The following is a 72,089-nucleotide window of genomic DNA, read 5'->3' as shown; positions in this document are numbered from 1 at the left end:
ATTTTCGAATATTAAATAGATCATCATATTTTTCTATCGTTGTATCTACATTTCGAACCTGTAGCTACATCTATAAAGAATGTACCAAACAGTACCAATTTTGTTATCAACATGTACGAATTTTGATTAGATCATTTAATCAACCCTCATATATTACTTAGTTCTACCGACATGCTAAATTTCAGACCTCTAGTTCCATCTGTAAGGAAAGTATCAAATAGTACCAATTGCGGTACTAAACGTACTTTCATCTCATTACCAGTACTATTTTTAAAATTTGTATACCCACCACCCAGGTGGGTATATTCATTTTGTCATTCCGTTTGTAACACATCGAAATATTCATTTCCGACCCTATCTATCTAAGACGATCTAGCCATGTCCGTCCGTCTGTCTGTTGAAATCACGCTACACTCTTTAAGAATAGAGATATTGAGCTGAAATTTTCCACAGATTATTTTTTTGTCCATAAGCAGGTTATCGACCATATCGACCGATCCGCCGATTTAGGGTTTTAGGCCAATAAAAGCCACATTTATTATCCGATTTTGCTGACATTTAAGTCAGTGAGTTATGTAAGGGCCTTCGACATCCTTTGTCAATTTGGCACACATCGGTCCAAATTTGGATATAGCTGCCATATAGACCAATCCGCCGATTTAGGGTCTTACGCCCATAAAAACCACATTTATTATCCGATTTTGCTGAAATTTATGACAGTGAGTTGTGTTAGGCCACTCGACATCCTTTTCAATTTGGTTCCGATCGGTTCAGATTTGGATATAGCTGCCATATAGACCGATCTCTCGATTTAAGGTATTGGGCCCATAAAAAGCACATGTATTGTCCGATCTCGACGAAATTTGAGAAAGTGAGTTGCGTTAGGCTCCTCGACAACTTTTTTCAATTTGGCCCAGATCGGTCCAGATTTGGATATAGTTGCCATATAGACCGATGTCTCGATTTAAAGTCTTTGCCCCATAAAAGGCACATTTATGACCCGTTTTCGCTGAAATTTGACACAGTGACTTATGTTAGGCTTTTCGACATCTGTCTATATTTGGATATGGCTACCAAAATTACGAATATTTTGTTCTTCAAAATTGAACAATTACTTGTACTTATTAGGCCACTAAATATCCGTGTCAAATGTGGTCCAAATATTTCGATAAGGTGGCTTAGGGGCAAAAATTATGCATTTTTCACCGGCTTGTGACGAAAGGTGATTAACCTTTCTACGCGAGGTGGTGGGTATCCAAAGTTCTGCCCGACCGAACTTAACGCCTTTTTACTTGTTCATTTTCAGAAAGTGTCTTTTAAGAAAAATTTCTAAATTCTAGCTCTATCCACCTCACCCATTTCGTAAATTTTTGGTACTTTTTTAGTACATAAATATACAAATTTCCAAAAACTCTTCTAGTCATCCAATTAAATTTTGCCATGGTGTACCTTATTTTCTCGAGACGCTCATAATTCTAGACTAATCCGTTCGTGCTGGGTAAAAACACACAATTTCGTACTTTTTGTGTTCTTTTTAGTACCCAAACGTATGAATATCACCAAATCCCGTGCCTATGACGTAATACCTACATTCGTGCAAAATTTTATGATTCTACCTCTAGCCGTTTGGGCTAGGCGACGATCAGCCATTCACGATACTCTTTTATAAAAAAACAAATAAGAGCGTGCTAAGTTCGGCCAGGCCGAATCTTATATACCCTCCACCATTGATCGCATTTGTCGAGTTCTATGCGCGGTATCTCTTTTTAGACAAACATAGAATATTGAATAAGAACTGTTATCCTATTGGAGCTATATCAAGTTATAGTCCGATTCGGACCATAAATGAATGCTGATTGACATTGTAGAAGTCATTGTGTAATATTTCAGTTCATTCGGTTAAGAATGGCGCCTTGTAGGGGCTCAAGAAGCAAAATCGGGAGATAGGTTTATGTAAGAGCTGTATCAAGCTATTGATCGATTCAGACCATACTAGACACGTATGTTGAAGGTCATAGGAGAAGCCCTTGTACAAAATTTCAGCCAAATCGGATGAGAATTGCGCCCTCTAGAGGTTCAAGAAGTCAAGATCCCAGATCGGTTTTTATGACAGCTATATCAGATTCTTTATCGATTTATGCCATACTTAGCAAAGTTATTGGAAATCATAACAAAACACCTTATGCAAAATTTCAGCCAAATCGGATGAGAATTGCTCCCTCAATTGGCTCAAGAAGTCAAGACCCAAGTTCGGTTTACATGACAGCTATATAAGGTTATGGACCGATTTGAACCATACTTGGCACAATTGTTGCATATCATAACAAAATACGTTATGCAAAATTTCATTCAAATCGGATAAGAATTGCGCACTCTAGAGGCTCAAGAAGTCAAGACCCAAGATCGGTTTATATGGCAGCTATATCAGGTTATGGACCGATTGGAATTATACTTGTCACAGTTGTTGGATTTCATAACAAAACACGTCGTGCGAAATTTCATTCCAATCGGATAAGATTTGCGCCTTCTAGAGGTTCAAGAAGTCAAGACCCAAGATCGGTTTATATGGCAGCTATATCAAAACATGAACCGATATGGCCCATTTACAATACCAACCGACCTACACTAATAAAAAGTATTTGTGCAAAATTTCAAGCGGCTAGCTATACTCCTTCGGAAGTTAGCGTGCTTTCGACAGACAGACGGACGGACGGACGGACAGACGGACGGACATGGCTAGATCGACATAAAATTTCGCGACGATCAAGAATATATACACTTTATGGGGTCTCAGACGAATATTTCGAGTAGTTACAAACAGAATGACGAAGTTAGTATACCCCCCATCCTATGGTGGAGGGTATAAAAACAAGTAAAAGCGTGCTAAGTTCGGCCAGGCCGAATCTTATATACCCTCCACCTTGGATCGTATTTGTTGAGTTCTTTTCCCGGCATCTCTTCTTAGGCAAAAACAAATATAAGAAAAGATTTGCTATTAGAGCCATATCAATATATGGTCCGGTTTGGACCACAATTAAATTATATGTTGGAGACTTGTGTACAATGTCAGCCAATTTGAATAAAAATTGCGCCCTTTGGGGGCTCAAGAAGTAAAATAGAGAGATCGATTTATATGGGAGATGTATCGGGCCATAGACCGATTCAGACCATTATAAACACGTATGTTGTTGGTCATGAGAGGATCCGTCGTACAAAATTTCAGGCAAATCGGATAATAATTGCGACCTCTAGAGGCTGAAGAATCAAGATCCCAGATCGGTTTATATGGCAGCTATATCAGGTTATGAACCGATTTGAACCTTATATGACATAATCATGCAAAATTTCTTTCCAATCGGATAAGAATTGCGGCCTCTAGAGGCTCAAGAAGTCAAGACCCAAAATCAGTTTATATGACAGCTATATCAGGTTAAGCACCGATTTAAGCCATACTTGCCACAGTTGTTGGATATCATAACAAAACACGTCGTGCAAAATTTCATTCCAATCGGATAAGAATTGCGCACTCTAGAGGCTCAAGAAGTCAAGACCCAAGATCGGTTTATATGACAGCTATATCAGGTTATAGACCGAGTTGAACTATACTTGGCACAGTTGTTGGATATCATAACAAAACACGTCGTGCAAAATTTCATTCCAATCGGATAAGAATTGCGCACTCTAGAGGCTCAAGAAGTCAAGACCCAAGATTGGTTTATATGGCAGCTATATCAGGTTATGGATCGATTTGAACCATACTTCGCACAGTTATTGGATATCATAACTTGAACCGATTTGAACCATACTTGCATGACGTATTTTATTCTTACTTTCAACAACTGTGTCAAATAAGGTTCAAATTGGTTCATAACCTGATAAAGCTGCCATATAAACCGATCTGGGATTTTGACTTCTTGAGCCTCTAAAGGCCGCAATTATTATCCGATTTGCCTGAAATTTTGTACGGCGGATCCTCTCATGACCATCAATATACGTGTTAATTATGGTCTGAATCGGTCTATAGCCCGATACAGCTCCCATATAAATCGATCTTTCTATTTTACTTCTTGAGCCCCCAATGGGCGCAATTCTTATTCGAATTGGCTGTTATTTTACACAGGTCTCCAACATATAATATAATTGTGGTCCAAACCGGATCATATCTTGAAATGGCTCTAATAGCAGAGCAAATCTTTTCTTATATCCTTTTTTGCCTAGAAGAGATGCCGGGAAAATATCTTAACAAATGCGCTCCATGTTGGAGGGTATATTAGATTCGGCCCGGCCGAATTTAGCACGCTTTTACTTGTTTATATTTTTAGGTGATACAAATATTCCATTTTTCGCAGTGATGCAAAAACAACTTTAACAGCAAGCCGTTTTTAATTGATGCTGTTGCAGGCCAGTCCAAAACATTGCTTTTGTAGGACTCGTAAATGGACATATTTTGCATGCACTTCAGCTGACTTATATCGAGCAAAGGGAAGTGCATGTAAACCCACCACCGTGGATTCTGCTAAAATGTATACAAAATAAATTTAGTTGAGGGCATAATTTTATTCTATATACCATACATCTGTCAAACCAGCAAAAATTAAAGCTTCCAGGAACCGAACATGGATGATCGAGAGACCGGTTTCCACGGGAGCTATATCAGGTTAAGACCAATTTAGACCGTAATTAGCACAGTTATTGGAAGTTATAACAGAACATTACATGCAAAATCTCAGCCAAATCGAATAAAAATTGCGGCTTCTAAGGGCTCAAGAAGTCAAATCGGGAGATCGGTTTATATCGAGCTATATCAGGTTATAGCCGATTTGAACGGTACTTGGCACATCTGTTGGAAGTAAAAATGGAACACAACACGCAAATTTTAAGCCAAATCAGACAAAAATTGCGGCTTCCAGCTGTTCAAGAACTCAAATCGGGAGATCGGTTTATATAGGATCTATATCAGGTTATAGACCGACATGGACCTAATTTTACACAATTGTTGGAAGTAATAGTGGATCTCCACATGGAAAATTTCAGACAAATCGGACAAAAAATGCAGCTTGCAGCGCCTCAAGAAGTCAAATTTGTATTTCCTTCATTAATACTTAGTATCTATACAAATCTTAAGCGGCTAGCTTACGCGTTCGCCCGCTATCGTGATTTCGACAGACGGACGGATATGGATAGATCGACTCAGAACGTCGAGGCGATCAAGATTATTTATATTTTATGGGGTCTTAGACCAATATTTCGAGGTGTTACAAACGGAATGACTAGATTAGTATACCCCCATCCAATGGTGGAGCGTATATTATTGTCTCCACATTCTGAGTCGATCTAGATATGTCCGTCCGTCCGTCTGTCGAAATCGCCATAGCGGTCGAACGCGTAAAGCTAGCCGCTTAAAATTTTGGACAGATACTTAATATTGGTGTAGATCGTTGGGAATTGAAATGAGCCATATCGATTCAGTTTTGGATATAGCTCCCATTTAAACCGATCTCCCGATTTGACTTCTTTTACACTAGGAAGCCACAATTTTGTCCGATTGCTTGACTTTTGTACGTAATGTTCTGTTATGACTTCCAACAAATGTGCCAAGTACTTTTCAAATCGGTTAAGAACTTTATATAGCTCCCTAATAAACCGATTTCCCTATTTGACTTCTTGAAGTCGCAATTTTTGTCCGATTTGCCTGAAATTTTGCATATGGTGTTCTGTTATGACTTCCAATAACCGTGCAAAGTACGGTAAAATTGGCCTATAACCTGATATTGCTCCCGTATAAACCAATTTTTGCCAAGTACATTCCAAATCGGTCAATAACGAGATATAGCTCCCATTTCGTAGGCACGCTGTGAAAATTGTGGCCAGATGAGGCGTCAGATAGTCTCCCTCATTCTGTAGTAACGCCAGAAATATTCCATAATGTCCGGGTGACTTAAATGGTTTGAAGCCTCCTCAAGGACTCCTTCACCATAAATTACCTAATTATAAACCTTCGATCAACGAAGATTCCGGTGTCTCTGTGAGTCCCTTCGTATTCTGTAGAAAGTGGGTTTTCATCAAAACCCTCAACATGTCCTCCGTCTACTAAAGTTTCAGTTTGGACACGGGATTTTGAGAGGAACTTTTTATCTTGGCGGCGTCATTAACGCTATCGAAAAGCTTCCAGGAGGCACGTTCTGCCGCTCTGGTAATCTTATTGTATTCCTTGAGCCGTGTGTAATTCACATACCAATAAATTTCCCACTTTTTACGACGTGCTCTGTTTAAAAGTCTGCGGACCTCTTTCCCAATATTGCGAATCTCCACGGTCATCTAGGGTTTTTCTTGGGCTGATTTCCTTTCCCGAATAGGACAACTATCTTCGGAGGACCCCACCAGTGCAGTCGTAGTCCTCTTGACATTTTCGTAAATGTCTTCTATGCTTCAACAATCTAAATTATCTTGCACAAGTCTTCTTCTGAGTAGCCTTCCGAATTTTGTCCAGTTGGTTTTCAACTTATTCCGGAAGCTTATCGGATTCGGCGCTGGCCGCGCTTTTCTAAACATAATGCAGCGATGGTCAGTGAAAGAGTGTTCCGAACATATCGTCACATCTAATACCTCCTCCCTAATCCTATTAACAAAGGTAGCGGTGTTACGAATATTAAGTGTTATTAGGTCGTTAGTATGCAAGTACTCTGCCAGGGCTTGGCTCCGCTTATTAGTTATGGTACACCGCACCCTATTAGTACCACGTTTCCTGTCTGTTTTGCTTTCCTCACCAGCCGTTGAAGCTCCGACGTGGGTGGCGGTGTCGGAGAGTCGAAAGGCAGATAAAGCGATGCAAGGTATGCTCCACCGTCTTCCTGTCTCACCACTGTTGAATCCGGCGTTGACAACTCTGGGGAAAATATATAATTCAAATTCGCTCCGGTGGAGGTTTATCTGGATTACTTCAATCATTAGTCCTAAGGTAAATGGGCATCTTGGGAGAAGTTGATGATCTCATCGTCTGCTCCCTGTTCTTTAGACTGCATTTACTTTCTTGTCACTGCACTGCCTGATGTCATCGTTTTAGGTTCTGCTCCTAGTCTACTCTTCCGACTCTAAAGCCGGTAATGGTTCCATCGTCGGGTCCCTGTTCGTTAAGCTGTATTGGATTTCCATTCCCTGTACTGCCTGATGTTTCAATACAAGGATCTTTGCCTATCTAAGCCTTCCAAATCCTAAGTAAATGGAATTCTTGGGTGTAGGTGATAGTACCATTATCGGCTCTCTATTCTTTGGGTTGCATTGAGACTCCTGTCGCTGCGCTGGCTAATGTTTCAATATTAGGATCTTTACCTATCCCAGTATTCCGAATCTTTAAGATGGTGATGGATCCGTCGTCGGGTTCCTGTTTGTTAGGCTGTGTTGGGTATCTCGCCACTGCACTGCCTGATATTTTAGTATTAGGATCATTCCTTTTCCTAGTCTTTCCAATATCTAGAGATGCCGTGACTGTCTCGTTTTCGGCTCCCTGTTTGTTGGACGGTGTTGAGTCACCTGTCACTGTACGGCCTGATGTCGCAAAATGATAGATTCTGCCTATTCTAGCCTTCCCAATCTTGAAAGAGACAGCTTTGCTCCCGTAGTGCGCCATGCCTTTAATCTTGGACTAAATCAAGAGATTTGATCAATGCCAACCACAAAGAGAGTTCCTTCCCTCTCCTCCCTGTGGAAGACCTCCTACTTCCCATACTGCCCCATCCTTTGATGAAGACTGTAGCCTTTGTGAGCAGGGGGATATCCACCTTTCCCACCTCTGACGAGATGTGTGACGGTATCAATACATTCCGTCGACGCAAAACGCAACGTAAAGATGTCCCCTCTGTACACGCAGCTCATCATTTGTTTGGGTGTGCCATCTACAGAGTTTGTATGGGTGGGCCATCTACAGAGTTGGGACCGAGGATCTGGTGGAATCCTACCGGATGCACAACCGATATTGATGACTGCATAAGTCAGTTCATCTCTGTTGTGATTCCTTGCCACTCTGGCGTAAGAGGGCGCCTCCTTACCATTCTCAGCGACCATATTCCCCTTCCGTGATGGCTGTGGTCTCAGTTTGGAAGTCACAGTCCTCCATGAAGACTCAGGGGGCCATGCGCGCTTCCTGCGTTCCTGTTCCGATTTTGTCTATCTCCGCAGGACACTGTCTGGAGTCTCCATTGCAGGATGACTGGCTTGATTTTCCCAGAGTAATTGAAAGCGGGGAGCTCTTTTTTTTTTTCTTCGACATTTAAGCAATGTTATGCTCGCCGGGAGATCTGGGAGAGCTTCCGTAGAGGTGCTTGGAATGTCAGTTCTATTCCTTCCAGCATCCTGCACTTTCGCCCGATAACGCTGCCGGTGCATACTTCCCTGTCTCCTTCGTCGTGCACCGGATCGCTTTCTCGGTCAGCTTGTGAGCTTAGCAAAGCCATCGCTCACTTCTGCCGTCATCCCGATGCTCTCATCTCTCGATTCGGCTGCGATGACTGTTTCACTGACACAGTCGCTGTCTGAATCCCTCTGGTTTATCCGTCTCTTCCTCATTAATTAGTCTGACGACTAGTTGTGCGCTTGAAACATTACAGTAAAATATAGAACTCCACCAGAGGATAGATGAGATAAAGATATTACAATAGTTGCAGTAACGGCATTTGCCAATCACAAAATTTTGTATACCCAGTTTGATGGACTTTCGAACCTTATACTGACTTCGAATTAACGGTTGGGTTGGACCTCTGCGAGCCTACAGAGCATATTCATCGAAATCGAATGAATTAGAGTTTTGTCAGTACAAAAAGGTATATAGAAATGTAAAAAATACTTGGAACACGCGTTGGAGGGGCTGATATAATTCATTATTATATAGAAATCGAATGAAAAATACGTCTCCAAAATTAAAATCTAGAGTTTGGGTCTATATGAAGGCTACGTTGATTTACGGATCTATGAAGACCATGTCTGGTCTAATGAATCTTTTGTTCCTTACTTAAAAGCAAGAGGTAAAATTAGGAGACCGGTCTATATGGGAACTATCTCAAGATATAATCCAAGTTCAGACTCGGCTACAACAAGGAGGTTCTATATCAATGAGCTGAATGAGATACCACTCATTGGCATGAACAAATTATCCGCCGTGTTATTTTAAAGGAATTTTCGTCGCCAATGTACACATACATTATACACGTGCGGTACCTTTTGGCTCCAATAAGAACCTTTTTAACTTGTTTTTAATACCATTTCGCCAGCCTCATTTCTCATCCCTGGTTTGGAAGATGGTGGGTGATGTGATGTTTTGTTTTTTCATACGGAGGTAAGCTGACTGCATATGCTTCTTCCTTAGACTATGTATTTTGAGTTAATTGTTTGATTTGTTTTATTATTAGTTGTTGTGTATGCAAACTGCAGGGCGTTTTATTTAATTTTATGATGTTGACAACGTCTAATAACAACAATGGAAGCGCACTTATTATGTGTATAGATTGAAGTGGAAGTTTAAAACATTGAGAGTTGTGAACGCTCTTGCTCAGTCTCTCAGTGCAGTATGTTGGTTTATTTTAAGGGGTTGGCCATGTCTTTTTTGCTTCTGCATACAAAGTGTATGTTTTTATAGACTCAAAAACTTTACATCTTCTTCTTCTTTTATTTCATTATGTCAAAGAGTTGCCTTGTTTGAACGATTGTGAGTTGGTATGTTATATAAAAACTCAAAAACGGATGAGTTTGGGCGTACCCCGCCCCTTATTTTCAAAAACTATTTCGGAAATGGGTGGCCCGATTTAAGCGATGTTTTGTTTGCCCCCTTATGGTATCCCCATCCGTAAAAAATAACATTTATACGATTAGAACAACATTGGTGTCAAATGAAACGTATTTAAAAATTATTTGGAAGTAGAATACAATTCTGATACAAAAAATTTGGCCTGAAATAGAACAGTTCCACTCCAAAAGCGGACATGTTTGTATCTACCTCGAACGATATTTAGAGGGCCTCAAATAAAATGGTTTGAGAGTAAACTACGAATCTTCTGTCTATTTATATAAAAATGAATTTGTGTTTGTTTGTATGTTTGTTTGTTTGTGGTTTGTAAATTTGTTTGTTCCGTATAGACTTAAAAACGGCTGAACAAATTTCCACAGATTGTGGGGAGTGGTCCGGAAGGAGCATTAGGCTATATACTTTTTTTTATATCTCCAGGGGGGCGGACCCTCCCCCTTACCCCAAAAGTACCACCCAAAAGTAAAGGTGGACAGTTCGGGTTAATATGGGACTCAAATGAAAGGTATTCTGAAGTAGAATACAAATTTGATATCAAAATTTGAGTTTGTTTGTTTGTATTTTTGTGTGTTCCTTATAGACTCAGAAACGTCTGAACCGACAGAAACGCCAGATCTCAGAGATGGGTGGTGCGATTTAAGCGAAATTTTGTGTGCTCTTATATAGTACCCTAAAAATAAAAATTTGGTATCCAATTTTCGGATGGGGTACCTAGGGGGGCTGCCCCACCCTAAATCCTACCAAACATTAATTTATACCATTCACGACAATATGGGACTCAAATGAAAGCTATTTAGGATAAGAAAATCTGATATCCAATTGTCGGACCAAGTGCTAGTGGGACCACCCCAAGCCCCAAAACACCCCTAAATCGGACGTATTCACCGACCATAGCAATATGGGACTCAAATTGAAGGTATTTACGAGTAAAATACGAATCTGATATCCATATGTGGGAAAAAACACCCTTCCCCAAAACACCCCCAAACAGGACTTATTTACTGACCATGGTAATATGGGGCTTAAATAAAAGGTATTTGAGTGTAGAATTCGAATCTGATATCCGAATATGAGACCAAGTGTTTGGGGGGCCGCCTCTCCCCAAAAACATCCCCAATGGAGAAAAATTTACGACCATGTCAATATGGGGCTTAAATGAAAGGTCTTTGGAAGTAAAGCACGAATCTGATATCCATATACGGGAAAAGTGTTTATGGGGCCACCTCACTGCCACTGTCTAGCGGACGTCCCACCACCATAAACAACCCCAAATAGGACATATTTGCTCAACAAGACAATTAGGGTCTTAAAGAGAGTGGAACTAAATATTCATAGTTTTTAGGGCCAATAACCCAAACCGGACATATTTGCTGACTTTTGCAATAAGGAGTTTAAATGAGATTAGAAAACGAATTTGATATTCAATTTTGAGGGCAATGGCAATATGGGGTTCAAATTAATGATATATAGATATATGAGAATAGAGCACGTTGCTGATATATTTTCAGGGCTTAGTGTTTGGGGGACCATCCCACTCCCCAAAACAACCCTAAATCGGGCATATTTACCGACCATGACAATGTGGGGCTTAAATGAAAGGTATTGGGGGTAGAGCAAGAATTGATACCCACTTTCGGGGCCAGTTTTCTGGGGGTCTACCCCTTTCCCAAAATACCCCACAATCAGCAATTTTTTAGTGACTATCGCAATATGGGGCTCAAGTAAAGGTATTTGGAAGTATAATACGAATTTGATATCCAAATGTTGCACCAGGTAGTAAGGGTATCACCCCTTTACCAAAACACACCCAAAGGGAAACATTTTTTCGACCATGCCAATATGTGTCTCAAACGAAAGGTATTTAAGATTGGAAAACGAATTTGATAACCTATTTTAGGGCCATGTGTTTGGGGGAACCTCATCCTGTAAACTCCTCTTCAGCCAATGGCAATATGGGGTTTAAATAAATGGTATTTCAGACAAGAGCACGATGCTGATATCTTTTCAGGGCCAAGTATCTGGGGGACTACCTCTCCCCCGAAAACACCACTAAATCAGACATCACCTTACATCCAAACTTAAATCGTTGACCAATAAAGATCATAGGGGTCCACATAAAGGCACTTATATTGTTAAACTGTTTGTCAAGCGATATACTATTGTATTTTCGTAGCATGGTATTTCACTAAAAGATCTTTAATTGTCGAAAATAAATATTCCAAGAAAACTTTTGTTCCATATAAAGTAAAAGAAGGCGCAGCGGAGCGGGTCCGGGTCAGCTAGTAGGCTATATAATTTGTAACCCATATCCGAAAGTGTCCGAATGAAAGGTAATTGGGAAAAGAATATAAATTCGAAATTAAATTTAGCCGGAATATCTCAGGGCGGCAGCTCCACCCCATTATCCACTTCCAAAACCCCCCAAACGGACATAGAAACCGATCACCACAATATGGGACTCAAATTTATGGTATTTGGTAGTACAACTTATCTCGGGTGTCCCATTCCTGTCCCCAAGTGGAAAGTAGACCGATAGAAACGGAACTCAATCGAAAGATATTGAGCAACATAATATCAATTTGATATTAAAATTTAGAACCAAATAGCAGGATGTCACCACTGCCCACAAATCCTTCCTTCACTAATAATTCTCTCCCCAAAAGCCTCTCAAAAGAAAATGAAGTATGATTGAAGTAATATTGGACTTCATTGGCAGTTATTCAAATATAGAGTAACAATGTGTATTTCAAATTCAGGAGTTAACGTAGAACATGTGGGCCGATACAGAAAATATGTATCTCATATAAAACTGAGAAGGGTCTTAAAAGGAGGAGTACGAATATTAGGGAACTAATGTCTGAGAAATAAAAAGCTGATAGGAATTTTTAAAAATATTCAATTAAATTTTGTTTCTTTGCTTTGCTTTGCAATAAGAAAAATTTCAAAAGTGAGGTATAAAAGCGCTTTTACGAGTGCGAACAATATTTTGTAAGGTGACCAACTTTGAAGACCCTACTAATGAGCCCCCATTTTACTCATTGTTTGGATAACACCTCAGCTATAACATTATAAAATTTCGCGAATATATATTTTTTAAATCCCACTGTGCATCGGTATAAATGATATCAGGCGAAACTTTCCTTAAGATTCTAGAGTCATCGAAAACTTATTTTAATGTGCTGAACATTCACAAGTTGTTACGATTTTTAAAACGATCTGATTGGTTCATATGTGGATCGCACTTGTGGGTATTACAAGGCACAAAATAGTCTAAGTTAGTTGGTGGGAAATTCTAGGCTATGGTGATGGTATTTGGTAAGTAGAGTTTAGAATTTTCAAGTCAATCAATTTTTAGGTTAATGAGGCCTGAACAGAAGACGAATTTAAGTTTGGATGTAAGGTATACTCCATTCTTAAAATACTTTATTTCAGCCCGATATTCTCATGATGACTGATTTAGTGGTGTTTTCGGGGGATAGGTGGTCCCCCAAATTCTTGGCCCTGAAAAAATATCAGCATCGTGCTCTTCTCTCAAATACCATTTATTTAAACATTGGCTTAAGAGGAGTTTACAGGGTGAGGCGTCCCCCAATCACATGGCCCCAAAATAGGTTATCAAATTTGTTTTCTAATCTCAAATACCTTTTATTTGAGCCACATATTGGCATGGTCAAAAAATTGTTTCCCTTTGGTGGTGCTTTGGGAAAGGGATGATGCCCAAAATACATGGTCCCACATTTGGATATCAAATTCGTATTCTACTCCCAAATACCTTTATTTGAGCCCCATATTTCCATAGTCGGCAAACATGACCGGCTTGGGGGGTGTTTTGGGGGATGGGCGGCCACTCAGTGAGTTCGCCTTGAAAATATATATCGGATTCGTGTTCCACTTTTAAAACCCTCTTATTTGAGCTTCATATTGCAATAGTCAGAAAATACGATTTGGGTGGTGTTGTAGGGGGTGGGGTGGCCCCATAGAAACTTTTCCCGAATACTGATATCAAATTCGTGCTTTACTTTGGGCGATGTTTTTGGTGAGAGGCGACCCCCAAATACTTAGTCCCATATTTGAATATCAGATTCGTATTCTGCATTCAAATACCTTTTATTTAAGCCCCATATTACCATGGTCAGTAAATAAGTCCTGTTTGGGGGATGTTTTGGGAAAGGGGTGGACCCCCTGAAACGTGGTCCCACATTTGGATATCAGATTCGTATTCTACTCGCAAATACCTTTTATTTGAGTCCCATATTGCCATGGTCCGTAAATATAATCGATTTGAGGGGTTTTATGGCCACCCACGAAACACTTAGTTCCACACTTGGATATCAGATTCGTTTTCTACTCTCAAATATCTTTAATTTGAGTCCCATATTGTAGTGGTTGGTCTATAAATCCGTTTGCCGGGTTTTGGGGGTGGGCGGCCCTCCAAGGCACCCCACCTCCAATTTTGAAACCAATTTTTTTATTTTTAGGTCGCTGTTAGAGTGCAAACAATATTTAGCTTAAATCGCCCTACCACGTAAGGGGGAGGGTGCCCCCATCGTCACATAATAAAAAATTAAGTACCCTAATTGCACCTTTGTGAAAATTTCAAGAAATTTTGTTTAACAGTTTTTGAGCCTCTATGGAACACACAAACAAAAAAATCGACAAACAAACAAAAATTCATTTATATATAAATATATATATATATGTATATATAGCAGAGCCCGGCCCGTATCGCTGTACCTACATTTTCACCTACCTTTTAAACTACCTTAAACACCGTCTTGGGTGGAAAAGTTAAAAAATCATACCGCAAAATGTAGTACCCTATTTTCACCACGGGGTCATTATGCACCATCGGTGAAAATTTCAAGATAATCGGTTCAGCCATTTCTGAGTCTATAAGGAACACAAACATACAAACAAACAAACCTACAAACAAACACAAATTGATTTTTATATAAGACTAGCTGAGCCCGGCCCGCTCTGCTGCGCCCGATTATTCTATGTTGGAGAGGAGTACACTAAATTTGAACATTTCTGCGTAATTGTAGTTGAAAATGTATTCCAATTTTCCTATGGATTTTTCTACACTCAAGTACCTCGTATTAAACCCCACATTGCAATGATCGTAAAAGTCCTTCTTGGGGTGTGGTGGACCCCCAGAGACTTGGTCCCAAAAGTGAAAGTCAATTTCGTGCTCTATTCCCAAAGACCTTCCATTTAAAATACATATTGCCATGGTCCGTAAATATAATCGATTTGAGGGGTTTTATGGCCACCCACGAAACACTTAGTTCCACACTTGGATATCAGATTCGTTTTCTACTCTCAAATATCTTTAATTTGAGTCCCATATTGTAGTGGTTGGTCTATAAATCCGTTTGCCGGGTTTTGGGGGTGGGCGGCCCTCCAAGGCACCCCACCTCCAATTTTGAAACCAATTTTTTTATTTTTAGGTCGCTGTTAGAGTGCAAACAATATTTAGCTTAAATCGCCCTACCACGTAAGGGGGAGGGTGCCCCCATCGTCACATAATAAAAAATTAAGTACCCTAATTGCACCTTTGTGAAAATTTCAAGAAATTTTGTTTAACAGTTTTTGAGCCTCTATGGAACACACAAACAAAAAAATCGACAAACAAACAAAAATTTATTTATATATAAATATATATATATGTATATATAGCAGAGCCCGGCCCGTATCGCTGTACCTACATTTTCACCTACCTTTTAAACTACCTTAAACACCGTCTTGGGTGGAAAAGTTAAAAAATCATACCGCAAACAACCGCAACGAAATTTCTATATTTTCTTATTCTTTATTCAAAGGACTGATTGGTTGATACGTGCTGGACGATTTATTTTTACCACTCTGCCCTCTCTCGGTTCATGTTGGCTTCTCCAAATTATTGCCATTTATGTTTCAATTGGATCAACCAAATCCAATTGGATCAAGTAAATCCAATTGAAGACAGCCAGATGGCGCTAATGTAAATGTTAGTGCTACTCTCTTAGAGTGGACCCTCATTGGTGGTTGTCTTGGAATAGTCATTCATAGACAACCACCATACCATATGACTACGTATTAAATAGTCATCATTTGGCCTTTTTTTAATCAAATCAAATTGCCATATTAAACTTCTGTGGTAAAGAACTTTTCTGTGGCAAAGAACTAATTTACCAGTCTATATATTTGGTGCGGTGGCGATAGTTCTAACTATTAAACCATTTTAAACGTTTGAACAAATAAGTGTTGCCCAGCAATACGTCGTTTGATCTTGTCATTAAGGTATGCAACTCCTGTTATCACGCTGAACGTCACAATTTCGGCGCTATTAAAGGCCTGCATTTATTTGTGTACCTACACATTAATTAAATTACACAATGTCCTGTTAGGTCATTATAATTTATCGACTGTTTTGGGGTGAGGTAAGGTGCCCATATTGTCATGATTGGTGTATACAGCCGTTTGGTGGAGGGCGTTTATATAAGTGTTGTGCGCCACACTGCCACTTGAGCACAAATTTGAATGACGCAAATTAATAGGTCAAATAACCTATTGGAGGCTATTTTAGGAGGTAAAGCACCACCTAGATTCATGGACACAAAGTTTAATGTCATATTCGTAATCCGACTCAAATACCTTTCATTTGAGTCTTATGGTGATTTCGATTCTAAAAAAAAAATGTTACACTAAGGTTGCACTTATACGGGACAACATTTTGGGCATGCTGCCTTATCCCTCTCATAGTTTTACACTTTTTATACCCACCACCGAAGGATGGGGGTATATTCATTTTGTCATTCCGTTTGCAACACATCGAAATATCCATTTCCGACCCTATAAAGTATATATATTCTTGATCAGCGTAAAAACCTAAGACGATCTAGACATGTCCGTCCGTCTGTCTGTTGAAATCACGCTACAGCCTTTAAAAATAGAGATATTGAGCTGAAACTTTGCACAGATTCTTTTTTTGTCCATAAGTAGGTTAAGTTCGAAGATGGGCTATATCGGACTATATCTTGATATAGCCCCCATATAGACCGATCGGCCGATTTAGGGTCTTAGGCCCATAAAAGCCACATTTATTATCCGATTTTGCTGAAATTTGGGACAGTGAGTTGTGTTAGGCCTTTCGACATCCTCCGTGAATTTGGCTCAGATCGGTTCAGATTTGGATATAGCTGCCATATAGACCGATCATCCGATTTAGGGTCTAAGTCCCATAAAAGCCACATTTATTATCCGATTTCGCTGAAATTTGAGACAGTGAGTTGTGTTAGGCCCTTCGACATCCTCCGTGAATTTGGCTCAGATCGGTCCAGATTTGGATATAGCTGCCATATAGACCGATATGCCAATTTAGGGTCTTAGGCCAAAAAAAGCCACATTTATTATCCGATTTTGCTGAAATTTGGTACGGTGAGTTGTGTTAGGCCCTTCGACATCCTCCGTGAATTTGGCTCAGATCGGTCCAGATTTGGATATAGCTGCCATATAGACCGATCATCCGATTTAGGGTCTAAGTCCCATAAAAGCCACAATTATTATCCGATCTTGCTGAAATTTGGGACAGTGAATTGTGTTATTCCTTTCGACATCTTTCTTCAATTTGGCCCAGATCGGTTCAGATTTGGATATAGCTGCCATATAGACCGATTTCTTGATTTATGGTTTTGGGCCCATAAAATGCTTATTTATTATCCGATGTCGCCAAAATTTGGGACAGTGAGTTAAGTTAAACCCCTTGACATACTTCTGCAATATCGCACAGATCGGTTCAGATTTGGATATAGCTGCCATATTGACCGATATCTACGTTTTAGGTTTTGGGGCGATAAAAGACGCATTTATTGTCCGATGTCGCTGAAATTTGAGACAGTGAGTTTGGTTAGGCTCTTCGAAGTCCTTCTTCAATTTGGCCCAGATCAGTCGAGATTTGAATATAGCTGCCATATAGACCGATATCGCGACTGAAGGTCTTGGCCCCGTAAAAGGCGCATTTATAATCCGATTTCACTGAAATTTGACACAGTGACTTATGTTAGGCTTTTCGACATCCGTCTCGTATATGGTTCAGATCGGTTTATTTTTAGATATAGTTAGTGTACTTTTAGTATTTGGTCCAAATCGGAACATATTTTGATATAACTGATATGGGACATAAGGTATGAAATTTCCACCGAATTTTGATGAAAGGTGGTTTACATATATTCCCGAGGTGGTGGGTATCCAAAGTTCGGCCCGGCCGAACTTAACGCCTTTTTACTTGTTACATTTTCAATCGAACATGTTAATATGCCCGTATATTGTAATTTCAACCAAATAATGCTGTACAATGTAGCAATGCATCTAATATGCCGTTAGCTAAATAAAACGCGATTACTTTTTCCTTTTTTTATGTATTTCTTTTTAATATTTTGCCAAACATTCTACAAATTGTTTTCTTCTTCTTCTTTTCAACCAAAATTTGCTTGAACGGTGGCATGCACATGAGATGATAGCAGCTGATTTAAAGTGCGGCATTCTCCATCCTAGCCTTGCCACGGTGTAGAAAATGCAGCATTTTTTCACTTTCAGTGGGCAACACCATTACAAACGAACATTTACCCGGTGGTGGGGTTACACTTTTTTGGAGAATCGAACACAAAATTTCGATCTCAGTGCAACATGTCGAAAAAATGCTGCACTTTTTTTCACAATCGAAATCACCATTAAATAGCTAGAGTAAAATTCATATTTGGGGGGTTTTTTGGGGGTGGGGCGACCCGCAAATACTTACACATAATTTGTTATGTCATATTCGTAATCAACACCCGAATACATTTTATTTGAGTCCCATATTTATATGTACGTCTAATATGTTTGATTGGGGAACTTTTGGGGTTGGAGTGGCCCCTGGGTTCCTTGGACCCAACTTTTAATACCTTATTCGTAATCTACTCTCTAATCTATACCTTTCATTAATACCCATATTGTCCCGATCGGTCCACCTTGATTTTGGGTGGTGTTTTTGGGGTAACGGGGGAGGGTACGGCTTTTCCACTATCAACAAATGATATTGCCTATTCCTTCTTCCTGACCATATTGGTAATCTACTCCCTTTCTTTCGAGTCCCATGTTGTCTTTATCGTCCAATATACATATTGGACGATAACCATATTGGTAATCTACTCCCTTTCATTCGAGTCCCATGTTGTCATTATCGTCCAATATGCATATTTGAAGGGTTTTTGGGGTCGGGGCAGCCCCCTTGGACCCAAATTTTGATACCAAAATTGTAATCTACACCCGAAGACCTTTCATTTGAGTCCCATATAGTCCCGATCGGTCCACTTTTATTTTTGGGTGATACTTTTAAGGTAAAGAAGACGGTCCGCCCCTTGAGATATCAAAAAATTATATAGCCTATTTGCTCCTTCCGGACCACTCCGCACAATCGTGAAATTTTCAAAGAAATCAGCTTAGCCGTTTTTTTGTCTATACGGAACAAACAAATTTACAAACCCACAAACAAACAAACAAGCAAACAAAGAAACAAACAAACAAACAAACAAACAAACAAACAAACAAACAAACAAATAAACAAACAAACAAACAAACAAACAAACAAACAAACAAACAAACAAACAAACAAACAAACAAACAAACAAACAAACAAACAAACAAACAAACAAACAAACAAACAAACAAACAAACAAACAAACAAACAAACAAACAAACAAACAAACAAACAAACAAACAAACAAACAAACAAACAAACAAACAAACAAACAAACAAACAAACAAACAAACAAACAAACAAACAAACAAACAAACAAACAAACAAACAAACAAACAAACAAACAAACAAACAAACAAACAAACAAACAAACAAACAAACAAACAAACAAACAAACAAACAAACAAACAAACAAACAAACAAACAAACAAACAAACAAACAAACAAACAAACAAACAAACAAACAAACAAACAAACAAACAAACAAACAAACAAACAAACAAACAAACAAACAAACAAACAAACAAACAAACAAACAAACAAACAAACAAACAAACAAACAAACAAACAAACAAACAAACAAACAAACAAACAAATATGTACTCTCTAATCTCCAATACCTTTTATTTAATACCCATATTGTCCCGATCGGTCAACCTTGATTTTGGGTGTTGGTTTTTGGGGTAACGGGGGAGGGGGGATATTGCCTATTCCTCCTTCCTAACCATATTGGTTATCTACTCCCGAATACCTTTCATTCGAGTCCCATGTTGTTATTATCGTCCAATATGCCTATTTGAAGGGGTTTTGGGGGCGGGGCAGCCCCCTAGGTACTTGGACCCAAATTTTGATACCAAAATTGTAATCTACTCCGGAAGACCATTCATTTGAGGCGTAATTCCTATCCGATTTGAATGAATTTTGGCACGTAGTATTTTGTTATGATATTCAACAACTGTGTCAAATAAGATTCAAATCGGTTCATAACCTGATATAGCTGTCATATAAACAGATCTGGGGACTTGACTTCTTGAGCTTCTAGAGGGCGTAATTCCTATCCGATTTGGCTGAAATTTCGCAAGACGTTTTTTATTGTTACTTTCAACAACTATGGCAAATAAAGTACAAGTCGGTTCATAACCTGATATAGCTGCCATATAAACCGATCTGGAATCTTGACTTCTTGAGCCTCTAGAGGTCGCAATTATTATCCGATTTGCCTGAAATTTTGTACGACGGATTCTCTCATGACCATCAACATACGTGTTTATTATGATCAGAATCGGACCAAAGCCCGATACAGCTCCCATATAAATCGATCTCTCTATTTTACTTTTTGAGCTCACAAAGAGCGCAATTCTTATTCGAATTGGCTGACATTTTACACAGGTCTCCAACATATAATTTAATTGTGGTCCAAACAGGACCATATCTTGATATCGCTCTAATAGCAGAGCAAATCTTTTCTTATATCCTGTTTTGCCTAAGAAGAGCTGCCGGGAAGAGAACTCGACAAATGCGATCCATGGTGGAGGGTATATAAGATTCGGCCCGGCCGAACTTAGCACGCTTTTACTTGTTTATTTTTGGGTGGTACTTTGGGATAAGGGGGACGGTCCGCCCCCTTGAGATATCAAAAAATAATATAACCTATTGCTCCTTCCGGACCACTCCCCACAATCTGTGAAATTTTCAAAGAAATCGGTTCAGCGGTTTTTGAGTCTATACGGAACAAACTAATTTACAAACCCACAAAAAAACAAACAAAAAAACAAACATACAAACAAACACAAATTCATTTTTATATATATAGATAAAACAAGCTGACCCGGACCTGCTCCGCTGCGCCATTGGCTTAAGAGGAGTTTACAAGATGAGGCGTCCCCCAAACATATGGCCCCAAAATAGGTTATCAAATTCGTTTTCTATTCTCAAATGACTTTCATTTGAGCCACATATTGGCATGGTCGAAAAATTTTTTCCCTTTGGGGGTGTTTTGGGAAAGGGGTGATGCCCAAAATACGCGGTCCTACATTTGGATATAAAATCCGTATTCTACTCCCCAATACCTTTATTTGAGCCCCATATTGCGATGGTCACAAAAAAATTGCTGTTTGTGCGGTATTTTGGGAAAAGGGTAGACCCCCCAGAAAATTGGTTCCGAAAATGAGTATCAATTCTTGCTCTACCCCCCAATACCTTTCATATAAGCGCCACATTGTCATGGTCGGTAAATATGCCCGATTTAGGGGTGTTTTGGGGAGTGGGGTGGTCCACCAATTTCTAAGTCCTGAAAATATATCAGCAACGTGCTCTATTCTCATACATCTATATATCATTTATTTGAACCCCATATTGCCACTGCTCTCAAAATTGGAAATCAAATTCGTTTTCTAATCTCATTTAAACTCCTTATTGCAACAGTCAGCAAATATATCCGGTTTGGTATATTGGCCCTTAAAACTATAAATATTTAGTTCCACTCTCTTTAAGACCTAAATTGTCTTAGTGAGCAAATACGTCCTATTTGGGGGTTGGTTTGGTGGTGGGACGTCCGCTAGACAGTTGGCCCCTAATGTTGGTATCAGATACGTGGTCTACTGCCACACACCTTTAATTTGAGCCCCATATGTCTTTAGTCGGCAAACATGACCGGCTTGGGGGTGTTTTGGGGTGAGGGGCGGCCACTCAGTGAGTTGACCTTGAAAATATATATCGGATTCGTGTTCCACTTTGAAAACACTCTTATTTGAGCCTCTGATTGCAATAGTCAGCAAATACTTCCTAATTGAGTGGTGTTATGGGGGTGGGATGACCTTATAGACACTTTTCCCGAACATTGATGTCAGATTCGTGCTTTACTTTCAAAGACCTTTCATTTGAGTCCCATATTGCTAAGGTCGTAAATTTTTCTTTTTTGGGGTATATTCTCGGGGATGGACGGACCCCCAAACACTTGGTCCCACATCTGTATATCAGATTCGTATTCTACACCTTTTATTTAAGCCCCATATTGCCATGGTCTGTAAATAAATCCTGTTTGGGGAAGGGGTGGACCCCCACAAATTTTGTCCCAAATATGGATATCAGATCCGTATATTACTCGAAAATAACTTTCATTTGAGTCCCATACTGCCATGGTTGGTAAATATGTCCGATTTAGAGGTGTTTTGGGGGTTGAAGTGGTCCCCCAAACACTTGGTCCGACAATTGGATATCAGTTATGTTTTCTAATATTAAATACCTTTCATTTGAGTCCCATACATTTTAATACCAAATTTTTATTTGTAGGTTACTATAAGAGAACACAAAAAATTTCGCTTACATCGCACCACCCATCGAGATCAGGCGTTTCTGAAAATTAGGGTAAGGGGGAGGCTCCGGTCCCCCTTCAGATATCAAAAAATGTACCTTATTTTCACCACGGAATCATTATGCACCATCAGTGAAAATTTAAAGAAAATCGGTTCAGCCGTTTCTGAGTCTATAAGGAAAACACAAACAAACAAACCTACAAAAAAACGAAAATTGATTTTTATACCCTCCACCATAAGATGGGGGGTATACTAATTTCGTCATTCTGTTTGTAACTACTCGAAATATTCGTCTGAGACCCCATAAAGTATATATATTCTTGATCGTCGTGACATTTTATGTCGATCTAGCCATGTCCGTCCGTCTGTCCGTCCGTCCGTCCGTCCGTCCGTCCGTCCGTCCGTCCGTCTGTCTGTCGAAAGTACGCTAAGGAGTAAAGCTAGCCGCTTGAAGGAGTAAAGCTAGCCGCTTGAAATTTTGCACAAATACTTCTTATTAGTGTAGGTCGGTTGGTATTGTAAATGGGCCATATCGGTCCATGTTTTGATATAGCTGCCATATAAACCGATCTTGGGTCTTGACTTCTTGAGCCTCTAGAGTGCGCATTTCTTATCCGATTGGGATGAAATTTTGCACGACGTGTTTTTTTATAGTATCCAACAACTGTGCCAAGTATGATACAAATCGGTCCATAACCTGGGATAGCTGCCATATAAACCGATCTTGGGTCTTGACATCTTGAGCCTCTAGAAGGCGCAATTCTTATCCGATTGGAATGAAATTTTGCACGACGTGTTTTGTTATTATATCCAACAACTGTGCCAAGTATGGTTTAAATCGGTCCATAACCTGATATAGCTGCCATATAAACCGATCTTGGGTCTTGACTTCTTGAGCCTCTAGAGTGCGCAATTCTTATCCGATTAAAATGAAATTTTGCACGACGTGTTTTGTTATTATATCCAACAACTGTGCCAAGTATGGTTCAAATCGATCCATAACCTGATATAGCTGCCATATAAACCGATCTTGGGTCTTGACTTCTTGAGTCTCTAGAGTGCGCAATTCTCATCCGATTGAAATGAAATTTTGCACGAAATATTTCGTTATGATATCCAATAACTGTGCCAAGTATGGTTGAAATCGGTCCATAACCTGATATAGCTGTCATATAAACAGATCTGGGATCTTGACTTCTTGACCCCTAGAGGTCGCAATTATTATCCGATATGCCTGAAATTTTGTACGACGGATCCTCTCATGACCATCAACAAACGTGTTTATTATGGTCTGAATCGGTCTATAGCCCGATACAGATCCCATATAAATCGTTCTCTCTATTTAACTTCGTGAGCCCCAATGGGCGCAATTCTTATACGAATTGGCTGAAATTTTACACAGGTCTCCAACATATAATTTAATTGTGGTCCGAACCGGACCATATCTTGATATCGTTTTAATAGCAGAGCAACTCTTTTCTTATATCCTTTTTTGCCTAAGAAGAGATTCCGGGAAAAGAACTCGACAAATGCGATCCATGGTGGAGGGTATATAAGATTCGGCCCGGCCGAACTTAGCACGCTTTTACTTGTTGTATATAAGACTAGCCGAACCGAGGCCGCTCTGCTGCGCCTTCTTTAACTCTCTAATGTCTTTTAACGGTGGGGACATTTCGCAATGAATGTGGATATCGGATTCGTGCCACTGAAGCCTATGTCCGACTATGACCCTGAACGCCTGTGTTCGAATCCTGGCGAGAACACAAAAAAAAAAAAAATAAAGCGATGGTTATCCCCTGTTAATGTCGGCGAAATTTGCGAGGTACCAAGCCATGCATTGTTTTGTAAATTCTCCCCAATGAGGTGTCGCGGTAAGCACCCATTTGTGTGAGAGAAGTTTGCCCCTCGGTTCATGGGCAAAATTTTACTCTAATCCCATATGCTTTTATTTTGAGTTTTATATTACCACTTTGGTAAATATTTCCTATTTAAGGGATATTTCGGGGGTGGGGTGGCTACCCAGAAACTTGGCCTTTAAAGTAAATATAAGCTATGTTCTCCACTTTCAAATACATTTTATATAAGTCCTATATTGGCATGATCTTTATGTTTGAAGGTGGAGCGGACCTAAGGGTCTTTGTCCGAAAAATTAGTATCAATTTCGTACTCTACACCCAAATAGCTTTTATATAAGTCACATATTGCAATGGTCGGTAAATACGTCCGATAAGAAAGGTACTTTGGGGTGGGGCGACCCCCAAACACATGGATAACAAATTAGTTTTTTCTCTCAAGCACCTTCCGTTTGAGTCCTATATTGTCGTGATTGGTCTATATATCAATTTGCGAGACTGTAAGAGTACAAAAATATTTCGAACAAATCGCATTACCAATCTCCGAGAACTTGTTTTTTTTTGAAAATTTTGTAACGAAGAGTGTTTTTTAGGGGAGAAAGGGCACCTCAGACATTTCGACATAAATATCTATATCAAATTTGTGCTTTAATTCCAATTTGAGCCCCACATTGCCATGACCGGTAAACGTGAACCGTTTGAAGGGTGTTTTCTGGATAAGGAGGCCACCGGCACTTTGCCCTGAAAATAGATATCAAAATGCAAATAGATATCAAATTCGTTTTTACTCCTAGATACCATGCTGTCATAGTCGGAAATTCAGTTAAGGGGGTGCTTTGGAGCGTATCCCCAAGCACTTGGCTCCAAAAATGGGTATCAGATACGTTTTCTACCCTTAAATGCCTTTCATTTGAATCTTAAATGGCTTTCATTGTTGTTAGGAGAAAAAGCGCCACCTATACTTGCACGTAAATTTTAATGTCATATTCGTAATCTACTTCCATATTCCTTTCATTTGAGTCCGATATAGCCATGGTCGCTAATGTGCCCATTTGGGGGTATTTGGGGGTGGGGCGACCTCCCCTTAGTTGGACCTAATTTTATATGCCGTATTTGTAATCCTCTGCCAAATAATCCTATTTGAGCCCCATATTGACATGGACGTCGAATATATCTGTTTAGAAGAATTTTGGGGTTGGGTACTGGGTACTTGGACCAAAAATGTATTTGTATTGTATTTTGTATTTTTATTATGATAAAACCCATACAAAAGACAGTGTCTTATATAAAGCATGGGTTAGTAAATTGATAAATACAATGAGTTCAACAAGTTTTCATTTAAATAGAACAATAATTGGTACAAAATATTTAACAATTTAAGCAAAGTTACTGATGCAATATTTAAGTTAAAAAAAGGTTTAAACAAAACAAAAAAAAAAGAAAAAGAAACTTTAAAGAAAATTTAACAATTTAATCAAAGTTACTAATAAAATAAATTAAAAAAAATAGTTATAAAAAAAACAAAACAAATAATTAATTAAAATGATTATAAATCAAAGATTTGAACTGTCGTTCATTACTTATAATTTGAATACTATTGGGAAGATTATTCCAGAGACGTATAGCATTAACAAAGAACTGTTGTTCAGATACACGATATTGATGACGTATTTGTATTACTTGTTTACCTCTTGTAGAGTTAGCAAAACGCAAAACAGAAGCCAGATATGACGGTTCATTGGTATAAATTATCTTGTGGATCATTTGCAACAAGCGTATCTTAAGGAACGAGTTAAAAGAGACACCATATACTTGTCTGGCAAAGTCAGATACCCGGTCTCTTCTACGCAAACCAAAAATGTATCTAACGACATCGTTAAAGGCCACGTGCAATTTATTCCTATGAGTTACATCACTACCGTAAAAAACCTCGCAAGAGTATAATAGTTTCGGCAGAATAAATGTCCTAGCCAAAAGCATTCTTATTGACAAAGGGGTATACTGTCGACTCATATATAAGTTTCGTAAAACGCCGTAGGTCCTGCCCACTGTCATTCTGACATGATTCTTCCATGAAAGTCTATCATCAAACTCCAAACCAAGGTTTCTTGCAGATGAAACAATCTCAATTGGGGCTCCAGCAATTGCCACATCAAGATTGGGCGGCATTGTCACCCGATTCCTACCAATTACAAGGCACTTTGACTTTATTGGATTTAAAAGAAGTCCGTTGGCGTTTGCCCATGTGTTTATCCTATCCAAGTCATTATTTAGTCGAAGTACGCCATCGATCAACCTCCCCGGCGAGGAGCTCATATACAGCTGTACGTCGTCGGCATACATATGAATACCACAGTTGCGCAACTGTCCAGGAAGGTCATTGCTATATAAGGAAAAAAGGAGTGGGCCCAACACAGACCCCTGTGGAACACCTCTTGAGACTGGAAGATAACTAGAACAGCGGCTATCAACACATACCGATTGGCTTCTATTCGTAAGATAGGAATATATAAGATCCGTTGTTCTTTCAGAAAATTTAAATAAATGTTTCAGTTTAAGGCAAAGTATATTGGGATCAACGGAATCAAAAGCTTTCGAATGATCTAAAAGAACAAGAAAGGCAACTTTATCTCTGTCAATATCACTCCTTACATCTTCAACTACTTTCAACAGTGCAGTAGTGCAACTGTGCTTTGGCCGGAAACCAGATTGAAAATCTGTTAGCAGCGAATTATTCGCAATATATTCAGATATTTTCCGGTTGACTAGAGTCTCAAATATCTTAGAGACGAATGGAAGTATTGCTATTGGCCTAAATTCCTGGTTATTCTTTGGTATTGGGACTATCCTTGCCCGTTTCCAAGACTGTGGATAGCAACTCCTTAAAATAATATTGTTAAAAAGATGGCACATATACGGAAGAATAAAGGGTAGAATTATCCTAAAAAATCTTGGGTCAATACCATCAGAACCAATGGCATTAGACTTAATTGATTCTACAGCGCTAACGATATCGCTTTGTTCAAAACGCTCAAGATCAAAACGTAGGTCTGGTGAGGTGTTGTTACTACTATGGTTTACGTTACTAAATTCACTGTCGTAGAAATGTACGTTTGGCTCAGGAAAAGATATGTTCAAGAAACTCCTATTAATCTCATCTAAATCAACATGTCTATCAATTGATGCATTATCACTTCCTATTCCAATTGACTTTATATGTCTCCAAGTATCTTTCGTGTTCAATGCCTCTTGAAATTTACGACTAAAATAAGCTATTTTCTTCGTCTTTATACAAGAAGTGGTCTGATTCCTCGCACGCTTGTAATCATTAAAGAGTTCAGGTGTTCTAAAACGCTTCCATCGAGAGTACGCACAATCTCTTTTACGTATCAATACTTTAATATCATTATCAAACCACTGATTCCCATTCGAAAAAACAGTTCGGGTCTTCATCGGAACACATTTGTCGAAAATCTGACTCACATTATGTTGAAGAAATGCAATCTGTTCATCTACGCAAGACATGCCATAAAGTTTCTGCCACTCAATGGTGCCAATTTCACAAAGTAGTGAGTTATAATCAATGTTTCTATAGTCTCTGTACGTATATGTTATACTTGTATATTCCATTGGAACGCCATAAGTCAAAAAACATAAATCATGTTTTGAAAATAGGGGTGCCGATAATTGATCATATAACTTAACATCAGTCTTGGAACTTACGAAGAACAAGTCAATAAGAGTCTCTGTTGTCATTGTATAGTGTGTGGCAGTATTGGAATTAACAACATGCAACCCTATTGATTGCATGCTCCCCGTCAAATGTGTTTCTTCAAGCACATTACTATTAAAGTCACCAGTGACTATAATATCATTATAATGACAATTTATATCCTCAAGTCTCTTCACCAAGTCATCATATTGCACTCTTTTGTTCGGACGGTATACAACCCCAACCAGAACTTTTCTACGCAAACAGTGAAGTTCGGCAAAAATATATTCAACTTTGTCTGTTGAACTAGACGAAGCAATGGGTCTGAAATCTATGTCATGTCTTATATAGATAGCAACTCCACCACCTCTGCCATCCCGATCGGATCTTAAAAACCTGTAACCATCTACAGATACCAGTCTATTCCCATAATGTGGTTGAAACCATGTCTCAGAGACCGCAATAACGTCAACACCGGATTTCTCAAATATATAGCGAAACTCATCAATTTTGTTCTTAAGGCTCTGAGCATTTATATGCACAATTTTCAGTCCTGGCTTCTGTCGCGCTAGAACCCTGACCATCAGGTGTATATTGTCTCTAGAATTTTCCCTTTCATTACGAGGGAACAACATATTGAGAAACATAGATGTAATTGTAGACAGTACAAATCTTTGATTTTAAATTTATGTATGAAAAGGCAACGTTATTTAGTTTGAAAGATAAATAAAAATAAATAAATAATAGTTTAAAAGGGTTTAATTTCATGAAAAATTTAATTAAAAAGATTCTCATCATTATTGTTTTAGCAAGTATCTGCGTTATGTTGTTCTCTGCTAGTTTCAGCAGACCGAAAAAGAGTATCCAGCATATTGATGTGTTCAATGCAAATTGGGTTATCATTAACAAAGTGTTTGATATAGACCAATCCGCGATAAGTGTACGCCGAATGTACTTGATTTTGTTTCCTCAATCGAACTGCAGCTTGAAGGATCTGATAGTTGGAATGTGTTAGGTTTTCTTTAATATAAAAATTGGTTTCCGTTTGAAACCCTAATATTGATAAGGATAGGTTCGATTTGGTGTTCCTTCTGAATTCGCTTAATGTTTTTAAGAAATAGTTTTTGTCGTATGGAGAGTGTAGTTTGACAATAATTACAGCATCTGGGGAATAATTCTGGTGCTTATTGTTTTTGTTTTGCAGTCGGTATATGGATTTAACAACTGGTGTAGGAATGTTTATAGTTTGACATATATTTTCAAAATAGAGTGGAAGATTTTCGCCTTCAGTGTACGGAATTCCGTTAAGTCTAATATCACATGCAACCAGAGAATTAGCTTGTTTTAGTGCTTTTATTTTTAAGTCTTTTATCTCGGTTTTGAGGTTGGAAATTTCACACATAGCTGTCTCTAAATATGATACTCTTTCAATTACATTGTTTAAGTCCACTCTCATTTCGGTTATTTTCTTATTAATTTCTGTTAATATTCTGTCCTCACTTTCCTTAATCATTGCTTTTATTTCACTAGATATACTTTCGGATTGTTTTTCGAGTCGATTGTCCAGGATTTGCAAGAGGCGAAAAGAGGAATCCGCAATTCTGGGGGAATTAGCCAGATTTTCAGTCAATGAGTTTTGGGCTTGTTAATATGATATTCGTTTTCTAGTCTCTAATACCTCTCATTTGAAACCCATACTGTGGCTATCGGCCAACTTTTGATTTTAGGTGGTCCGCCCTCATCTAATATCAAAATATTATATAGCCAATATTTCCTTTCAGACCTACCTACACAATCTGTGAACATTTCAAGAAAATCGGTTCAGACGTTTTTGATTCTACGAAAAAAAATTTGGGGAGTTTTCGAAGGGTTAACCCCCTATACTTTAATCTGCTTTTGTAATCTCGTAATCTACTCCCGAATTCGTATTCTACTCTTGAATACTTTTTATATGAATCCCTTATTGTCCCGATCGGTCCACTTTTATTTCTGGGTTGTACTTTTGGGGTAAGGAGGAGGGTCTGCCCCCTCCCGATATCAAATAATTATATAGCCTACTAGCTGACACGAGCCCGCTCCGCTGAGCTTTCATTTACTTTATATGGAATAAAATTTTCCTTGGAATATTATTTTCGACAATTAAAGAGCGTTTAGTGAAATACCATGCTACGAAAATAGTACAATATATCGCTTGACTAACAGTTTAACAATATAAGTGCCTTTATCTGAATCACATATGATCTTTGTTGGTCTACGAATTTAAGATTGGATGTAAGCTGTACTCCATTCTTTAAATACATTATTTTAGCCCGATATTCTCATGATATCTGATTTAGGGGTGTTTTCGGCGGTGAGGTAGTCCCCCAGACACTTGGCCCAGAAAACATGGCCCCAAAGTAGGTTATCAAATTCGTTTTTGTAATGTTCACGAGCAAAAATTGTCGAAGATGCTATTTTGAAGTCTTCAGATGCATCCCGGAACTTGGATCAAGAAACGACTGCCGGAGCCTTTGAAATCTAGCTTCAGTCGGTTGGGGGGTTCGCGTCCTTCTATACCAAGCCATGTTTGCATCACAAGTAATTAATTTATAGACTCCCTATTTAACAAAACAAACTGAAATGGACCAAAAGCAAAAACTTTACAAATTCCCCACATAACAAAACCAAAATTTGAATTTGAAATCTACTGGCATTAGCCAACCTATGTCCTACGAGCACGAAAATATTCGGAAGGACCCCTAATGTGAATTACTTTAAATCTTATACCTCACGCCATTCCAACAGAAACGTCTTAAATTAATGCCTTAGAAATTCATTTCTCATTTAGCTTCAAAATCACAAAATTTTTATTCATATGGAAAATCGACATATTATATAATTTCTAATTGTCAAAAAATAAATGCTAATAGAAAATTTAGAACTCTATAAATTTTATAAATCAAAACTTAGGTACATGTTTAGTGGCCCTTAAAGGGTTAGTTTCAAAGCAAAAATAACGTAAAACAAGTAAAAAGGCGTTAAGTTCGGCCGGGCCGAACTTTGGATACCCACCACCTCGGGTATATATGTAAACCACCTTTCATCAAAATTTGGTGAAAATTTCATACCTTATACTCATATACCTCATACCGATCTGAACTATATACGACACGGATGTCGAAAAGCCGAACATAAGTCATTGTGTCAAATTTCAGTGAAATCGGACTATAAATGCGCCTTTTATGGGGCCAAGACTTTAAATCGAGATATCGGTCTACATGGCAGCAATATCCAAGTCTAAACCGATTTGGGCCAAGTTGCATAAACATGTCAAAGAGCGTAACACTAAGCACTGTCCCAAATTTCGGCGAAATCGGACAATAAATGTCTCTTTTATGGGCCCTAAACTTTAAATCAAGAGATCGGTCTATATGGCAGCTATATTCAAATCTGGACTGATCTGGGCAAAATTGAAGAAGGACGTCGAAGAGCCTTACCAAACTCACTGTCTCAAATTTCAGCCACATCGGACAATAAATGCGTCTTTTATGGCCCCAAAACCTAAAACCTAGATATCGGTCTATATGGCAGCTAAATCCAAATCTGGACCGATCTGTGCGATATTGCAGAAGTATGTCAAGGGGCTTAACTTAACTCACTGTTCCAAATTTCGGGGACATCGGGCAATAAATGAGCATTTTATGGGCCCAAAACCATAAATCAAGAAATCGAATTTCATCAAAATCGGATAATAAATGTGGCTTTTGTGGGCCTAAGACCCTAAACTGGAGGATCGGTCTATATGGCAGCTATATCCAAATCTGAACCGATCTGGACCAAATTAAAGAAACATGTCAAAGGGCCTAAGACAACTCACTGTCCCAAATTTCAGCGAAATCTGACCATAAATGTGGATTTTATGGGCCTTAGACCCTAAATCGGAGGATCGGTCTATATGGCAGCTATATCCAAATCTGGACCGATCTGAGCCAAATTGACAAAGGATGTCGAAGGGCCTAACACAACTCACTGTCCCAAATTTTAACAAAATCGGATAATAAATGTGGCTTTTATGGGCCTAAGACCCTAAATCGGCGGATCGGTCTATATGGGAACTATATCAAGATATAGTCCGATATAGCCCATCTTCGAACTTAACCTGCTTATGGACAAAAAAAGAATCTGTGCAAAATTTCAGCTCAATATCTCTATTTTTAAAGACTGTAGCGTGATTTCAACAGACAGACGGACATGGCTAGATCGTCTTAGATTTTTACGCTGATCAAGAATATATATACTTTATAGGGTCGGAAATGGATATTTCGATGTGTTGCAAACGGAATGAAAAAATGAATATACCCCCATCCTTCGGTGGTGGGTATAAAAACAACAATGCAAATCCAAATATCTCTTGTAATTTGTAAAAAAACAGAAAATAGAACAAGTAAAAGCGTACTAAGTTCGGCCGGGCCGAATCTTATATACCCTCCACCATGGATCGCATTTGTCGAGTTCTCTTCCCGGCATCTCTTCTTAGGCAAAACAGGATATAAGAAAAGATTTGCTCTGCTATTAGAGCGATATCAAGATATGGTCCTGTTTGGACCACAATTAAATTATATGTTGGAGACCTGTGTAAAATGTCAGCCAATTCGAATAAGAATTGCGCTCTTTGTGAGCTCAAAAAGTAAAATAGAGAGATCGATTTATATGGGAGCTGTATCGGGCTTTGGTCCGATTCTGATCATAATAAACACGTATGTTGATGGTCATGAGAGAATCCGTCGTACAAAATTTCAGGCAAATCGGATAATAATTGCGACCTCTAGAGGCTCAAGAAGTCAAGATTCCAGATCGGTTTATATGGCAGCTATATCAGGTTATGAACCGACTTGTACTTTATTTGCCATAGTTGTTGAAAGTAACAATAAAAAACGTCTTGCGAAATTTCAGCCAAATCGGATAGGAATTACGCCCTCTAGAAGCTCAAGAAGTCAAGTCCCCAGATCTGTTTATATGACAGCTATATCAGGTTATGAACCGATTTGAATCTTATTTGACACAGTTGTTGAATATCATAACAAAATACTACGTGCCAAAATTCATTCAAATCGGATAGGAATTACGCCCTTTAGAGGCTCAAGAAGTCAAGACCCAAGATCGGTTTATATGACAGCTATATAAGGTTATGGACCGATTTCAACCATACTTGGCATAGTTGTTGGATATCGTAACAAAACACGTCGTGCAAAATTTCATTCCAATCGGATAAGAATTGTGCCCTCTAGAGGCTCAAGAAGTCAAGACCCAAGATCGGTTTATATGGCAGCTATATCAGGTTATGGACCGATTTGAACCATACTTGGCACAGTTGTTGGATATAATAACAAAACACGTCGTGCAAAATTTCATCCCAATCGGATAAGAATTGCGTACGCTAGAGGCTCAAGAAGTCAAGACCCAAGATCGGTTTATATGGCAGCTATATCAGGTTATGGACCGATTTAAACTATACTTGGCACAGTTGTTGAATATCATAGCAAAACGCTTCATGCAAAATTTCATTCCAATCGGATAAGAATTGCGCACTCTAGAGGCTCAAGAAGTCAAGACCCAAGATCGGTTTATATGGCAGCTATATCAAAACATGGACCGATATGGCCCATTTACAATACCAACCGACCTACACTAATAAGAAGTATTTGTGCAAAATTTCAAGCGGCTAGCTTTACTCCTTTGGAAGTTAGCGTGCTTTCGACAGACAGACGGACGGACGGACGGACGGACGGACGGACGGACGGACGGACAGACGGACGGACATGGCTAGATCGGCATAAAATTTCACGACGATCAAGAATATATATACTTTATAGGGTCTCAGACGAATATTTCGAGTAGTTATAAACAGAATGACGAAATTAGTATACCCCCCATCTTATGGTGGAGGGTATAAAAACGTAGATACTATGAATTACAAGAGATGAAGAGCTGAGAGTGATCACATAATAGTAGTGTGTTTCATTCATGTCATCGGAATTCATTAGTAAAGGCAAAAAAAAACAACAAATCAAGTGTGATGAGCACTGACTTATTCAACATAAAGAAGAGCTTTATGCCTCTCTCATGTTCTCACTCTCAACATGCTCTTAAATGGGATGTATTAAATCGATGAAAGATATATGGATGAATGTTTCAAAAAAAAAACTTACCAACATGCTCTGCTTATGGTGAAGGCCTCCCACACAAACCGGCTATTGTTTTTGTTGCTGCTGTAAGCTGAGAAATTAAATGGGGTTTCTTGCAAAGATTTTAATGTCATGCAATATAAAGGGTGATTTTTTTGAGGTTAGGATTTTCATGCATTAGTATTTGACAGATCACGTGGGATTTCAGACATGGTGTCAAAGAGAAAGATGCTCAGTATGCTTTGACATTTCATCATGAATAGACTTACTAACGAGCAACGCTTGCAAATCATTGAATTTTATTACCAAAATCAGTGTTCGGTTCGAAATGTGTTCATTCATGTGTTCAGCGATGAGGCTCATTTCTGGTTGAATGGCTACGTAAATAAGCAAAATTGCCGCATTTGGAGTGAAGAGCAACCAGAAGCCGTTCAAGAACTGCCCATGCATCCCGAAAAATTCACTGTTTGGTGTGGTTTGTACGCTGGTGGAATCATTGGACCGTATTTTTTCAAAGATGCTGTTGGACGCAACGTTACGGTGAATGAACACATTTCGAACCGAACACTGATTTTGGTAATAAAATTCAATGATTTGCAAGCGTTGCTCGTTAGTAAGTCTATTCATGATGAAATGTCAAAGCATACTGAGCATCTTTCTCTTTGACACCATGTCTGAAATCCCACGTGATCTGTCAAATACTAATGCATGAAAATCCTAACCTCAAAAAAATCACCCTTTAATTTATATAAATTGTTTGCTATACAAAAATTTTTATTCAAAATCTCATTTAGTGGGAATAGAACTGTATATATACTTTTTTTTCAAATTGTTCTCGCAAAAGAATAGGATAGTAATTATTTAAACATATTCTTATTTGTTTGTTGATTAAAAGTTTGTGCATAACTCATTAACACTCATAACGTTTTACCAAAAATTAGTGTATAGCAAACAACCAGGGATTTTTTCCTTTTTCTTAAATAAAATAATTAATAAATCTATGTAGTTACATGAAATGGTTATCCCATTAGTCATTATAACCGAAATGAGGAATAACAGGCGATGGGTGTGAATGATGATGGTAATTCCACGTTAGACGAAAGATCAACATGCAAAATTAGCCCATTGAAGAAAAAATTTAAATACCAAACAATGGGTGAAATTATATGCAGATGGTGTACCAAATGTTGGCCAAACGGAAATTATTTATCCTGCATTCCAACAGTTGATTGTCCGGTCTTCTCAATACTCAAATAATAAAAGATTAAATGAGCGGCAAAAGTGATCACCGAATTAGGGCTGGGACTGCCTTGTGCTCCAAGAGGTTTAGTACCATTCCTTTACTAGAAAACACTCTACAGCAATAGTGTGTCGTAATTATGATGTTGGAGATGAGATGACGTCTTTTGGAATGGTCCGGACTGACCACCAAAGCATACAGGAACTCAAAAAATAGAGGTGATGTCCAAAAAGATATCGTGTCTACCCTGTGGGTAGACACAAAAAATGTTTCCGAGGATAAAAATGCACCCAGAGATGCGGAGCACCCCAGACTCCAACTCAATAAAATTGTAAAGTCCTTCCCGTAATTTGTAAGACGTTTTTTTCGCAGAAATTTAATCTTTTTATAGTGCACAGGCCTCCGAACACGTGAAAGCCACTCGACTCCTATGGGCGAGGTTTTGATTTTATTCAGCAATTTTTCCGTTCTTGCGTTATCTCACACAAATCATGGAAATATCACCAATTTATTCCAAACCACCGTAAAAAAAATGAATTAGCACTTAATAAATTTTCACTTCTGACCACTATGGGCTATATTCTTTTGGATATAAATTCGCAGAAAACTTTCCAACTATTCGTCTCAAAGGTTGGCAGAACAAGCAAGAATATTAACTTGGCTGCGAGTCTGAAACCCTCGATTTGCAAAAAGAAAAATAAATGAACAATAGAGAATGTCAAAACTACAAGACCATTGGCGTTACCAACATCTGTCCCCTACACATCAAAGACTTTAGGTCTTTCCAAAGAAAACAAGTAAAAGCATGCTAAGTTCGGCCGGGCCGAATCTTATATACCCTCCACCATGGATCGCATTTGTCGAGTTCTTTTCCCGGCATCTCTTCTTAGGCAAAAAAGGATATAAGAAAAGAGTTGCTCTGCTATTAAAACGATATCAAGATATGGTCCGGTTCGGACCACAATTAAATTATATGTTGGAGACCTGTGTAAAATTTCAGCCAATTCGTATAAGAATTGCGCCCATTGGGGCTCACGAAGTAAAATAGAGAGAACGATTTATATGGGATCTGTATCGGGCTATAGACCGATTCAGACCATAATAAACACGTTTGTTGATGGTCTTGAGAGGATCCATCATATAGGATCCTTCGGGCTATAGACCGATTCAGACCATAATAAACACGTTTATTGATGGTCTTGAGAGGATCCATCGTACAAAATTTCAGGCATATCGGATAATAATTGCGACCTCTAGGGGTCAAGATCCCAGATCGGTTTATATGGCAGCTATATCAGGTTATGAACCGATTTGAACCTTATTTGGCACAGTTGTTGAAAGTAAAAATAAAATACGTCATGCAAAATTTCAGCCAAATCGGATAGGAATTGCGCCCTCTAGAAGCTCAAGAAGTCAAATCCCCAGATCTGTTTATATGACAGCTATATCAAGTTATGGACCGATTTCAACCATACTTTGCACAGTTGTTGAATATTATAACGAAATACTTCGTGCAAAAATTCATTCAAATCGGATAAGAATTGTGCCCTCTAGAGGCTCAAGAAATCAAGACCCAAGATCGGTTTATATGGCAGCTATATCAGGTTATAGACCGATTTGAACCATACTTGGCACAATTGTTGGGTATCATAACAAAACACGTCGTGCGAAATTCCATTCCAATCGGATAAGAATTGCGTACTCTAGAGGCTCAAGAAGTCAAGACCCAAGATCGGTTTATATGGCAGCTATATCAGGTTATGAACCGATTTGAACCATACTTGGCACAGTTGTTGAATATAATAACAAGACACGTCGTGCAAAATTTCATTAAAATCGGATAAGAATTGCGCACTCTAGAGGCTCAAGAAGTCAAGACCACAGATGGGTTTATATGGCAGCTATATCAGGTTATGGACCGATTTGAACCATACTTGGCAGAGTTGTTGGATATCATAACAAAACACGTCGTGCAAAATTTCATTCAGATCGGATAAGAATTGCGCACGCTAGAGGCTCAAGAAGTCAAGACCCAAGATCGGTTTATATGGCAGCTATATCAGGTTATGAACCGATTTGAACCATACTTGGGACAGTTGTTGGATATCATAGCAAAACACGTCGTGCAAAATTTCATTCCAATCGAGTAAGAATTGCGCACTCTAGAGGCTCAAGAAATCAAGACCCAAGATCGGTTTATATAGCAGCTATATCAAAACATGGACCGATATGGCCCATTTACAATACCAACCGACCTACACTAATAAGAAGTATTAGTGCAAAATTTCCAGCGGCTAGCTTTACTCCTTCAGAAGTTAGCGTGCTTTCGACAGACAGACGGACGGACAGACGGACGGACATGGCTAGATCGACATAAAATGTCACGACGATCAAGAATATATATACTTTATGGGGTCTCAAACGAATATTTCGAGTAGTTACAAACAGAATGACGAAATTAGTATACCCCCATCTTATGGTGGTGGGTATAAAAACACATCAAAGACTTTAGGTCTATCCAAAGATAAAAAAAACTGACAAAGTTGATCTTGAGAGTGGAGGGGATATAAAATAAACTTCGGATGATATTCTGGAATAAAAAATTGCATTTTGTCTCCAATTTTATGATGTTTCAATTGACAATTGACATTTTTGAACGAGAAAAAAAATCGACTTAGTCATTTTAACAACCAAATCCGAAATTTGTTTTATACAGTACTTCCCCATGTAGACCTGTCATGTATTATTATGAAAGAGCGCCCAAGGTAATTTGTAAAATTCTAGTGGATAGGCAAGCAAGTGACCCGCTATACTGGAAATATGAAGTGTGATCAAAACAAAACAAAACCACGTCAAGACTTAGTCAAAGAGTGTGAACTTTAAAATGAATTGAAATTTGCAAATTTAAGGAAGAGGCAGCTAATGTCATACCAAGTGGAAATACCTAAATCAGTGTAATCATAAAATTTTGAAAAATAAAGGCGAATTTAGGTGTTTTGGGGGATGGTCGCAAACTGAGTGAGTTGGCCTTGAAAATATATATCGGATTCGTGTTCTACTCTAAGAACCCCCTTATTTGAGCCTCATATTGCAATAGTCGGCAAATACTTCCTATTTGGGTGGTGTTGTGGGGATGGGTTGGTCCCATAGACACTTTTTTTCGGATAATGATATCAGATTCGTACTTTACTGCCAAAGACCTTTCATTTGAGCCCCATATTGACATGGTCGTAAATTTCTCCCCTTTGGGCGATGTTTTTGGGGAGAGGCGACACCCCAAACACTTGGTCCCATATTGGGATATCAGGATCGAATTCTACACTCGAATACCTTTTATTTAAGCCCCATATACTCATGGTCAGTAAATAAGTCCTGTTTGGGGGTGTTTTGGGGAAGGGGTGGACACCCAGAAACGTGGTCCCACATTTGGATATTAGATTCGTATTCTACTCGCAAATACCTTTCATTTGAGTCCCATATTGCCATGGTCGGTAAATATGTCCGATTTAGGGGTGTTGTGGACGCTAACCTTCGAAGGGATAAAGGTAGGCGCATGAAATTTTGTAAAAATACTTTCTATTAGTGTAGGTCAGTTGAGATTGTAAATGGATCATATTGGTCTATGTTTTGATAAAGCTGCCATATAAACCGATCTTGGATCTTGACATCTTGAGCCCCTAAACGGCTCAATTCTAATCCGATTTGTCTCAAATGTTGTATAAGATATTTTGTTATGACTTTCAACATCTGTGCTCAGTATGTTTTAAGCCGGTTTAAAACTTGATATAGCTCCCATATAAACTGATCTCCTAATTTGACTCTTTGAGCCTCTAGAGTGCGCAATTCTTATAAGATTTGGCTAAACATAATTTTAACGACTTCTGCTACGACCTTCCACATACATGTCAAATATGGTGTGAATGGGTCCTTAACCTGATATAGCTCCCATATGAACCGATCTCCCGATTTTAATTCCTGAGCCGCTATAGGGCTCAATTCTTATTAAATTTTGGCTGACCTTTTGCGCAATTACTTTTACTCCAACAGCATAACCAAGCATGGTCCGAATCGGTTGATAACTTGAAATAGCTCAAATAGCTTTGCAATTTCTTTCACAGATGGTGCATAATGACCCCGTGGTGAAAATAGGGTACTACATATTTTATATCTAAAGGGGGGCGGATCCTCCCCCTTACCCTAATTTTCAGAAACGCCAGATCTCGGAGATGGGTGGTGCGATTTAAGCGAAATTTTGTGTGCTCTCATATAGTACCCTAAAAATAAAAATTTGGTATCCAAATTTCGGATCGGGTACCTAGGGGGGCTGCCCCACCCTAAAACCAACCAAACATACATTTAGACCAATCACGACAATATGAGACTCAAAAGAAAGCTTTTTAGGTTAAGAAAATGTATCTCATATCCAATTGTCGGACCAAGTGTTAGGGGGACCACCCCAAACCCCAAAACACCCCTAAATCGTACATATTTACCGGCCATGGCAATATGGGACTCAAATGAAAGGTATTTCCGAGTAGAATACGAATCTTATATCCAAATGTGAACCACGTTTCTTGGGGTCCACCCCTTCCCCATAACACCCCCCAAACAGGTCTTACTTAATGACTATGGGGATATGGGGCTTAATTAAAAGGTATTTAAATGTAGAATACGAATCTGATATCCAAATATTGGACCAAGTGTTTGGTGGGCCGCCTCTCACCAAAAACATCCTCCAAAGGGGACAAATTTACGACCATAGCAAAATGGGGCTCAAATGAAAGGTCTTTGGGAGTAAAGCACGAATTTTATATCAATATTCGGGAAAAGTGTCTACGGGGCCACGCCACCCCCACATCACCACCCAAATAGTAAATATTTTCTGACTATTGCAATATGAGGCTCAAATAAGAGGGTTTTCAAAGTGGAACACGAATCCGAACTATATTTTCAATGCGAACTCACTGAGTGGCTGCCCATCCCCCAAATCCGGTCATGGAAATATGGGGCTCCAATTAAAGGTATTTGGGAGTAGACCACGTATCTGATATCAACATTGGGGGCCAACAGTCTAGCGGACGTCCCACCACCAATCCAACCCCCAAATAGGACGTATTTGTTCACCAAGACTATTTGGGTCTTAAAGAGAATGGAACTAAATATTTATAGTTTTAAGGGCCAATATCCTAAACCGGATATATTTGATGACTTTTGGAGTTTAAATGAGATTAGAAAGTGAATTTGATATCCAATTTTGAGGCCAATGGCAATATGGGGTTCAAATAAATGGTTAAAGATTAAAGAATAAAGATTTCGTATTCGCAGTCCACAAACTTATACTTTGAATTTAACCCCATATTGTCATAATTGGTGTATACAGCCGTTTGGTGGGAGCGTAGGAAAATTGTGCGCCTCACTCCATCTGCCACTTGAGCACAAATTTGAATATCGCACTCTACTTAAAAATATCTATCAATTGATCCCCCATTGTTTTAATAGGTCAACTAAACTATTGGAGGCGACTTTAGGAATTAAAGCACCACCTAGATTCTTGGACACAAAGTTTAATGTAATGTAATATTTGTAACCTGCAATTTTTAATATCATAGTCGAACTCTCCAGTACATTTCATTTGGTATCCATATTGTCCCTATCGGTCCACTTTTTATAAGTGGTGTTTTTGGGGTAACGTGAAAGGGTTCGTTTCTTCCAATATCGACAAACTTAAAATCCCTTTTCCTCCTTCCTGACCATTTTTTACTCCCGAATACCTTTCATTCGAGTCCCATATTGTCATTATCGTCTAATAAACCAATTTAGAGGTTTTGGGGTCGTGGCGGCTCCACAGTTCCTTGGATCCAATTATTAATACGAAATTCGTAGTCTACTCCTGAATACCTTTCATTTGAATCTCATATTGTCCCACTCGGTTCACCTTTGTTATGGGGTCGTACTTTTAAGGTAAGGGGTAGGGTCCGCCCCCTATTGATATCAATAAATTATATAGCCTATTGCTCCTTCCGGATCATTTGAAAATTTGAAAGAAATCGGTTCAGCCGTTTTGGAGTCTATACGGAGCAAACAAATTTACAAACCCACAAACAAACAAACAAAAAAAAAAAACAAACAAACAAACAAACACAATTTCATTTTTATATATTGTATATAGTAGATGTTTCCTTCCAAACCAATCTACACCATCTGTGAAAATTTGAAGGTAATCGGTTCAGCCGTTTAGAGTTTATACCGAACAAACAAACAAACGGACAAATTCATTTTTATACCCTCCACCATAAGATGGGGGGTATACCAATTTCGTCATTCTGATTGTAACTACTCGAAATATTCGTCTGAGACCCCATAAAGTATATATATTCTTGATCGTCGTGAAATTTTATGTCGATCTAGCCATGTCCGTCCGTCTGTCCGTCTGTCTGTGCTAAGTATGATTCAAATCGGTTTATAATCTGGTATAGGTGCCATATAAACCGATCTGGGATCTTGACTTCTTGAACCTCTAGAGGGCACAATTCTCATCCGATTTGGCTGAAATTTTGTACAAGGGCTTCTCTCATGACCTTCAACATACGTATCTAGTATGGTCTGAATCGATCAATAGCTTGATACAGCTCTTAAATAAACCTATCTCCCGATTTTGCTTCTTGAGCCCCTACAAGGCGCAATTCTTATCTGAATGAACTGAAATATTACACATTACTTCTATAATGTCAATCAGCATTCATTTATGGTCCGAATCGGACTATAACTTGATATAGCTCCAATAGGATAACATTTCTTATTCAATATTCTATATTTGTCTAAAAAGAGATACCGCGCATAGAACTCGACAAATGCGATCAATGGTGGAGGGTATATAAGATTCGGCCCGGCCGAACTTAGCACGCTCTTACTTGTTTAGTCTTTTTTTATGCAAACCACCGTAGGATGGGGGTAGATTCATTTTGTCATTCCGTTTGCAATATATTGAGATATCACCCATATAGACCGATCCGCCGATTTAGGGTCTTAGGCCCATAGAAGCCACATTTATTAACCGTTTTGCTGAAGTTTGGGACAGTGTTAGGCCCTTCAAAATCCTTTGTCAATATGGCTCAGATCGGTCCAGATTTGGATATAGCTGCCATATAGACCGATCCTCCGATTTGGGGTCTTAGGCCCATAAAAGCCACATTTATTATCCGATATAGCTGAAATTTGGGATAGTTGTGTTAGGCTCTTCGACTTCTTTCGTTAATTTGGCCTGGATCGGTTCAGATTTGGTTGTAGCTGTCATATAGACCGATTCTCCGATTTAGGGTCTTAGGCCCTTAAAAGCCACATTTATTATCCGATTTTAATGAAATTTGAGACAGTGAGTTGTGTTATGCCCTTCGACATTCTTCGTCAATCGGTCCAGATTTGGTTATAGCTGCCATATAGACCGACTTCACGATGTAAGGTTTTGGGTCCATAAAAGGCGCATTTATTGTCTGATGTCGCCGAAATTTGGTGCAGTGAGTTAAGCTAAACCCCTCGACATACTTCTGCAATATCGCACAGATCGGTCCAGATTTGGATATAGCTGCCATATAGACCGATATCTCGGTTTTGTGTCCTTAAAAGGCGCATTTATCCGATGTCGCTGAAATTTGAGACAGTGAGTTTAGTTAGGCTCTACGACGTCCTCCTTCAATTTGGCCCAGATCGGTCAAGATTTGAATATAGCTGCCACAAGGATTGATCTCTCGATTTAAGGTTTTGGGCCCATAAAAGGCGCATTTATTGTCCGATTTCTCTGAAATTTTGGACAGTGCTTTGTGTTACTCTCTTCGACATTTTTCTGCAACTTGGCCCAAATCGGTCCAGGTTTGGATATACCTGCCATGTAGACCGATATCTCGATTTAAAGTCTTGGCCCCATAAAAGGCGCATTTATAATCCGATTTCACTGAAATTTGACACAGTGGCTTATGTAATGGTTTTCGGCATCCCTGTCATATATGGTTCAGATCAGTTTATTTTTAGATATAGTTACTAAAAAGATCACCATTTTGTTATGTACAATTGAACAATGACCTGTACTTATTAGTATTTGGTCCAAATCAGAACATATTTCAATATGACTGCTATGGAAAATAAGGTATGAAATTTTAACCGAATTTTTATGAAAGGTGGTTTACATATATAGCCGTGGTGATGGGTATCCAAAGTTCGGCCCGGCCTTTTTACTTGTTTTTAAATCATATTAAATTGCCATATTAAACGATTTTCTGTGGTAAAAAACTGATTTGCCAGCCTATATATTTGGAGCGGTGGCGATAGTTCATACCGTGTAAAACTCTTGAACAAAAGAGTGTTGCCGTCGTTTGGTCTTGTCTATCGGTGAGCTAAAAATGGTTGCAACCTTATCGTTAAGGTTTGCAACTCCTACTTTCAGGCTGAATGTAATAATTTCGGGGCTATGGCGGCCTACACATTAATTAAATCACACAGTGTCCCGTTAGGTCATTATAATTGTTCACCGTCTTGGGGTTAGGTGGTCCGCTAGATATATGAGCAGAATAATGATATCAGGTTCCCAAAACACAACCTTATACCTTTAATTTAATCCCATATTGTCACGATTGGTGTATACAGCCGTTTGATAGACGTCGTCTATATGAGGGTTGTGCGCCACACTGCCACTTGAACAAAAATTTGAATGACGTACTCAACTCAAAAAAATCAATCACTTGATTCCCCATTGTTTTAATAAGTCAAATAACTATATCCAAAACTGGACCGATCTGAATAAAATTGAAGAAAAATGTCAAAGGGCCTAATATTGGGTTGCCCAAAAAGTAATTGCTGATTTTTCATATAAGCAAATTTTAAGCATTAATCGAATTGGAGATAGGAGAGAAGTTAAATATACCAAAATCAACCGTTTATTATCACATAAAAAGTCTTGGACTGGTGAAAAAGCTTGATATTTGGGTACCACATGTATTGAAAGAAATTCATTTAACAAACCGAATCAACGCTTGTGCACCTTATGCAGCTTAAATGCAATGAATTCGATCCGTTTTTAAAACGAATCATAACTGGAGATGAAAAATGGATTGTTTACAATAACGTTAGTCGAAAACGATCATGGTCCAAGCATGATGAACCAGCTCAAACCACTTCAAAGGCTGATATCCGCCAAAAGAAGGTTATGCTGTCTGTTTGGTGGGATTGGAAGGGTGTGGTATATTTTGAGCTGCTTCCAAGGAACCAAACGATTAATTCGGATTTTTACTGTCAACAATTGAACAAATTGAATACAGCCATCAAGGAGAAGCGACCAGAATTGGTCAATCGTAAAAGTGTCATATTCCACCAGGACAACGCTAGACCGCACACATCTTTGGTCACTCGCCAAAAACTGAGTGAACTTGACTGGGAACTTTTGATGCATCCACCATATAGCCCTGACCTTGCACCATCAGACTACCATTTATTACGATCTTTGCAGAACTCCTTAAATGGTAAAACTTTCGGCAATGATGAGGCTATAAAATCGCACTTGGTTCAGTTTTTTGCAGATAAAGGCCAGAAGTTCTATGAGCGTGGAATACTAAATTTGCCAGGAAGATGGCAAAAGGTTATCAAACTAAATGGCAATTATATATTTGATTTAAGTTCATTCTAAGTTTTATTAAAAATTCATTTTCTTTCTTTTAAAAAATCCGCAATTACTTTTTAGGCAACCCAATACAACTCTCTGTCCCAAATTTCAGCAAAATCGTATAATAAATGTGGTCTAATAGGGACTAAGACCCTAAATCAGCGGATCGGACCTAAATTAAAGAACGATATCGAAATGCCTAGCACAACTCACCGTCTCAAATTTCAGAAAAATCGGATAATAAATGTGGCTTTTATGGGCCTAATACCCTAAATCAGCGGATCGGTTTATATGGCAGCTATTTCCAAATCTGGACCGATCTGGGCCAAATTAAAGAAGGATATCGAAATGCCTAGCACAACTCACTGTCTCAAATTTCAGAAAAATCGGATAATAAATGTGGCTTTTTTGGGCCTAAGACCCTAAATGGCGGATCGGTCTATATGGCAGCTATATCTAAATCTGGACCGATCTGAGCCAAATTGAAGAATGATGTCGAAGGCCCTTACATAACTCACTGACTTAAATGTCAGCAAAATCGGATAATAAATGTGGCCTTTATTGGCCTAAGACCCTAAATCGGCGGATCGGTCGATATGGGGGCTATATCAAGATATAGTCCGATATAGCCCATCTTCGAACTTAACCTGCTTGTGGACAAAAAAAGAATTTGTGCAAAGTTTCGGCTCAATATCTCTAATTTTAAAGACTATAGCGTGATTTATTTTGAAAGACTGTAGCGTGACAGACGGACATGGCTTTTTACGCTGATTAAGAATATATTTACTTTATAGAGGCGAAAATGAATATTTCGATGTGTTGCAAACAGAACGACAAAATGAATGTGCCCTCATCCTTCGGTGGTGGGTATAATAATTGCTTTACTACTGGAGCTATATCAAGTTATGGTTCGATTCGGACCATAATTGTATCGAGTGTTGGGGACCATAATAGATGTAATTTGAATAAAAAAAAATCAGCTAAAACCGATATTAATCAAGAAATCAAGATCCAAGGTCGGTTCATATTGCAGCTAAATCAAAACGTAAACTGATACGGAATGTGCAAATTTTTAAGCGGCTAGCTTTACTCATTTTTTCTTCAAAAAAGGACTGTACTACTATTCCTGATAGAACCGATTGGAACTACGAAAACTAAACGACCAGGTGGGTTTTAGTTACCCGACCATTGCAGTGTGGATCAAGCGGAGATCCGTGCAATTAAGGAAGTGGGGGAATGGCTAAGATATAATGTCATTAAATTCCTGGAAAACGAACGAACACAAAAACCGCCCCTCGACTGTCTCAGATCTCTCCTTGGTGTCATTGGCTAGGATAGACGTCTGAGTCATTGTGTCTGTCATGACAAGTCACTGGTTAATCGGAAAATATGCTGACAGACTATAGGCTGTCAACGACTTTTGCGGAAGCTGTGAGGATATCGAAGAAGATTATAATATAAACACATCTTCTGTGTGTGTCGCATACTAGCAGTCAGATGGAGTTCCACTTTAGGTTCTCATTTCATTGCGAACCTGTCTGATTTAGCGGATGTGAACATTTGCAAGTTATTGGGCCTTTTAAAGCGATCTCTATGGTTCAACGGTAGGAACTAAAAGACATCTTCCTTCTTTTGTTCCTGTGGTATCACGATGGACGATGATCTATGTGGTCATAGACGAATATTTCGAGGAGTTACAAACTCAATGACGAAATTAGTATAACTCCATCCTATGGTGGAGGGTATAAAAAGTAGCACGGACTCGTGCAGATAGTCATGGGGAGGATTACAAAGCAACATCAGCAAGAAAATGAAGCATCACCCAACGAGCTCAGAAATGTCGTCTTTCATCAGCTTCTCGCTAATGGCATCGAAATCCCATCAACGTACCTTAAGAGCGTTGCATATCAGGCCATGGTCCTCAAGAGTGAATCCAAAGAAACTAACTTAACTTAACAAGAAGAACTCCCAAATATGTTAGATGAGTTCAAATGTGATGATTGGCGTTTAAGTCCGAACGCACAAAATGTTCAAAGAGAAAGGTCACCCCTCACGCAAGTTAATTAGTTGCCAGCGACATGGTCTGAATCGCGTTCTTAGCGTTATTAGGGACGATGAGCTCTATGGATTGACTAGTTCACAAACATCGTGTACTTTTTTGTGCAGCAATTGATGAGCAACTATGATAAATTGAAAGCAGCCTTCAGAGATGGTAAAACTCAGATTAAGGAAACAGGCGGCTTGAGAGACGAAAGAAAGCTTCTTTTCCATCTCACTCGTGTCTTCCGTCACTTTACTGAGAGGAGTGAATTCCCTTTTGTAAAGTTTAACCAGATCCCAAACATCTGCAATGCACGCTTGAACTCTCCCGACTTTCTAGCTCTTTTTGAGTTTATTCTGGTGCGTGAATCCCGAAACTGGTTGCGCAAAATCTGTTCATTCATTTCTTACTCATGCGCTGATCATTGGTTCAGAAGTCAATTGTTTTGAAGAACTATCTGTAGCTTCGAATGATTGCTCAAAAGCTCTCAAATGCTTGAAGACACACTGGAAAAAAGAGGAATCTCCAATCAATATTGCCCGGAGCAACCTGTGCTGGGAGCGTGCGATCAAAGTTATGCAAGATTTATATTCATCCTGTCCAATGACGCCATGGATATTTTACTTCCTTGAGTGTTTGATGATGTTACATATATGTGGCTTTAAAGCTTATGTTCAATTATATAACTGCTCACAGTGACAAAACGACAAAATAAAAATTTAAAAATCATTTTGTGCGAGAGGTTTTTTATACCCTCCACCATAAGATGGGGGGTATACTAATTTCGTCATTCTGTTTGTAACTACTCGAAATATTCGTCTGAGACCCCATAAAGTATATATATTCTTGATCGTCGTGACATTTTATGTCGATCTAGTCATGTCCGTCCGTCTGTCCGTCCGTCCGTCCGTCCGTCCGTCCGTCCGTCCGTCCGTCCGTCCGTCCGTCCGTCCGTCCGTCCGTCCGTCCGTCTGTCTGTCGAAAGCACGCTAACTTCCGAAGGAGTAAAGCTAGCCGCTTGAAATTTTGCACAAATACTTCTTATTAGTGTAGGTCGGTTGGTATTGTAAATGGGCCATATCGGTCCATGTTTTGATATAGCTGCCATATAAACCGATCTTGGGTATTGACTTCTTGAGCCTCTAGAGTGCGCAGTTCTTATCCGATTGGAATGAAATTTTGCACGACGTATTTTGTTATGATATCCAACAACTGTGCCAAGTATGGTTCAAATCGGTTCATAACCTGATATAGCTGCCATATAAACCGATCTTGGGTCTTGACTTCTTGAGCCTCTAGAGGGCGCAATTCTTATCCGAATGGAATGGAATTTCGCACGACGTGTTTTGTTATGATATCCAACAAGTGTGCCAAGTATGGTTTAAATCGGCCCATAACCTGATATAGCTGCCATATAAACCGATCTTGGGTCTTGACGCTAACTTCCGAAGGAGTAAAGCTAGCCGCTTGAAATTTTGCACAAATACTTCTTATTAGTGTAGGTCGGTTGATATTGTAAATGGGTCATATCGGTATATGTTTTGATATAGCTGCCATATAAACCGATCTTGGGTCTTGAGTTTTTGAGCCTCTAGAGTGCGCAATTCTTATCCGATTGGGATGAAATTTTGCACTACGTGTTTTGTTATGATATCCAACAACTGTGCCAAGTATGGTTCAAATCGGTTCATAACCTGATATAGCTGTCATATAAACCGATCTTGGGTCTTGACTTCTTGAGCCTCTAGAGTGCGCAATTCTTATCCGATTGGAATGAAATTTTGCACAACGTGTTATTATATCCAACAACTGTGCCAAGTATGGTTAAAATCGGTACATAACCTGATATAGCTGCCATATAAACCGATATGGGATCTTGACTTCTTGAGCCTCTAGAGGTCGCAATTATTATCCGATTTGCCTGAAATTTTGTAAGACGGATCCTCTCATGACCATCAAGATACGTGTTTATTATGGTCTGAATCGGTCTATAGCCCGATACAGCTCCCATATATATCGATCTCTCTATTTTACTTCTTGAGCCCACAAAGGCGCAATTCTTATTCGAATTGGCTGACATTTTACACAGGTCTCCAACATATAATTTAATTGTGTTCCAAACTTGACCATATCTTGATATCGCTCTAAAAGCAGAGCAAATCTTTTCTTATATAGTTTTTTTTGCCTAAGAAGAGATGCCGGGAAAAGAACTCGACAAATGCGATCCATGGTGGAGGGTATATAAGATTCGGCCCGGCCGAACTTAGCACGCTTTTACTTGTTTTTTATCAAATCATCTTAAATGTAACATTTTATCTAATCTAAATTAAAAACTCATAAAAATATGATACAGGGATATGAGGTTGCAAAAAAATTCATCACCCTAATTAAGATATCTTAATAAGAACTACGCATAAGACGAAATAATATACACTAACTGCAGGTTCCACTGAGTTAAGATCTGTTCTCGTTCTTTTCCAAATATAATTTGCCAGGAGAGTAATGGTTGGTACAACATAACCGAAGGAGGGGGAATATTAATTTTGTCATTCTAAATATCCATTTCCGCCCCTATAAAGTATACACATATACTCTTGATCGTCGTAAAAATCTAAGAAAATCAAACTATGTCCGTATAACTGTCTGTTGAAATCACGCAACAGTTTTTAAAAATAAAGTCTGTTCGCCTGTCCCTCTGTCTGTTGAAATCACGTTACAGTCTTTAAAAACTTAAAATTTTGATATAAACTTATATTTTTATATAACCCCCATATAGACCAATCTTCCGATTTAAGGTCGAAGGTCCATTAAAGCCCCATTTATTGTCTGTTGGTACAGTGAGTTGTATCAAGCCTCTCGACATGTATATTGAATACGGCCCAGATCGGTCCAAATTTAGATCTAGCTGCCATATAGACAGATCTAACGATTTAAAGTCTTGGGCCCATAAAAGGCGTGTTTATTATCCGATTTCGCTAAACTTGGGAAATAAGTTATGCTACGCCCCTCGAAAACCTTGATTGATTTGGCATACCAAAATACGGCAAAAAATGCATTATTTGTGAACCTATAGCACCTATATTAATTAAGTTCGATTTCCACCACATTCCTGCCTGCTATGTAAGGGTCTAGACAACCCATTTTATCAAATTATCCGGTTAAAAAATACACCTCTTATGCGCCTATTAACTTAAATCGGGAGATCGGTATTTGTATATGACCGCTATATTCAGAAATAGTTCGAAATGAACAATATTGAACACGAATGTCGAAGAGCCTAATACAGGCCACTGTGTCAAATTCCAGGGAAATCGAATAAAAAACATGATTTTATTGTTTCAAGAACATAAATCGGAAACTCGGTATATATAACAGCTATATTCAAATATAGCCCGATCTTGATCATACTCGGTACGAATGTCAAAGGTCCTAACAGAACTCATTCTCCCAAATTTTGGCGAAATTGAATAATAAATTCACTTTTCAAAGTCCTTAAACCTTAGATCTATATCCAAATCTGAACCGATCTGGGCCGTATTGAACAGGGATGTAGAGAGGACTAACACAACTCGCAAAACTCTGACAATAAATACGCCCATTATGGGCCTAAGAACTTAAATTGAGAGATTGGGTCATATACAAGTTATATCGAAATGCATACCGATCTTTACCATACTCAAATTCGATTAATAAATTTACATTTTATGTGCCTAAAATCTTTAATTGGGAGAACGGTATATATGGCAGCTATACCCAAATCTGAACCGATCAGGGTCGTATTGAACAAGGATGTCGAAAATCCTAACTCAACGCGGTATAACAAATTTCGGCGAAATTGGACAATAACTGCATCTTTTATGGGCCCAAGATTTATATCGACAGATAGGTCTATATGGCAGCTATATCTAAATCTGCGAGGCCCAACACAACTCACTGTCCCAAATTTCAGTGAAATCGAATAATAGATGTGGTTTGAATGGGGCTGAGACCTTTAGTCGGCGGATAGGTCTATATCAGGATATAGTCCACCTTCGAACCTAACCGGCCTATACTTGTTTTAGATTAATATTTAAGACTGATTTAAAACAATTAAAGTTTCTGGAACATCAAAACCTTAATTAGCGGCGTACTTCGATAAGCTTACCAGTCAAACACCATTTCTTATGGTCTTGAGTAAAATTTATCTAAAAGTGAACAATTTACTTATAGACTCGAAAAATAGCTTACGCAAAAAAAGACCCCCAGGAAAACATTTTGATGGTTGGGCATCTCAGCAATCTGCGTATAAAAATACATAGCATTGTTGTTGTTGTCTAAGCAAATGATAAAATTGTTTTAGCAAAATTTGGGATTTTTTTCGTATTGATTGGGTGCTTAAAAAGTTTGGCCTGAAAACTCTTAACCAGTCCTTGGAATTTTCAATCCCCCAGACCATGACCAAAAATTTGTGACAGTGCAATTTACAGTTTCATTGATATGTACAGTACTGAAACGTGATATTCCTTTAAAAAAGTAAAGTTAATAGGATTAGGATACGGCATTGCGCCATATGCCATCTTTGCCAGAACTTCTGCATAGATTTAAGATTCGATGTTTCCCTCATCAAGAGCGATCTCGCAATGTTAGTATATAAATATAAACAAGTAAAAGCGTGCTAAGTTCGGCCGGGCCGAATCTTATATACCCTCCACCATGGATCGCATTTGTCGAGTCCTTTTCCCGGCATCTCTTCTTAGGCAAAAAAGGATATAAGAAAAGAGTTGCTCTGCTATTAAAACGATATCAAGATATGGTCCGGTTCGGACCACAATTAAATTATATGTTGGAGACCTGTGTAAAATTTCAGCCAATTCGTATAAGAATTGCGCCCATTGGGGCACACGAAGTAAAATAGAGAGAACGATTTATATGGGATCTGTATCGGGCTATAGACCGATTCAGACCATAATAAACACGTTTGTTGATAGTCATGAGAGAATCCGTCGTACAAAATTTCAGGCATATCGGATAATAATTGCGACCTCTAGGGGTCAAGAAGTCAAGATCCCAGATCGGTTTATATGGCAGCTATATCAGGTTATGAACCGATTTGAACCTTATTTGACACAGTTGTTGAAAGTAAAAATAAAATACGTCATGCAAAATTTCAGCCAAATCGGATAGGAATTGCGCCCTCTAGAAGCTCAAGAAGTCAAATCCCCAGATCTGTTTATATGACAGCTATATCAGGTTATGGACCGATTTCAACCATACTTGGTACATTTGTTGGATATCATAACCAAATATTTTGTGCAAAAATTCATTTAAATTGGATAAGAACTGTGCCCTCTAGAGGCCCAAGAAGTCAAGACCCAAGATCGGTTTATATGGCAGCTATATCAGGTTATGGACCGATTTAAACCATACTTGGCACACTTGTTGGGTATCATAACAAAACACGTCGTGCGAAATTTCATTCTGATCGGGTAAGAATTGCGCACTCTAGAGGCTCAAGAGGTCAAGACCCCAGATCGATGTATATGGCAGCTATATCAGGTTATGAACCGATTTGAACTATACTTGGCACAGTTGTTGGACATCATAGCAAAACACGTCGTGCAAAATTTCATTCCAATCGGATAAGAATTGCGCACTCTAGAGGCTCAAGAAGTCAAGACCCAAGATCGGTTTATATGGCAGCTGTATCAAAACATGGACCGATATGGCCCATTTACAATACCAACCGACCTACACTAATAAGAAGTATTTGTGCAAAATTTCAAGCGGCTAGCTTTACTCCTTCGGAAGTTAGCGTGCTTTCGACAGACAGACGGACGGACGGACGGACGGACAGACGGACGGACATGGCTAGATCGACATAAAATGTCGCGACGATCAAGAATATATATACTTTATGGGGTCTCAGACGAATATTTCGAGTAGTTACAAACAGAATGACGAAATTAGTATACCCCCCATCTTATGGTGGAGGGTATAATAAAACAGAAGTTTGTTGTATTTCCATGTTCGGCTTCGGCGAATAGTTGATACAAATTAATATTTGATACATTCTATTAAACAAAATTTTCTTTTGTAGCCATTTAAACTTGTTTTTCACAATTGTTAAAGCATATTTGAAGCACAAACATATAATTTGCCAAATTGGCCCTTAAGACTTTGTTCGTTCCAAAGATATTTGGAAAACACATGCTGTTTGCATGAGAAAATTTGGCATTCCTCCTACACTTGGAGCTAATTTGCTATGGTTTTACTTATCGACCATAACAGGAAACATAATTTCCTTCTCCAAGTTATTGAGATGGTAGGTATTAACGAAGAAAAAATATTACTTCCTTTTGAATGTGATACCCACAAAGTAGGAGAGCAGGAGGTATGTTTCCTTATTATGTATTGGCACGCCTTAAACGAAGAAACCAATGGTGAACACGTCAGGATAAGTTAGAGGTAATAAATAAATATAAAAAGTCTTTCCGATTTTTTCTTAATTTTCTTTGAGCAGAAACAGGTGGCGGAGACCTTTTAGCAGCCGCAAGTGATCATTGGCTTCGGGTAAAACCACAAACATGTAAAACACACCAAAAGCATACAAATTGATTTGTAATTAGTTGCAGACTACTGATGGGGATGGGGCCAGCCTACTGGCAATGGAATCGCTTGCTCACGGGAAGCACAGACTTAGCCTTTAGTCGTATGTCCTAAGGACCGTACTTACATGATGGGTGTTGAAAAACATAAAGGGAATGGGAAAAGTTGTTTCCAAAGGAAAGGACCGCTACACGTTTAAAAGAAGCTGAAATTTGAGATTTTATTTCAAGCACACAACCTGGTGTCACACTTCTCTGAAATATATGTGAACATGCGTAAAGTATTTCTCCATTCGTTGTTGCCTGAAAAATGATATATTTTATAATTTTCATGTTAAGAGCAGTTAAGCTAGGGAGATGGATAGGGAGCCTGAATGAGAGGTTAGTTTGAGTTGAGGGTGTATGCGAGGGTGTGTGTGTGAGGACATTATCTGTTGCAAGTGTAAGTAGCTGAAACCATTTTAGAGGAGTGAGGAACCGAATTTTTTGAGTAATGTTATGATGATGGTGATTATGTGGTATTGTGTTCTCTTTTTTTGGGATTTCTCCTGCTATGGAGCCATATGTGCCCATAAGGTGTTTGGAAGTAAATATTCTACAGGATTAAGTTACATTGATGTGGAGACAGTGTTTAGTGGAAGTTGTGAACGATGATGACAACATAGGAAAACAATATTTAGTGCTACAAATACGACTAAATCAAAAGTATAAAATTTTGAATTATTCACCCAACGTAATAAGTTCGCTTTTTATTAGCAAACGTGGTTCTCTGCTGATTTAAACCCGTATAATAGATGGTATTGGGTTGCCCAAAAAGTAATTGCGGATTTTTTAAAAGAAAGTAAGTGCATTTTTAATAAAACTTAGAATGAACTTTAATCAAATATACTTTTTTACACTTTTTTTCTAAAGCAAGCTAAAGGTCACAGCTGAAAACTTACAGAAAAAAGAATGCAATTACAGAGTCACAAGCTGTGAAAAAATTTGTCAACGCCGACTATATGAAAAATCCGCAATTACTTTTTGGGCAACCCAATATTTTGTTCGCGTTCCGCGATTTTTATACCCTCCACCATAAGATGGGGGGTATACTAATTTCGTCATTCTGTTTGTAACTACTCGAAATATTCGTCTGAGACCCCATAAAGTATATATATTCTTGATCGTCGTGACATTTTATGTCGATCTAGCCATGTCCGTCCGTCTGTCCGTCCGTCCGTCCTTCCGTCTGTCTGTCGAAAGCACGCTAACTTCCGAAGGAGTATAGCTAGCCGCTTGAAATTTTGCACAAATACTTCTTATTAGTGTAGGTCGGTTGGTATTGTAAATGGGCCATATCGGTCCATGTTTTGATATAGCTGCCATATAAACCGATCTTGGGTCTTGACTTCTTGAGCCTCTAGAGTGCGCAATTCTTATCCGATTGGAATGAAATTTTGCACGACGTGTTTTGTTATGATATCCAACAACTGTGCCAAGTATGGTTCAAATCGGTTCATAACCTGATATAGCTGCCATATAAACCGATCTTAGGTCTTGACTTCTTGAGCCTCTAGAGGGCGCAATTCTTATCCGAATGGAATGGAATTTCGCACGACGTGTTTTGTTATGATACCCAACAACTGTGCCTAGTATGGTTTAAATCGGTCTATAACCTGATATAGCTGCCATATAAACCGATCTTGGGTCTTGACTTCTTGAGCCTCTAGAGTGCGCAATTCTTATCCGATTGGAATGAATTTTTGCACGAAGTATTTCATTATGATATCCAACAACTGTGCCAAGTATGGTTGAAATCGGTCCATAACCTGATATAGGTGTCATATAAACAGATCTGGGGATTTGACTTCTTGAGCTTCTAGAGGGCGCAATTCCTATCCGATTTGGCTGAAATTTTGCATGACGTATTTTATTTTTACTTTCAACAACTGTGCCAAATAAGGTTCAAATCGGTTCATAACCTGATATAGCTGCCATATAAACCGATCTGGGATCTTGACTTCTTGACCCCTAGAAGTCGCAATTATTATCCGATATGCCTGAAATTTTGTACGACGGATCCTCTCATGACCATCAACAAATGTGTTTATTATGGTCTGAATCGGTCTATAGCCCGATACAAAGCCCATAAAAATCGTTCTCTCTATTTTACTTCGTGAGCCCCAATGGGCGCAATTCTTATACGAATTGGCTGAAATTTTACACAGGTCTCCAACATATAATTTAATTGTGGTCCGAACCGGATCATATCTTGATATCGTTTTAATAGCAGAGCAACTCTTTTCTTATATCCTTTTTTGCCTAAGAAGAGATGCCGGGAAAAGAACTGACAAATGCGCTCCATGGTGGAGATTATATAAGATTCGGCCTGGCCGAACTTAGCACGCTTTTACTTGTTTTTTTTTTTTATTACTTTTTTTTATTAATAGATTTTGAAACAAAAAAAATTGTTGATTTCATTCAGTAGGATATTCCCCCAACACTTATGAAAACATTTTTTTTTAAAGTATTGTGTTATCATTTTTGTAGTGTTTCGAAAGAGTAGCCTCGAAAGAATATAGTACCAGCCTCAACCCTAAAGATTTATGCTAAATAGTTTTGGACCAGTTATTCAAAATTTTTTATTCAGTGTCTTTGGAAGCGTGTAATATCCTGTTGTCATATAGCGACAAATAAGCAGTTAGGGTACGGATTTTTTATGTAAGAACATTTCACATATTTTTTATACCCTCCACCATAGGATGGGAGTATACCAATTTCGTCATTCTGTTTGTAACTCCTCGAAATATTCGCAATATTCGATCGTCATGACATTTTAAGTCGATCTAGCCATGTCCGTCCGTCTGTCTGTCGAAAGCACGCTAACTTTCGAAGGAGTGAAGCTAGCCGCTTCAAATTTTGCACAAATACTTCTTATTAGTGAAGGTCGCTTAGGATTGTAAATGGGCCATATCGGTCCATATTCAGTGTCCATATTCAGTTGATATAGCTGCCATAGAAACCGATATTGGATCTTGATTTCTTGAGCCACTTGAGGGCGCAATTCCTATCCGATTTGGATCAGGTGTTTTGTTGTGATTCCCAACAACTGTGTTAAGTATGGTTGAAATCGGTTTCTTACCTGATATAGCTGTCATATAAACCGATCTGGGGTCTTGATTACTTGAGCCTGTAGAGGGCGCAATTCCTATCCGATTTGGCTGAAATTTTCCATGATGTGTTTCGTTATGTCTTTCAACAACTGTGCTGATATAGCTGCTAAAGGGTGATTTTTTAGAGGTTAGGATTTTCATGCATTAGTATTTGAAAGATCACGTGGGATTTCAGACATGGTGTCAAAGAGAAAGATGCTCAGTATGCTTTGACATTTCATCATGAATAGACTTACTAACGAGCAACGCTTGCAAATCATTGAATTTTATTACCAAAATCAGTGTTCGGTTCGAAATGTGTTCATTCACCGTAACGTTGCGTCCAACAGCATCTTTGAAAAAATACGGTCCAATGATTCCACCAGCGTACAAACCACACCAAACAGTGCATTTTTCGGGATGCATGGGCAGTTCTTGAACGGCTTCTGGTTGCTCTTCACTCCAAATGCGGCAATTTTGCTTATTTACGTAGCCATTCAACCAGAAATGAGCCTCATCGCTGAACAAAATTTGTCAAAATTTGAACACATTTCGAACCGAACACTGATTTTGGTAATAAAATTCAATGATTTGCAAGCGTTGCTCGTTAGTAAGTCTATTCATGATGAAATGTCAAAGCATACTGAGCATCTTTCTCTTTGACACCATGTCTGAAATCCCACGTGATCTGTCAAATACTAATGCATGAAAATCCTAACCTCAAAAAAATCACCCTTTAAATAAACTGATCTTAAATCTTGACTTTTTGATCCTGTGGAGGGCGCAATTCATATCCGATTTAGCTGAAATTTTGCACTACGTGATTTATTATGACTTTCAACAACTGTGCCAAATATGGTTTAAATCGGTTCATACCCTGATATAGCTTTCATATAAAACTTTCTGGACATTGACTTCTTGAGAAGCATAGCAATTATATTCTTTTATCCTTTGTTTGCATAAAAAGAGATACCGGGAAAATAACTCGGTCAAGGTATATAAGATTCGGCCCGGCCGAACTTTTACTTGCTGCATTTCATTAAAGAAACAATTAATGTTTGTAAAAATCTGTAGAAGCAATAACATTTGAACATTAGAACAATGGGATTAGAATAGCGCTATTTAGAGGCTAAAAATGTTTACTTAATCCGACAAGAATTGCAGCCTGCAGGGTTGAAGAAGTCAAATCGGAAGATTGTTTTATATAAAGGCTATATCTAAATATGGCCCACTTACAATCGCCCTAAATCAATGAGAAGTATCTATGAAATTTTTCTGGAAGTTTGCTTTAATCATTATTCAAACATTAAAAAAATCCATTAAATAACAGCAAATGCCTATAGTATCGTTAATTTGATCAATTATTATCTCCAGTGCCCCAGTAGGTGAAACTCCTGGAAAAAGATAATATTAATTTTTAGACCCAAGTTCCTGTTAATATATGGTATTTGACATTGCTCAAATCAATAGCCTCTTGCCTATCGTCCATGGCTCCTGTTTTAAAGTAATATGGATCTTACTTTTGCTGACAATATTCATCAGTTCGTATGTTGCCGTCTCGATCCTTGTGATGGTTTATCCGGATGACCACAATCATAAGTCCTCCAATAAACAGGTTTGTCGGTGATAGAGTAGTACTTAGCTCTCTTTTGGCTAGGCTGCTGTGGGTTCTCTGCTACTGCACCGTCTGAGGTTTCTTTACAATCTTTAATAAGACAGCCTTGAACACATAGCGTCAGCCAAACTTGGTCAAAGCTTACCACAAGAAGAGTTCCTTTCCCTCCTTTTTATGAAAGATCTCACATTTCTTTATGACACTTTCCTACAGCTTCAAATTTGCGGTGCAGCTCTAAGGTATTTTATAGTCTGCACCGCTCGACTTTTGTCGTGCCTTACCTGGCATTTGTTGAGTCATTTTTGTAGCCTCATTTACTTGACGAAGTAAAAAGTTAATTCGGAAGATGGTTTTATTTGGGGTAAAGCAGGTTGTAAAACGATGATACATGTCATAACACAACCAACATCATTGAAATTAGATAAAACAAGTAAAAGCGTGCTAAATTTGGCCGGGCCGAATCTTATATACCCTCCACCATTGATCGCATTTGTCGAGTTCTTTTCCCGGCATCTCTTCTTAGGCAAAAAACGATATAAGAAAAGATTTGCTCTGCTATTAGAGCGATATCAAGATATGGTCCGGTTTGGACCACAATTAAATTATATGTTGGAGACCTGTGTAAAATGTCAGCCAATTCGAATAAGAATTGCGCCCTTTGGGGGCTCAAGAAGTAAAATAGAGAGATCGATTTATATGGGAGCTGTATCGGGCTATAGACCGATTCAAACCATAATAAACACGTATGTTGATGGTCATGAGAGAATCCGTCGTACAAAATTTCAGGCAAATTGTGACCTCTAGAGGCTCAAGAAGTCAAGATCCCAGATCGATTTATATGGCAGCTATATCAGGTTATGTTTGACACAGTTGTTGAAAGTAAGAATAAAATACTTCATGGAAATTTTCAGCCAAATCGGATAGGAATTGCGCTCTCTAGAAACTCAAGAAGTCAAGTCCCCAGATCTGTTTATATGACAGCTATATCAGGTTATGAACCGATTCGAACCATACTTAGCACTAAGTATACTAGTTGAATATCATAGCAAAACACGTCGTGCAAAAATTCATTAAAATCGGATAAGAATTGCGCCCTCTAGAGGCTCAAGAAGTCAAGACCCAAGATCGGTTTATATGACACCTATATCATGTTATGAACCGATTTGAACCATACTTGGCGCAGTTGTTGGATATCGTAACAAAATACGCCGTGCAAAATTTCATTCCAATCTGATAAGAATTGCGCACTCTAGAGGCACAAGAAGTCAAGACCCAAGATCGGTTTATATGGCAGCTATATCAAAAGATGGACCGATATGGCCCATTTAACGAACCAACCTAAAGTATTTGTGCAAAATTTCTAGCTTTACTCCTTCGGAAGTTAGCGTGCTTTCGACAGACAGACGGACGGACATGGCTAGACCGGCATAAAATGTCGCGACGATCAAGAATATTTATACTTTATGGGGTCTCAGACAAATATTTCGAGTAGTTACAAACAGAATGACGAAATTAGTATGACCCCCATCCTATGGCGGAGGGTATAAAAATATGCCCCCAGTGCCCCAGAAAGTCAAATTGGGATATTGGTTTGTATGAGAGCTAAGATTACGAACTAATTCGGATAATCCAAGGATTTTAGAAGTAACAAGTAAAAGCGTGCTAAGTTCGGCCGGGCCGAATCTTATATACCCTCCACTATGGATCGCATATGTCGAGTTCTTTTCCCGGCATCTCTTCTTAGGCAAAAAAAGGATATAAGAAAAGATTTGCTCTGCTATTAGAGCGATATCAAGATATGGTCCGGTTTGGACCACAATTAAATTACATGTTGGAGACCTGTGTAAAATGTCAGCCAATTCGAATAAGAATTGCGCACTTTGTGGGCTCAAGAAGTAAAATAGAGAGATCGATTTATATGGGAGCTATATCAGGCTATGAACCGATTCAGACCATAATAAAAACGTATGTTAATGGTCATGAGAGAATCCGTCGTACAAAATTTCAGGCAAATCGGATAATAATTGCGACCTCTAGAGGCTCAAGAAGTCAAGATCCCAAATCGGTTTATATGGCAGCTATATCAGGTTATGAACCGATTTGAACCATATTTGGCACAGTTGTTGCATATCGTAACAAAACACGTCGTGCAAAATTTCATTTCAATCGGATAAGAATTGCGCACTCTAGAGGCTCAAGAAGTCAAGACCCAAGATCGGTTTATATGGCAGCTATTTCATTTCAATCGGATAAGAATTGCGCACTCTAGAGGATCAAGAAGTCAAGACCCCAGATCGGTGTATATGGCAGCCTTATCAGGTTATGGACCGATTTAAACCATACTTGGCACAGTTGTTGGATATCATAACAAAACACGTCGTGCAAGATTTCATTCCAATCGGATAAGAATTGCGCACTCTAGAGGCTCAAGAAGTCAAGACCCAAGATCGGTTTATATGGCAGCTATATCAGGTTATGGACCGATTTGAACCATACTTATCACAGTTGTTGGATGTCATAACAAAACACGTCGTGCAAAATTTCATCCCAATCGGATAAGAATTGCGCACTCTAGAGGCTCAAGAAGTCAAGACCCATGATCGGTTTATATGGCAGCTATATCAAAACATGGACCGATATGGCCGATTTACAATACCAACCGACCTACACTAATAAGAAGTATTTGTGCAAAATTTCAAGCGTCTAGCTTTACTCCTTCGGAAGTTAGCGTGCTTTCGACAGACAGACGGACGGACGGACGGACGGACGGACGGACAGACGGACGGACATGGCTAGATCGACATAAAATGTCACGACGATCAAGAATATATATACTTTATGGGGTCTCAGACAAATATTTCGAGTAGTTACAATCAGAATGACGAAATTAGTATACCCCCCATCTTATGGTGGAGGGTATAAAAACTGAACGTCGCTATCGCTATATTAATTTTAAATGTTCAAAAATTTGGTGTTCCTTTAATTGTTAGTTTGGATTGTGTTATAAATTTCAACGCTCATGTTAAGTGCTATCTCAAAGGTTTTATAACCTTTTGGATATATATTCTCCATTGGTTTTAGTGCATGGAATGATAACCTTTGAAAAAATGTTCAAGCTTAGTATATAATATTAACCCTGGCCAAACTTAGGCTTTTAAACTTGTTTTGCTTCTATTTGGTGCTTTTGCTTCTATTTGGTGCTTCTATACCCACCAACGAAAGATGAAGGTATATTCATTTTGTCATTCCGGTTGCAACACATCGAAATATCCATTTCCGACCCTATAAAGTATATATATTCTTGATCAGCGTAAAAATCTAAGACGATCTAGACATGTCCGTCCGTCTGTCTGTTGAAATCACGCTACAGTCTTGAAAACTTGAGATATTAAGCTGAAACTTTGCACAGATTTTTTTTTGTTCATAAGCAGGTTAAGTTCGAAGATGGGCTATATCGGACTATATCTTGATATAGGCCTCATATAGACCGATCCGCCGATTTAGGGTCTTAGGCCAATAAAAGTCACATTTGTTATCCGATTTTGCTGAAATTCGGGACAGTGAGTTGTCTTAGGCCCTTCGACATCCTTCGTCAATTTGGCTCAGTTCGGTCCAGATTTGGATATAGCTGCCATATAGACCGATACTCCCATTTAGGGTCTTAGGCCACATTTATTATCCGATTTTGCTGAAATTTGGAACAGTGAGATGTATTAGGTCCTTCGACGTCCTTCGTCAATTTGGCCCAGATCAGTCCAGATATTGCTGCTATATAGACCGATCCTCGGATTTAGGGTCTTAGGCCCATGAAAGCCACTTTTATTATCAGATTTTGCCGAAATTTGGGACAGTGAGTTGTGTTAGGAGCTTCGACACCTTTCGTTAATTTGGCCCGGATTTAGCGTCTTAGGCCCGTAAAAGCCACATTTATTTTTCCGATTTTGTTGAAATTTGGGACAGTGAGTTTTGTTAGGCAAATTAACGAACGATGTCGAAGATCCTTCGTAAATTTGGCTCAGATCGGTCCAGATTTGGATATAGCTGCCATATAGACCGATCTCTCGATTTAAGGTTTTGGGCCCATAAAAAGCGCATGTATTGTCTGATGTCGCCGAAATTTGCGACAGTGAGTTAAGTTAAGACACTTGACCTACTTCTGCATTATGGCACAGATCAGTCAAGATTTGGGTATAGCTGCCAAATAAACCGATCTCTCGGTTTTAGATTTTGGGGCCATAAAAATAGCGTTTATGGTCCGATGTCGCCGCAATTTGGGACAGTGAGTTGTGTTAGGCCCTTCGACATCATTCTTCAATTTCACTCAGATCGGTATAGATTTGGATATAGCTGTCATATAGACCGATCTCTCGTTTTAACGTTTTGGGCCCAAAAAAGGCGCATTTATAATCCGATTTAACTGAAATTTGACACATTGGCTTATGTTAGGCTCTTCGACATCCATGTTGTATATGGAAAGACCAATATTTTGTTGTACACAATTGAACAATGACTTGTACTTATTAGTATTTGGTCCAAATCGGATCATATTTTCATATAACTGCTATGGGACATAAGATATGCAATTTTCACCAGATTTTGATGAAAGGTGGTTTACATATATACCCGAGGTGGTGGGTATCCAAAGTTCGGCCCGGCCGATCTTAATGCCTTGTTGTTGTTTCTAAATACATTAACTTTCTTGTTGTTTCTAAATACATTAACCAGTCCAATTGTTTTAACCACTGTGCGTTGTCCTGAGTGTATGCCACTCTATCTCTATCTTCTCTTATCTCTCGCTTTGAAGAACATCAGCGTTAGCCAAAGTGTCATATGTGATGGATGTGCCAAGGATAAACTCCGCCGTTATCTTCTACATAGTGGACAAACAAAAAATCTGAAAATATTTGTGCCCATGAAATAAATACGCAAGAGCATATGGTTTTCCTTTTGTAAAACGCTCTTCTTTTTCTTTTCTGCTTAAGTGTTTAAAAGATTACTTTTAATTAACGGTATTCAAAAAGAAACGAAGCGATGAAGTTTCAGCAGAGCACCCACCATGACACTGGCAACATGTGACATGTGTCAAGAGCTCTCCTCCATGGCTTCACGGGACAAAAAGCAACAGGCAAACTGCCAAGGGATATAATTTAAAATGCATTAACAACCCCCTAAAGTACCTAATCAGGAGTATTTATAAAATTGTTTAGACGGCATGTGTTGTGATTTATTGGAGTCTGGTGTTCAATGATAGTTGCATTGCATGAATGATTCGAGGTTTTACAGGGAATTTATTAATTTTTCATTAAATCAATATCCACAACCATATTTGCTCGTCTGTGGCCACAACGTTTCCAAATAATTGCTAAACTATCTCGTTATGTATACAGTTTACCAAATTCATTTGAGGATTAGGTAAAGCCCTACATTCAATTCTAAAGTAATGTGATTTCTATAATATAATTGTTAGGATATTTAAGAACTGCAGATTGAGATATTTGCTTTACTAACATAACTTAAATTGTCTACGACACAACATTTGTTCAACTAGAAAAACGTAGAATTGCGTTCCAAGCATAACGACCTTCTCATTTTATAACATCTGACACCAAGTTTCGAGGTGTTTCTCACCACTTGATCTTTTCATCGGGCTTTTGGTCGTACCGGTTTGCGTGTATCACCGTGTTTGCCTTCAAAAGACTTCATTGCTAGAGCTTCTTCATCCATTCTGACAATTTGACCTAGCCAACGCAACCGTTGTATTTTAATACGTGAACTTGCTATGCTATGCTGGAGGCCATCGTAGCGCAGAGGTTAGCACGGCCGCCTATGACGCTGAACGCCTGTGTTTGAATCCTGGCGAGACCATTAGAAAAAAATTTCAGCGGTGGTTTTCCCCTCCTAATGCTGGCAAAATTTGTGAGGTACTTTGTTATGTAAAACTTCTCTCCAAAGACGTGTCGCACTGCGGCACGCCCTTCGGACTCGGCTATAAAAAGGAGGCCCCTTATCTTTGAGCTTAAACTTGAATCGGGCTGCACTCATTGATATGTGAGAACTTTGCCCTGTTCCTTAGTGGAAGTTCATGGGCAAATTTGCATTTGCAACTATGCTATCGTCGTCATACAGCTCGTGGTTCAGACTACGCCTATATTTTCCATTAACGCAAAATGGTCCATATATTTTACAAAGAATCTTTCTCTCCAACACTCCAAGCCCTGCCTCCTCTGCTTTTACAAGTACCCATGCCTCAGAACTATATAACAACACGATTGGTATCAGTGTCTTGTATAGTGTAATCTTCGTCTGTCGAGAGGTGGCCTTGTTTCTAAACTGCTTACTTAATCCATAGTAGCATCTGTTTGCCGGTGTTATTTTTCGCTTTATTTCAAAACTGGTGTCATTCGTTTCGGTTACGGCGGTGTCGAGGTAGATTAAGTTACTGACTATCTCAAAGTTGTGAGATATTTACCACATAAAATTTCAGCTGAAGTTACTACCCAGAACATACAATAGGATCAAGTTTTGGTTTTACATTTGTAATATGCCCATCTTCAATTCCACGAAGTATATGCAGTTTTTGGTCGTCGTCAAATTCAAAAAAGAGGATTTAATGATGTACTCGTGTTTACATATGTTTTTAATGTAATTAAGGTACAATCACCAAAAATATAGCTATTCAGCTACCACTTGTTAAAACGACAACAAATGTTTGTGTGAAAATATATTAGTGGAAGTTGTCTTAATTTCAGAATTCATTGCCTTAACTATTGCTCTGATTAGGCCTAAAGCGAGTTGCAAGAAGACACATTTTATGGCCAAATAGGAGGAGAGTGTTAGGATTTGTTTTTGAGCAATGCGTTGAAAAAATGCAACTCTGCCAACAAATTCCACAAAAGCAAAACGCAAAAGTTAAACAATTTTAACTGCAACACAGAATGACTCTCAATTTCTGTCGTCAATATCAATAAAATCGAACGAGAATTGCGGCCTCTAGAGGCTAAACAAGTCAAGACCCAAGATCGGTTTATATGGCAACAGTTGTTGGAAGTGATACGAAAACACCATAACAGATATATCAAACCTTGGACCGATTTGGCCCATTTCAATCCGACTAGCTTTACTCCTTCGAAAGTTAGCGTGCTTCGACAGACGGACGGACAGATGGACGGACTTGGCTAGATCGACTTAAAATGACATGACGATCAAAAATATATATACTTTATGGGGTTTGAGAAGCATATTTTAGGGTGTTACAAACAGAATGACGAATTTCGGATGGGGTACCTAGGGGGCCGCCCCACCCCAAAAACTACCAAACATATATTTAGACCAATCATCACAATATGGGACTCAAATGAAAGGTATTTAGGATAAAACAAGTAAAAGCGTGCTAAGTTCGGCCGGGCCGAATCTTATATACCCTCCACCATGGATCGCATTTGTCGAGTCCTTTTTCCGGCATCTCTTCTTAGGCAAAAAAGGATATAAGAAAAGAGTTGCTCTGCTATTAAAACGATATCAAGATATGGTCCGGTTCGGACCACAATTAAATTATATGTTGGAGACCTGTGTAAAATGTCAGCCAATTCGTATAAGAATTGCGCCCATTGGGGCACACGAAGTAAAATAGAGAGAACGATTTATATGGGATCTGTATCGGGCTATAGACCGATTCAGACCATAATAAACACGTTTGTTGATGGTCATGAGAGAATCCGTCGTACAAAATTTCAGGCATATCGGATAATAATTGCGACCTCTAGGGGTCAAGAAGTCAAGATCCCAGATCGGTTTATATGGCAGCTATATCAGGTTATGAACCGATTTGAACCTTATTTGACACAGTTGTTGAAAGTAAAAATAAAATACGTCATGCAAAATTTCAGCCAAATCGGATAGGAATTGCGCCCTCTAGAAGCTCAAGAAGTCAAATCCCCAGACCTGTTTATATGACAGCTATATCAGGTTATGGACCGATTTCAACCATACTTGGTACATTTGTTGGATATCATAACCAAATACTTTGTGCAAAAATTCATTTAAATTGGATAAGAACTGTGCCCTCTAGAGGCTCAAGAAGTCAAGACCCAAGATCGGTTTATATGGCAGCTATATCAGGTTATGGACCGATTTAAACCATACTTGGCACAGTTGTTGGATATAATAACAAAACACGTCGTGCAAAATTTCATTCCAATCGGATAAGAATTGCGCCTTCTAGAGGCTCAAGATGTCAAGACCCAAGATCGGTTTATATGGCAGCTATCCCAGGTTATGGACCGATTTAAACCATACTTGGCACACTTGTTGGGTATCATAACAAAACACGTCGTGCAAAATTTCAATCTGATCGGGTAAGAATTGCGCACGCTAGAGGCTCAAGAAGTCAAGACCCAAGATCGGTTTATATGGCAGCTATATCAAAACATGGACCGATATAGCCCATTTACAATACCAACCGACCTACACTAATAAGAAGTATTTGTGCAAAATTTCAAGCGGCTAGCTTTACTCCTTCGGAAGTTAGCGTGCTTTCGACAGACAGACGGACGGACGGACGGACGACCGACAGACGGACGGACATGGCTAGATCGACATAAAATGTCGCGACGATCAAGAATATATATACTTTATGGGGTCTCAGACGAATATTTCGAGTAGTTACAAACAGAATGACGAAATTAGTATACCCCCCATCTTATGGTGGAGGGTATAAAAACGTATCTGATATCCAATTGTCGGACCAAGTGTTAGGGGGACCACCTCAACCCCCAAAACACCCCTAAGTCGGACATATTTACCGACCATGGCAATATGGGACTCAAATAAAAGGTGTTTGCAAGTCTAATACGAATCTGATATCCAAATGTGAGACCAAGTTTCTGGGGGCCCACCCTTCCCCAAAACAACCCCAAACAGGAATTATTTACTGACCATGGGAATATGGGGCTTAAATAAAAGGTGTTTGAGTGTAGAATACGAATCTGATATCCAAATATGGAACCAAGTGTTTGGGGGCCGCTTCTCCCCAAAAACATCCCCCAAAGGGGACAAGTTGACGACCATGTCAATATGGGGCTCAATTGAGAGGTCTTTGGGAGTAAAGCACGAATCTGATATCAGTATTCAGAAAAAGTGTCTATGGGGCCACCCCACACCCACACCACCCAAATAGGATGCATTTTCTGACTGTTGCAATATGAGGCTCAAATATGAGGGTTTTTAGAGTAGAACACGAATCCAATATATATTTTCAAGGCCAACCCGGTCATGTTTGCCGACTATGGAAATATGGGGCTCAAATTGAAGGTATTTGGGAGTAGACCACCACCAAGACAATTTGGGTGTTACACAGAGTGGAACTAAATATTTATATTTTTTAGGGCCAATACCCCCAAACCGGACATATTTGCTGACTTTTGCAAAAAGGAGTTTAAATGAGATTATACAAATTAAAAGCGTGCAAAAATCGGCCGTACCGAATCTTATATACCTTGGATCGCATTTATCGAGTTCTTTTCCCGGTGTCTCTTTTTAGGCAAACAAAGGAAAGGAAAGGATAAAAGAAAAGATATGCTATGCTATTGGAGCTACATCAAGTAATGGTCCGATTCAGACCATAATGGAATGAATATTGGAGACCACAGTAGAAGTTATTGTGTAAAATTTCAGCCAAATCGAATAAGGATTTCGCCCTTTAGGGGCTCAAAAAGCTAAATAGGGAGATCGTTTTATAAGCGAGTTGTATTAGATTATATACCGATTCAGACCATATTTGACGCGTATGTTGGAAGTCATAGGAGAAGCCGTTGTACAAAATTTCACCCAAATTAGATAATAATTGCGCCCTATAGAGGCTTAAGAGTCAAGATTCCAGATCTGTTTATATGACAGCTGTATCAGGTTATGCACCGATTTGAACCATACTTTGCACAGTGGTTGAAAGTCATAACGAAACATGTCGTTCAAAATTTTACCGCAATCGTATATCGGAAGTCATAGGAAAAGCCGTTGTACAAAATTTCACCCAAATCAGATAAGAATTGCTCCATCTAGAGGCTCAAGAAGTCTAAGTCCCAGATCGGTTAATATGGCTGCTATATCAGGTTATGGACCGGTTTCAACAATACTTAACACAACTGTTGAAAATCATAAAAAACACCTCATTCAAAATTTCATCCAAATCGTACAAAAATTGCGCCCTGTAGTGGCTCAAGAAGTCAAGATCCAAGATCGGTTTATATAGGCAGCTATACGAAAACACGGACCGATACGGTCGGTTCACGATCCCAACCGACCTACACCTATGAGAAGTATTTGTTCAAAATTGCAATCGGCTAGCTTTACTCCTTCGAAAGTAAGCGTGCTTTCGACAGACAGACGGACGGACGGACAGACGGACGGACATGGTGGAGGGTATAAAAATAGTATTTTATAAGCATAACACAACCAACATCATTGAAATTAGATAAAACAAGTAAAAGCGTGCTAAATTTGGCCGGGCCGAATCTTATATACCCTCCACCATTGATCGCATTTGTCGAGTTCTTTTCCCGGCATCTCTTCTTAGGCAAAAAACGATATAAGAAAAGATTTGCTCTGCTATTAGAGCGATATCAAGATATGGTCCGGTTTGGACCACAATTAAATTATATGTTGGAGACCTGTGTAAAATGTCGGCCAATTCGAATAAGAACTGAGCATTTTGGGGGCTGTAGAAGCAAAATAGAAAGATCGATTTATATGGGAGCTGTGTCGGGCTATAGACCGATTCATACCATAATAAACAGGTATGTTGATGGTCATGAGAGAATCCGTCGCACAAAATTTCAGGCAAATCGGATAATAATTGCGACCACTAGAGGCTCAAGAAGTCAAGATCCCAGATCGGTTTATATGACAGCTATATCAGGTTATGAACCGATTTGAACCTTATTTGACACAGTAGTTGAAAGTAAGAATAAAATACGTCATGCAAAATTTCAGCCATATCGGATAAGAATGGCGCCCTCTAGAAGCTCAAGAAGTCAAATCCCCATACCTGTTTATATGACAGCTATATCAGTTATGAACCGATTTGAACCATACTTGGCACAGTTGTTGAATATCATAACAAAATACTACGTGCCAAAATTCATTCACATCGGATAAGAATTGCCCTCTAGAGTCTCAAGAAGTCAAGACCCAAGATCGGTTTACCTGACAGCTATATCAGGTTATGTACCGATTTAAACTATACTTGGCACAGTTGTTGAATATCATAACAAAACACGTCGTGCGAAATTTTGTTCCAATCGGATAAGAGTTGCGCACTCAAGAGGCTCAAGAAGTCAAGACCCAAGATCGGTTTATATGGCAGCTATATCAAAACATGGACCAATATGGCCCATTTACAATACCAACCGACCTACACAAATAAGAAGTATTTGTGCAAAATTTCAAGCGGCTAGCTTTACTCCTTCGGAAGTTAGCGTGCTTTCGATAGACAGACGGACGGACATGGCTAGATCGACATAAAATTTCACGACGATCAAGAATATATTGTATATACTTTATGGGGCCTCAGACGAATATTTCGAGTAGTTACAAACAGAATGACGAAATTAGTACACCCCCATCCTATGGTGGAGGGTATAAAAATTGTTCCGAAAGACAAATGTTTAACACAATTTTTTCCAAGACATAACTCTTTATGATGTTTCATCTTTAGAAAAAATATTATTTAAAAATGTCCTTAAATGAAATATTTAGCTTGTTAGTCTTAAAATTTCTTTTCCAAAGAATAATTAGTAATATTTAATCATTAATTACACCATTAATTAATTATTTGAATTACACCAGCAATGAAATGAACAATTTTAAGGACTTGGAAACACAATTTTAAAACCACGCAATGATCACCCAGATTAATTTACATATAAAAATAATTATTTCAAATAAAAGCATTTCTTTTTTTTCTTGGAATTCCATAATTCACAATACAGTATTTAAGGCAAGTATGGAGCTCATAGTGATTAAAGCTTTGACCGTAGATAGAGCACGTAGAGAACGGTGAAATATTATTTAAAACATTTTAAAATTTACTTTTTGAATCCATTTCTTTTTGCAATGAAAATCTTTAGTGAAAATCGAGAAGTCAAATTGCATGTTTACAAAAAGGTGGGTATTAAGTTGGTGTTTCACAGTGAAATAACCATGTTTTTTACGATTTTTTTTTAAATCAATAAAAGTATCACAGATAACATAACACATTTATTAAAATTTTATCATAAATAATGAAAATGGCCTAATATATGCAATCAGAATTTTTTTTGGCTTCAAAATCTATTATCAACAAAATTAATCGTGAAATATATTAATTTTCACTGTGGAACACGCTTTATGCCTACCTTAAGTGAGGGAATGTTTTACAATAATATTAGTCAGCAGACTTCTATCTATGAGAGCAAGTTTTATATTTCACTTACGTTTGCCGCTAGGTAGTTTGACATCTAATAGTTGGCAAAGAAAGAAAAAAGCCGCCCTCCCAAAATAAAATCCTGGCTACTTCCCTGATGGGGACTATATCAGTTTGTAGTCCGAATAGAAACATACTTGGCACAGATGTTGGATGCTGTAGTGGAAGTCCTTGTGTTAAATTTCAGCCAAATCAGTTGAAAATTGAGGCATGTAGGGGCTCAAGTAGGTAAAGCCGTAGATCGGTCTATATTGGCCCGGGCCCTCCTCGAAATAATTTTTCTGAAGACTCAATTTCATCTTAATTTTTTCTAAACACAATTTTTCAATAAAATTTTCTCCGGAAAAAGCATTGCAATGATAGATAGAATTTAATAAATCTAGACCGATTCATAAAATTCTGCAATCGCATTGGGACTTTAAATAAAACAACTTTCGCTAAATATTGTGGAAATCGGGCCAAAACAGTGCCTCTAAAGTCCAAATCAGATGAAAATTATAAATGGGAGGTATACCTAAATCTGAACCGATTTTTATGAAATTTTCCACACATATGAACACGTCAAAATAAGCACCCTGTGCCAAATATGGTAAAGATCTAACCAACATTGCTACAGCCTTAAACCTCCATATTGTATAATATATATATATACTAGCTGACCCGGGCTCCGCTGCGCCTTCTTTAACTTTATATGGAATAAAATTTTCCTAGGAATATTTATTTTCGGCAATTAAAGAGCGTTTAGTGAAATACCATGCTACGAAAATAGTATATCGCTAGACTAACAGTTTAACAATATAAGTGCCTTTATCTGAATTCCATATGATCTTTGTTGGTCTACGAATTTAAGATGTAAGGTGTACTCCATTCTTAAAATACTTTGTTTCAGCCCGATATTCTCATGATATCTGCTTTAGGGGTGTTTTCGGCGGTGAGGCATTCCCCCAGACACTTGGCCCAGAAAACATATCAGCATCGTGCTCTTCCTTCAAATACCATTTATTGAAACCCCATATTGCCATTAGTTTAGGGGAGTT

The sequence above is a fragment of the Stomoxys calcitrans genome, chromosome 1 (assembly GCF_963082655.1).
Source record: "Stomoxys calcitrans chromosome 1, idStoCalc2.1, whole genome shotgun sequence".
Lineage (NCBI taxonomy): Eukaryota > Metazoa > Arthropoda > Insecta > Diptera > Muscidae > Stomoxys > Stomoxys calcitrans.
Note: the sequence above shows the minus strand (reverse complement) of the source record.